The sequence below is a fragment of the Balaenoptera borealis genome (assembly GCF_965194805.1).
Source record: "Balaenoptera borealis genome assembly, chromosome: 1".
Classification (NCBI taxonomy): Eukaryota; Metazoa; Chordata; class Mammalia; order Artiodactyla; family Balaenopteridae; genus Balaenoptera; species Balaenoptera borealis.
Genome location: NC_138860.1, coordinates 106,780,642 through 106,852,730, shown reverse-complemented (window position 1 = coordinate 106,852,730; position 72,089 = coordinate 106,780,642). Strand labels below are relative to the sequence as shown.

Sequence of the window (72,089 nt, the reverse complement as noted above, 5' to 3'; positions counted from 1 at the left end):
TCGGTGCTTTGTGACCACCTAGAGGGGTGGGATAGGGAGGGTGGGAGGGAGACACAAGAGGGAGGAGATATGGGGATATATGTATATGTATAGCTGCTTCACTTTGTTATAAAGATGAAGCTACCACACCATTGTAAAACAATTATACTCCAATAAAGATGTTAAAAAAAGAAAGCAAAGAACCACTCTGAGCGTTGGGTGTAAAGGACCAAGAATGGAAGCTAAGAAACCAGTTAGAAGGTTTTAGCGATTTTTCAAAAGAGAGACGACGATGGTTTGAACTAGGTTGGGGGTCATGCAGGTGGTGACGGTAACTAGATTCCAGATTCTAGATAGAACCACTGGAATTTGCTTATGGGGTGGATTTAAGTTATGAGAGAAAGAAAGAAGTTAAGGGTTGTTCCACAAGTTTTGTTCAGACCTACTGGAAGAATGGAATTCTGTAAGATGGGGAAGACTGGGGGAAATACATATTCGGGGGTGTAGTAGGCCATATAATGGGCGTCCAAAGATTTGTACACCTTAATCTTCAGAACCTGTGAAAATGTGACCTTGCATGACAAAAGGGACTTTGCAGATGTTGTTAATTTAAGGATGTTGAAATGGAGAGATTATCATGCATTTTCCTAGTGGGCCCAATATAATCACAAGGTCCTCACATGAGGAAAGCAGGAAGGTCAGAGAAGGAGATGTAACAACAAAAGCAGAGGTCAGAATGATGCAGCTGCCGGCTTTGAAGATGGAAGAGGGCCAGGGAGTACAGGTGGTCTCTAGAAGATGGAAAAGGCAAGGAACAGATTCTCCCCTCGAGTCTTCAGAAGGAATGCAGCCCTGATGACTCAGTTTAGAAATCTGACCTCCAGAGCTGCAAGATAATATTTGTGCTTAAGCCACTAAACCACTAGGTTTGTGGCTTTTAAGCCCCTAAAGTTGTGGCAATTTGTTACAGCAGCAGTAGAAAACTAATTGAGGAGGAATCAAGACTTAGATGCTGGGTATATTACAATAGTCAAGTGAAAATGACAAAAAGTTGGATATATGAATTTGGAGTTTGGAGAGAAAACTGGGCTGGAGATATAAATTTTTGAATCATCAGCCTGTAGATGGTGTTTAATGCCTTCAAATTGGATGGGATCATCTTGGGAGAGAATGTAGATAAAACAAAAAAAAGAGGTTCAAGATCTGAGCCCTGAGGTATTCCACATTTAAAGGCAAAATGAAACAAATGGAACTAGCAAAGGAGAAAAGTTGAAGGAAAACTACAGAAGGCCAATCCCTGCAGTGTTACCCTCCGTAAGAAGGATGGAATGGACATTTCTGCCAAAAGCTACTGATCAGTTGAAAAAAATGAAGAAAAATTACTATTGAGGTGGTGTCATTTGCATAACAATACTATTTCCTTTTTTATATACATGTAACCGTATTGAAATATATGGAAACCATGTATGAAAATAATATACACCAAACTCAACATAGCACTATCTCTGAGGAAGCACAAAAGTAGAGAAAGGGAAAAATAGGTTCAAGGAGGGGTACACAGGATTTTCAACTGAATCTATATGTTTGACTTTAAAAAATAGATCTGGGGCTTCCCTGGTGGCGCAGTGGTTTGGAGTCTGCCTGCTAATGCAGGGGACACGGGTTCGAGCCCTGGTCTGGGAGGGTCCCACATGCCGCGGAGCAACTGGGCCCGTGAGCCACAACTGCTGAGCCTGCGCGTCTGGAGCCTGTGCTCCGCAACAGGAGGGGCCACGATAGTGAGAGGCTCGCGCACCGCGATGAAGAGTGGCCCCCACTCGCCACAACTGGAGAGGGCCCTCACGCAGAAATGGAGACCCAACGCAGCCATAAATAAATAAATAAATAAATAAAAATTAAAAAAAAAAAAAGTAAAAAAATAGATCTGAAGTAAATATGCAAAATGTTAGGGTTTGTCAAAGTGGTGGTGAGTACATAAGCGTTTATTATACTATACTTTCTGAATGTTTTAGCTATTTCATAATGTTTAAAGACATTCTAAAATGAATTATTTTGTATTTATATGCATACATATGTGTGTATACATATATATTTACATACATACAAAATATTTCAGAGACAAATAGCATAACAAATAGTAGAATAAGTGTCAGATGGGGTAAGCATAGAGTCTATATGGGTTAAAGATACGAGTGTCACTTTTAGACCAGCCCAGTCTAAAGGCCAACAAATCAAAACTTTAGTCCCCATTTGGGAAACCAATACTATTTCAGAGAAAAGGTGTTTGGAACTATGCAGAAAATTATAGTAAAAGAAGGTAATTTCTTATGGTTGTGGGAAGATTAGATCACCTATGAATATAACAATTAAACATGACATAGTGAAGAACACAAGAAACAAAAAACTGAGTCTAGTTTCTGAAGAGTACTTGGAACACATGATTTTTATGTTCTTTCCAGTTGTATTAGGCATAGTAGTAACAGAGAAAAGCGTAACTCTGCCACCTGCTGTTAGGTTTAACAGCCTGAAGCTTAAAGACCTATATAGTGACCTTTGAGTGTCATTAGTCATTAGGAAAATGCAAATTAAGGTCCCAAAGAGATACCAATACACTGGGAGTCAGCAAACTTTTGCTGTAAAGAGCCAGATCATAACATTTTAGGCTTTATAGGCCAGAGGATTTCTATCACAGCTATTCAGTTCTGCCACTGTAAAGCAAAAGCAGCCATAGAAAATATATAAGCAAATGCACATCACTGTGTTCCAAGAAAGTTTTCTTTGCAAAACCAGGTGATGGGCCAAATTTGGCCTATGACCCATAGATGCTGACTGCACTTTCACTACAATCTCTAGAACAGCTAAAATTGAAAAGACTAACTGTGTCAAGTGTTGGTGAGGATGTGGAGCAACTGGAACTCTCACACAGTGCTGGTGGGAAGGTAAGGAGACGACCACCGGAGAAAACAGTGTGGCAGTTTTTTGAAAGACTAAACATACACCTACCACATGACCCAGCCACTCCTCTCCTAGGTATTTACCCAATAAAAATGAAAGCACAAGGTCTTATACATGACTTTCAGAGTAACTTTATGTGCAATAACCAAAAACTGGAAACAGCTGAAATGTTCATGAACCGGTAAATGGATACGCAAATTTCAGTATATCCATGCAATGGACTAATCCTCAACAATTCAGAGAACAGACTATCGATACACACAAATATGGGTGCATCTCAAAATAATTAGGCAAAGTGAAAGATGCCAAGCAAATAAGAGTGCACACCATATGATTCAACTTATATAAAATTCCAGAAACAGAAAATTAATCTGTAGTGACAAAGAGCAGATCAGTGGTTGTCTGAAGTTGAGGGTGGAGACAGGGAAGCGTGAGGAATAAGGATTACAAAAGGGTATGAAGAGACATTTGGGAATGATGGATACCTTTAAACACTTGACTTTAATCACAGTTTCATGAGTGTAGACAGATATTAAAACCTATCAAATTGTAACACTTTAAGTGAGCGCAAAAACAACTGTGACTGAGAGAGAAAAAAGTAATGGTACAGAGAAATTATTTCTTTCAAAGGGCACTGTGGGTGAAGCTACATCTGATCCCTTTCTGTGTAGTCTATGGCTTATAGTTAGGCATCTCTACTCAACAACAAAGATATGTGTTCAGATGTAATTTTTAAAAGTTATTAAATTCATAAGCAAACATGAATTAAACAGGATCTTAGTGACTAATTTCTTGTACATGGTCTCATATAAGGAGATTCCAGCAAAGCTGATGAGCAAAATTTGTATTGTAACAAAATTTTTCTATTTAATATCAACTTGGCTGCAATAGTAGGCTGAATTCTTTGTGGGCTTTAACTAGTAGCAACGGTGACTCATAATTTAGGAGTTAAAGCCAACGTTATAACTATGCTGAGGGATTAAAGGGATCCATCATCATTAAGATGATCATAAAAATTCAGTCATGCAGACTTAAGGAAACTTCAGAAAGCGAATTTATTTGTTTTATTAGAAGTGTGATATTCCAGCACAGCAGATATTAGGGGTTTCCTGCACTTTGTGTCAGAGTTCCCATAGTTTTTGAAATATGAACATTGAAAATTGATCATGTGGCTTTATATCAAAAACAACAGAAATCGTCATCTTCTTGAGGAAGCAACTAGGCTGTGGTCAGACGTCAGGCTCCACTGCTCTCCCTCTGGGGCCTGGCACAGTGCCTGATGATACAAAGAGAGTGCTCAGTACATGAGAACTGTGGTCTCCCCTACAGCTGTCGCTTAAGAACTGAACTTGTAAACTAATACTACCTTAAGGAAGCTTTAAGAAATATCAGATTATGCTTACTAAGAGCAATCCATAAGTGCATAATCTTTGAAAACCAGTAGCTTTGAAGCAAGTTTTAAGCCTAAATAATAACAATAATAGCGATAAGACCACTACAGTAATAATAATACTCATAATGACAAGAAGAAGATTGGACACTTATTTTATGTCAGGCACTGGTGAAGCGCTTTGCAGTGTGATTTCTTTTACTCCTCACGACAATCATGTGAGATGCGTATTACTGTTATCATCACTTTGGACTGTACTGATCCATTTACTGCATCTTTGTGCAGGGAATGGACCACATCTTTCTTACGCCCCACTGCATACCCAGCACCGAGTCTGGTTTCTAACACAACAGATATTTGTGAGTATGTTCATCCTTGTATAGATGATTTTTTAAAAAATTTTATTTATTTATTTATTTATGGCCATGTTGGGTCTTCGTTTCTGTGCGAGGGCTTTCTCTAGTTGCGGCAAGCGGGGGCCACTCTTCATCGCGGTGCGCGGGCCTCTCACTATCGCGGCCTCTCTTATTGCGGAGCACAGGCTCCAGACGCGCAGGCTCAGTAGTTGTGGCTCACGGGCCCAGTTGCTCCGCGGCATGTGGGATCTTCCCAGACCAGGGCTCGAACCCGTGTCCCCTGCATTGGCAGGCAGATTCTCAACCACTGCGCCACCAGGGAAGCCCTATAGATAAATAGCAAAGTCAGGACTCAAACATAGGTGACCCAGACTCCAATTTCTGTTTTGCTTATTGCTCTTTATTTATGTCAGTAAAATCTGAAAACAACCTAAATGTTCAGGGGTATAGAAATGATTAAATGCATTTTGCTACAGTGACTCTATGGAGTGAAATACAGCCAGGAAAATGTTAATTCAAAAAACTAAATAGCTATATGGAAAAATACTCATAATTAATGGGAAAAAAGAAAACAAAATTATATCTCTGCTTTGATTACAATTCTGTAAAAATGATATATACATATTAATAAGAACTGTAGAGGAATAAAATATTAAGCAATCTATTTTATGGTGGTTGCAGGTAATGTATTTAATTCCCATTATTGTTATTTAATACAGCCTTCTAAAAATTACATTAAAAAATAAGAAAAGCTGTAGCATGGTATGTGCCTATATTACGTGAAAATTGCATTTTAACCAGTGATTTTACGTTTAAACACCACGTCAATCATCCGCATTTCAAAACGAATGTGATAAGTTAGTGCTGAACAAGTAAGAATTAAGTTAGAGTCCTGGCAGAGGGTAAATGTGAAGTATGGGGGAGACACGGGGATTATAACATACCTAATGAAGAAAAAAGGGGCTAAGAAGCCTTCTCTGCTTCTTAAGAGGTCATCCTCATAACTGTCTTCTATTTCTACTGTTCACAGAGTATTAGTTATGTTGACAAGCCTTTGTAAGACAGGGAAATTCTAGTAACTAAATTCCCCTCATGTCTCCATCTTCTGCAGCAAGTTTAACCCCAAAATGATGCTCCCTTCATTAATTATCTTCCGGTGAAGGCATTCAGGCTTTCCTAGGACATTATTGCTGTGTATTTCTGCATCTTTCTTCCTCCCCAATTTAAGAGCGTTCATTCCCGCTCCAATCACTGCAGGCTTAGATTACTGCAGCCTCCACCAGGACACATCGCTACCAACAGATACGTATTTGGCATGGGGTTAAGAGCATTTAAATCCCAGTTCCACCACTTACCAGCTTTGGATCAGAATTGAGACAAATTACTTCACTTTTCTAAACTCCAATGTTCTTGATTGTAAAATGGGAACCATAATAGCATTCAACTCTTAAGATTATAGAAAGAATAAATTGAGAAAATGTAAATAAAGTGCCTAGCCCATAATAAGTGCTCATTAATGTTAAGTATTACTATAATAAATACTCCTTAGCAGTATTATCTTTCCTTATCAAGACCCTCCAGTAACTCCTAGATACTTTGTATAGTTCTTCTACTGACTTCTAAAGCTCTTCCCTGTATCTTCACCATATTTTCATTTACTTAATCTCTATTTATATCTTCTTATATATATTTTCAGGTTACTTTGTTGCTTTCTCACCTCTAAGTATTATCCATACACTTCACCAAGCTCTAATAGGTATACAAAAATGATTTTTTAATGAATGGAGAAATTTGACATTTTTTGCTCAGTCTTTAAATTGTAATTTAATATTTAAGAATTTTCCACTAAAATACAGCCTCTTGGAGTGTTTGACATCCAGTTGAAGTAGTGAAACTCCCTCGAAAATCTGATCTGTTATTGGGTAGAATGGATTATTGCCACAGTCAGACTTAAAGGATGCAGGAGTGGTGATCCCCATTTATCCCCATTTAATTCGTTAGTCTGGCTTGTGCAAAAACCAGATGGATCCTGGTGGACGAGAGTGGACCAACACAAACATAACCAGTGTTAGCCTCAGTTACAGCTGCTGTACTAGATCTGATATATTTACTAGAGCATTATTAATACAGCCCCAGGTATGTCATATGTGCCTATTGATTTGGTGAATGTGTTCATTTCAATATCCATCAGTAAAGGAGATCAGAAGTACTTTGAATTCACTTGATATGGACAAGGAAATATTAACAGTCTTGCTGCAGGGCTATGTTAACTCTACTGTCCTCTATCACAGTATAATCTGAAGGGACTTGAACCATCTGAACACTCTGCAGCATATCACATTAATACACTATATTGATGACATCATGTCAATCAGACATGATGCATGGAAAGTACTCTATATGCCTCAATAGGAAACATGGCCCAAAGGGAGGGATATAAAACATACAAAGATATTGGAGCCTGCTACACCCATGAAGTTCTTTGGGGTTCACTGATTTAAGGCCTGTCAGGACATCTTCTTCAAAATAAAAGATGAGTTATTATATCACACATTAATTATCACTAGGAAATTCAATGCATGTAAGGCATCTAAATGTTTTGGAAGCAGCAAATTCCATACTTAGCAATACTGATCAGCCCGTTTATTAAGTGACACAGAAACTATAATGTTTATTACAGTGGGATAACAGAGGCTAGGTAGACATACTGTTGTCTTTTAAAAGGCAGTAGAATATAGGGGTTGAAAACACAGACTTTATCCATATTCAGAACCCAGCTCTACCACTTAGTAGCTGTGTGACCCTGAACAAGTTCCTTTTCTCTCTCATCTTCAGCTTTCTCATCTGTAAGCTGAGAATTATAATAACCTCTTAGAATGTTGTAAGTACTATTATGTCTGGCACAGATAAATTTAGCTATTCTTTTTATGAAATTGGAAGTGCCTCCAAAACCATGTGCTGCATATTTTGAGAAGTAGGAGAGAAGGAGAAGACCAGGAGAGGGTTATAAACATTTATGTTCATGAGCTCTTTTTAGTGAATAGGATGAAAAAGTTAAGGATTAGTTTGACAAAAGAAAAAGTGAAGGGTTAATTCTTAAGTTTAATGCATAGAAAAGAAGGTCAGAGTATGGTGGAAAGAAGGAGACACCTGAAGATGAGGAAGGGTAGCCACATGGAGAAGAGCTGCAGGTGACTGGAAGGGATGGAATGAGAAATCACAGAGGACAGGCAGAAAGGACAAATTAGAAAGGTCTTCAAGCTGGAAGGAGAAAGTTTGGAAGGCTAGAGAAGGTCAGAAATATATTTCAGGTTGCAGAGACTCTGTGTCAGTGAAGAATAAATATCAGGGCTTTTTCCAGTTGACAGAAAAAAGAGAATATTCAGATAGTCCCCGTACCGGGAGAATTATAATTTAGAAGAGCAGTCAGGGCATTCTGCTCTTGCAGCTACAACTGTCAGCACTCTGGTAAGTTCATGTGAATTGGAGAAGGCAATTAACAGAGAGAAGGGGTAATCAGAGTCATTGAGGAAATAATTGCAAAAACAGCCTGCAAAAGCACGTCCAAATGATTAAGAAATTGGTGGGAACCAAATAAAACCAGAGATATTAATGCCCCAAGCACACCCAGTCAGCGAATATAATCTTCCTCATGTCATTTGTTTAATGATTCCCATTGGTGTGGATTTCAACAAGGAAATTCACAGCTGATTTATGTAAACCAGAGAACTGTAGCAAGGCCTGAGCCCACCATGGCTGAATATCTACCGCTATCTAAATAGGCCCTAGAATAAGTCTCCCTGGGTTGGCCTTCAGCTCCAGCTCTGTGTGTGCAATTCAGACCTTGCTTAACTTCTCCAAGCCTCAATTCCCTCATCTGTAAAATTAAAATAATAAGGGTACCTATTTCATATGATGGCTATAAAAATTAGATGAATAAATATATGTAAAGTGCTTAGACAAGTACCAGGCGCAAAGTAAATGTATGTAAGTGTCCACTCGTGTAATCTTTGTAGGGGAGGCCATCTCCCTTGCAAACTCACTGGTTAGATCCATTCTATTAACTCTTAGTTTTGACATAATATATTTAAAGACGAAAGGTTTAAATTATTTCAAAGTGTTCTTTTTCTTAGTAACTATTTTGTTGACAAAAATAGATAAAAATGAGGGGAGAAGAAGCAGAGCCATCACAACTGTTCCCAGTAGTGGCTGGGTGTGGTCGTCACTCCTAAGTCATCAAATACAAAGCATTTCAACACACACAATCACATATGCCATATTCCGCATCTATGTCAGTTATAAAGACCTAAATCTCTTCACATAGAACTCTTAAAGATTTGTGTTGGTCTTACAAGGGCTAACGCACATTAACTGCATCTCCGAATTTTATTTTTAATTTGGATGAAATGAGTTTCTGGAAGAGAAAGCCTTGAAAAGCTGTGCTTTTATTTCCAGTGAAGTTCTGAACAATAAACTAAGGATGCATCCTTCAGTGCAGTATAGACTCCAAGAGTCATTTTTTCCAAAATAACAGGGACTACACAAGCAGAATATTTTCTCCAAAGTGGTAGAGATCGAGGTTCTTGCAATGTCTGCTCACTTGGGAAAAGCCTCCAGCCAAACTCTCTCTCCTGACAAACACACACTTCAGAGACATAGCCCTGTGCTATATGCAGTCAAGCAGAGGTTATGGCTAGAGACTTTCCCATCAACAAACACTCCCCAAACCCTAATGGCCCTAATGCCATTACCTCTGAACAAGTTAGAAACTGCTATTCCAAGGATAGAAAACACTCAAGCAAAATCTTCCAAAATTGTTCATTTATAACATCAAAAAGTAAAAGCTTGAAATATTGCTTTTCCTGGCCTACGGCAGTCTCAATTTTTCTTTCTCTAACATAGCAATTATCATCTTAGAATATTTCTCTCTGTTAGTTGCACCATCATTAAATAATTAGTCAAGATCTAGCCTTAGAGAAAAAAAACTCATCCAAACAGATATTCCCTAAGGACTCAAAATCAATCTAGATACAGGCCAATAACAGAACTATATCTAGATGAGACAGGAGTCAGAGTACTGGCTGGATAAAGAGTACCTGCAATAATTTTATAATTGTTAAGGAGACTTTTCTGTTTCTTTACAGGAAGAATACTTGTCAGGGATGTGCAGGGTATAGCAATAGACCTGCCTGTTAGATCAAGTCAGTGGTCATTGCATCTCATCCTCTTTACAGTTAACAAGCCTCACAAATCTGAGCCATCCCAGGGTAAGAGCTACAGTGTGTGTCTGCTCACCAACCTGCCAAAGCCCCTCCCAGGTGTCTCCATTAAGAGTCCCACCTTCCTTATTCCACCACTTCCCTGAGCCCCCGGCTCCCAATTTGCTTCTATACATTGGGTCTGCTCCTCCATTAAGCTCCTTGGGTTCATGTCCCGGTCACTGACTTTCAGATGCCCACCAGGACACCACTTCCTGTTTTCTGAGCTGAAGCTTCCCACTGCTGTGTACCCAGCCTTGTGGCATCTGCCCAGGTTTAGTCTGACACAAACCTACCTCCTTCTGACCAGGAGAATGAGAGGGGAGTTGCAAACAAATGCTGGAATTTCAGCAGGTGAGATACAATCTAGTGTCAGAGCAATAGACCCATGTCCAACAAGACTGCAGTCAAATTATCTGTAACCATCAGGGCTCTGCCTATAAAAACACTGTGCCTCAGCCCTAGGTTGAGGGGAAATAAGAGACAAGACGTTTATAATCACTGTAACTGGAGCACTGGCATTGAGGCTCTAATCCCAACTGTAAGAATTGGGGTACACAGGTCTGGGGTCATTTGGTGCTTGAACATGTCAGTGACCATGGTCTGTTACTACATTAAGGAAAGAGCAATCTGGTCGCAGTGGAGGTGACAGTAGAGACAAGATAAGCTGTTCCCAAGTCTGGCTGTGCCAAGATGTTTTCCCTCTAGCCCCATCCTGTTTCCTCCCACTCCTGATTCTAATGGTAACATGTAAAGGGATGAAAGATTCACTCAGACCTGCCGTCAAACTCCCACCCAAGCGTAGGTTGCCAGTAGGCAGATAGGCTCAGCATTTATGCAGTTCGCATGAAAAGAGAAGCTTCTGTCTGTTTTATTGTTTGGTTTAGTCAGACACATAGAAATCTCAGATGATGCTGATACGAGTAATGAAGTAATTTATAAACTGTTTGCCAGCAAATTGATCTTCCTGTAATCTGTCACATCACATACACAGGCATGCTCTAAGCAATCAGCACACAGATAATAAGTGCAAAGGGAAAAATTCTTCATCTTGTATTACCTTTTTACTTAGTTTTACATAAGTGTTTGAAATTCTCCACCATGGTGACCAACACTTTCTGTTTTGCCTGAGGCCTTCTTGGTTTGAGCACTGAAGGTCCCATGGCCCTGGAGAACTCCTGATCCCATGTAAACTGGGATGGTTGATCACCTCGTGGGAATTCAGAAACTTGGATTGGAGCCTTCCTGCAGTGCAGATTAGATGTGTGGTTTGGGGCACATCAGTTGACATAGCTTACCCTCAGATATAATCTAAGACAATATTAAGACCTACACAAAGCATTTCATTCTGTCGATCTTTTTATTCTACCCAAGGGTCTCAACAAGGAATAGGCATCCACACCAAGCAAAACAAACCCAGAGTAATGTCAAAATTTCCCCTCTTCTCTGCCCTTTGTTAAGAACCACAGAGAGAGAGGCTTCCCTGGTGGCGCAGTGGTTGAGAATCTGCCTGCCAATGCAGGGGACACGGGTTCGAGCCCTGGTCTGGGAAGATCCCATATGCCGCGGAGCAACTAGGCCCGTGAGCCACAACTACTGAGCCTGCGCGTCTGGAGCCTGTGCTCCGCAACAGGAGAGGCCGCGATAGTGAGAGGCCCGCGCACCGCGATGAAGAGTGGCCCCCGCTTGCCACAACTGGAGAAAGCCCTCGCACAGAAACGAAGACCCAACACAGCCATAAATAAATAATTTATTAAAAAAAAAGAACCACAGAGAGTAAGTTGAAAAACAGGCGTCAGCAACAATTGAATAACTTCAAATATTTCAGTATTTATTAGGAAATTTATTCACTTTTAGTGTGAATTTAGTATGTATTCAAAGAATAATCATTTTCTTATTGACAAATATACTTGCCCTGGAGCAAGGCATTTCTCCTACTCCAGCTCCCTCTGGCCTTCTTGTCTTACCCAAAGGGGTAAAAAAGCTAAGAAACACTTATTAAGGTCATAGCCCAGGAATGCAGGCCCACTAAAAGACAGAGGTTGAATCAAAAATAGCAGAATACTTCCTCTACCAATGCCTTATGGATGGTTAACTTTATGTGTCAACTTGACTGGGCTAAGGGCCCAGATAGCTGGTAAAATTATTTCTGTAAGGAGGTCTCTAGAAAGGGTTAGCATTTGAATCAACGAACTGAGTAAAGACTGCCTTTCCTAATGTGAGTGGACATCATCCCACCTGTTGAGGGCCTGAATAGACCAAAAATGTGGAGGAAGGGTGAATTCGCTCTCTCTGCTTGAGATGAGACATCCCTCTTCTCCTGCCCTGGAATGTTGGCGCTCCTGGTTCTGGGCTTTCGGACTCAGATGAGGACTCAACACCATCACCTCCTTCCCACTTAAGTACATCTGCAAAGACCCTAATTCCAGGTAAGACCACATTGAGAGGTACCAGGGGTTAGGATTTGAACTTATCTTTTAGAAGGACACACTACAATCCATAACAGACACTGTAAGAAAAAAATCTAGCCACAAACTAAGAACTGATATTTTCAACAGAAGCTTAATACTAGATTACACAAGGCCTCGCCTCTCTCCCTTCTCTTCTCTCTCTCATTCAGGTCTGGCATTAACAGCAGAGTTCCCTTTGATTTCAAAATATGTATTCAGAGAAAGAAAAAATGGTGGTTGTTGAGAATGGTGAAGTATCAGGGACATACAGGTCTGGAGGTAGCTCTAAAAACTAGCTTAATGGTTAAAAAATGTCTGTATTTTCCATTAAAATGTTTTTTAGATTTTCTGAGTTAGCACTAGAGTAGATTGTTTTCTTACCATCTTATTTGCATCATGATTTTAAAATATGGGTTCCAAAATATTTTTCTACACAAAGGGCTTATTTAAAAACACAAATGGGGACAACTTTACTGTATTATTCCCCATTTGGATGTGGCTCACATACAAAGACTTGAGAAAAATGAAAATTATCATATCTTATACAAATCAAAACAAGCAAAGGCTGTTAGAAGAAAAAACTCTGCCACAAAAAAAGGAAAGTGTGTATGTTATTATGACAGAGTAATTTAAGGGAAAAAAACTATTTCTTTGGACTTTCTGTCTTGTGTCTTTTTTCTCTTTTTCTTTCTTTCTTTTTTTCTTGTTTTTTGATATGTTCAAATGGTGAAGACTGTTTACAGAAAAAAGTCCCAACTGCTTCTGTTTGTACAAACTTATTTTGACCTGTCTAATATGAAAACTATATAAATATAAAATAAATGTGACTGTATAATATAAAATAATGAGTGACTATGTATTTGATCACTAAAATATTTATTCCTGTTATAATTAATAACCAGTAAAAAGTGTTGCCTAAATGTTCATACATTGATAGAAATCAAAGACTAAATTTACAGTGTGTCTTCAAGGTAAACAGTTAAATAGTTTAGTATAAATAGCTTATATGTCCTTGATATTTCATGATCTGACCCAGTTACCTCTAAAAAAATCATCTTTATCTGCCTGCCATGTTGTTAACTCCACTTCAGCCACACTGGGCTCCTTGTTATTCCTCTACTATCACAGGCGTATTTCTGCCTCAGGACCTTTGCACTTTCTGTTTCCGCTGCCTAGAATGCTCTTGCTCCAGATAGCCACGTGGTGAGCTCCTTCACTAACATTAGGTTTTTATTCAAAAGTAGCCCCTGTGAGGCCTCCTCTGGCCTATCTGAAATCTCATGCCTTCACACAATACTTCTTATCCCCTTTTCCTTATTTATTTTTTTATTTTTAGTTAATAGTAATGGTGAGGATTCTAAAGATACAAAGTTATAAAAGGTTATCTTTTCACTTTGGCCACTAGGCAATTCAGTGCCAAAGTTATTGTTCAATTATAACAATTGTGTTCATCTGTAGGTCCTGCATTTCTTAATAATTTTTCCTAATCTTGACCTCCTATTCAATCTGCTTTTTTATTCTATTTTTGTCTTCTAATTCTAAATTATCATATGTATTTCATATGTCTCCTTAAGTTGTTTCAAATTATGGACTAAGATGTATATGAATAAATAACAAATGAAATACTAAGACCTGACATGGAGAGAAGATGAATAGTTCTCAACCAGGTTCTCATGGTTTATAAAACAGAGATTAAATGACTTAAATATTCAAACAAAAAGAAAAAAAGAAAATGTTTTTATTCTGTCCAACTTACACGAGAAAAAAATGAGTGTTAGTAGTCATTGTGGCTTTTTTTCCCCCAAAATTCACCTGTCTCACATAGTGTGTATCACACAATGGACATAGTCCTGGAAAGTTGGCAAACAGTATGAATCAGGGGAAGCATTTTGCCTCATTTTTTTTCTCTGAATAGTTAAGTAAAGACCATTCAGGAGGAGAATGCATATAGTCTAGAGCCTACCACATTCCAAACACTTGAAAAATATTTGTGAATAATTTTATTAATGATTGAATTAATTAACAGCTGAATGAATATTGTCTTCCTTGATGAATATGGTATGCCCTCTGGGGTAAATTATACAATATTAATTGATGACAATTCTTCCTTCCTTCTCTGCTCTTGGCAGGGTTTACTGTAGGTAAATTTTGATAAAGTTATCAAAATTCACATTTTTATATATACATATATACCTATATCATACATACAAATAATTTGTATACTTATTAAGTGGATTACATTGTGTGTGTGTGTCTGTGTGTGTGAGCTGAAGCCAGGTTTGCTGCTGAGGATATGGAATCAGGGACAGTCTTCAGTGATATGATCTACAGGAGAAGGACTGGACAGACTATGTCAGAAAGGCTCAAGTGTCTGGGAATCAGTAGTCACCCACCAGCTTGTAAAGTGCTAACTCCTCTTCCTGCACTGCCAGATAATCTTCTGGTCTCTGCTCCCTTGCTGTGGTGGGGCGCAGCCTTCCAATCAAGGGAGCCAGTATAGAAGCTCTTCCATATGCTAAGTCGGCCTCTATACTTCCTGTAGCTCCCCCCACTGGTGTTAGTTTGTCCCTACTGTGGCTATACTTATGTGTTCTTCTTTCCCTGACAGCCCTTTGGAGATGTGAAGACAGCAGACAAGGCTCTCTAATTCTCATGGGCCGGGTTCTTGGGCCTGAAGATTCCCCCAGACGGTGACAGAGTAATTCCATGCAGAGCTCAGTCATTGGCAGAAGCTCGGTGAATCCACCGTTTGAAAAACCTGCTACCAAGGACCTTATTTCTCCACTATCCTGATGGAGACTGGAATTCTTTGGAAATAAAAATCAGTATCCTAAGACAAATAAAATAAAAACATCAATAAGTGAAAGGGGTTAAGAATTATTGTGTGGAGACATGAAATTTTATTTAGGTCAGAGAAGTCCTCACAGGCACACTTTCGAGTAAAAACCTAATGTTTGTGAAGGAGCTCACCATGTGGACATCTGAGGGACGAGCACTGCAGACAACAGAAACAGAAGACGCAGAAGTCCTGAGGTAGGAATACGCCTGTGATAGCAGAGGGAATAACAAGGGTGCCAGTGTGGCTGGAGTGGAGTGAACAACATGGCAAGTAGACACAGATGATTTTTTAGATCGTGGGTCAGATTCATGAAATTTTGAGGACACCTGTTTTCCTCTGAGATGGGAGCCACTGGAGGATTCTGAGAAGAGGAGGGGCAAGACCTGACGTCTGTCAGATCACTTTGGCTGAGTGTTGCGAATGCTAAAGGACAGTGGCAGAAGCCCAGTGACAATTAGGTAGCTATTCATAATCCAGGTGAGTGATGGTGGTTTGCACTAGGGGGAGAGAGTGAGAGTGCTGCTAAGTGGTCAAATTCTAGATGCAGTTTGAAGAGTTGACAGGACGGACTGGACAAGAGAGAGGAGAGGAAGTGATGCGTCAAGGATGACACCGAGACCTTGGACTGAGCAGCTAGAAGATTGAAGAGGACTTACTTCGATGAGGACGTTTCAGGAGGACATGACTGGAGGGAAATATCAGGAGCCCTACTTTGGACATGGTAAATTTAAGGCACCTGTTAGACATCGAAGTGAAGCTGGATATAGGGATCCCCAGTTTCAGGGGAAATCCTACCTGGAGATAGAAATTGGGGTGTCACTAGTGTATAGAGTATTAGCCATTGGTCTGGATGGAACTGTCCAAGGGAAGAAAGAGTAGATTGAAGAAAAAAGGGGACTCAGCCCTGGGGCACTTCCAACATTTAGGGACTGAAGAGATAAGAAGGAAAGATAAAGAGACTTGTGGGTGTATGCTGGTGACGAAATGAAGCGAAGGAGAGAATAACTTGCCAACTAGTGCTGATCCATCAAACAAGATAAAGACTGAGAAAGGAGATGATCGTGGGGTTCAGTTCAAGGAGGTGACTGACAGTCATGATGAGTGCAGTCTTTGACTTGTATTACAACTTTGTTTGCAACTTAACTCAGTGTGTTTCAAGGGCACTAAAATAATGATCTGTTTTGAGCTTCCTACAATGATGTCAGGTAGCAGTATTATGACCCCACATTGACAAGTGAGCTCAAGATCACCTAGTCTCAAAGCGGTTAAACCAGACTCATAACTCCATGAGTCATGAGGGTCTTTCCACTCCCCCCGGGCACTTTGTGGACATTTAATATTAGACAGTGTTTCCCAAGTTGCCCTCTATCCTTCAAAAAGTGACTATTTATCTCACAACAATAAATTTATCTAAGCCTCTCCACATTACTAATTTAGCTTATAAAACCCCTGGGATAACAAATTCCATTAATTTGTTGTCCACTTGGCACAGAGATGTGCCCTCTTACTGCTGCCTTCCCAGCGGAGAGGGATGCCTCCAGTACGGACGGCCGGTACTGTTCAAGTCCATGTTGGCATTATAAAGTCAACATGCTTTTTTTACTCTGATGATCATTTCTGTTAACTATTTCCCCTTTGCAGACAACTTTTATCCTGACTTTCTTTTGTCTATCCCTTAAGGAAGATGTTTTCCTGGGTTCCAAAACATGCATCTCTTTCTGTAAGTGCCACACTTAGACAACTACAGTGCTCTCTTCTGGTGGAGATGCATAATTATTTTTACATGCTTCAGATGATGTTCTCTGTATCATTTCTTTCTTCATGATGTACGACCACTTGGGGCTTCTTGCAATATATGGACCATCTAAAGAAAAAGCTTTGCAAGTAAAAAATGAAAAAAAATCTTACCCAAATTTAGACTTTGCTTCCCACCCCTACAGTTGATCTCCACCCTTGGAGGTGTTAATCAAAACTCTTTCAGTGGAAAGTGTCAGTTTCAAAAATACTAAAGCAAAAAAACATAGTTTCTTGACTCATTTGATGAAAAATCCAGGGCACACTGGGTTTAGCTTTGCGCATGTGTGGTTAAAGAGCTCAAATAAAGTCATTGAGACCACACGTTGGCTCTCCTTTCCTCCATGGACTTCATGGTCAGGCTCCCCAGAGAGGAGAGATGCTTTTGGGCTGTCATCATCCTGCCTGCCTGCCTGCAGCTTTGGCTGAAAGACCAAATCACGTCATCTGAACCCAACACTGTAGCCAAAGGAACTATGTATGTGATGTTCTTAGGTCTGGATCCATGACACATGATAACAGTCGGTAGGGGGCATTTTCTCAAGGGAAATAACAGTAACTGGAATAGTAAGACATAACAGTAGCAGAGTGCTGTTACTAAGAAAAAGAGACAAGGGGGGAAATAGGAGTCTATTCAACTTAGGTACCAAATCAGAAGAGGCGATTACATTACTCCCGTTGTTATTTTTTGGTAAAGAATGATATGTTTAGTTAACTGATGGGAAAGGGTGACAGGAGTTAGCATGACTGAGCATCTTATATAATTTTTACAACTGTTAGCCGATTCTGTCCTTGTTCTTTAAATGAGAAACCTGAGGTATGTAGATGTTCAGTAACTTGCCATCAACCTCATAACTAACGAGAGATAAAGGCAGTCCTGGGACCAGAGCTTCAAGCTCTGAAGTTCATGTTAATTTTTCTCACCACAAGGCTCAGCAAGATGGTAATTGAACGTGGGCAAGATTGGATGCAATGACACTGAATGCAGGCAACATGGGAGAAGTGGAAAGCTGTTTGTGAGAAAGGGGCAGTTGTACTGTCTGTCTTTGATGTCTGTCACACACAAAACCATGCCTGCTGGATGAGGATGTTGTTCCAAAAGATAAAAATATTCCTTTACACTGAATAGAAGGGAAGCCCCTTTATAATCCAGGGAGTTCACCGAAAACGGTATTATGTTAGGGTATTTTTGTATCGCATAATTTCCCTTTGATTTCTGAAACAACGGTATTTCTGTCCTTATCAACTCGTTTTAGAAACATGTATGTAAAGGATACAAAATAAGATGAAAATTTTAAATTGAAAGAATATGTTGTCTTCTCTCCCCAGCCAGCTTCCTGGATGCCTTTCTAAGAAGAGCAAATGCAGATGTGCATGTAACACAAAATGTTTTATTCAAAGATGCAGACCCTTCCTGCTTTGCTTCTCTGCTTAGGTGATTTGAAAACATGCAGTCTCCCTTGGTACTTTGAACTCCCTTTCGGCATTAAATAATTTCCATGGGAACTGGGGCTAAAGAGAACATCTCAGAACTCATTAAGTATTATGCCACTTAAATAAGATCTTTAATTTCCCTTGTTCTCCCTTTTGTTACGTAATCAATAACTACCAACACATATTTCTTAATGAGGCAACTCCTGGACAAGTCTGGAAAATGGTGTCTGATTAACCCACAAAGGTTCCTATTTATAGAGAATGCAACATCTCTGTTTTTGAAAAGATGCTCTGCATCTCAGCTGAAGCAGAAAACGAACCTAAATATTTCCAATGTAGCTCAGCCTTTTAGCCACACAAGGAAAATCCTATGCCGAGATTCCAGAATTGTTCTTTGTCTTGGTAATCTTCCATCATGTGTTTTTACTCTTCCAAATGCCACATCAGAGTCACAGATGGCAGCATGATTTGAGCGGGTTTGAGCTTCTCTGTTTTTTAATCCAAATCCTAAATTAGATGGAAGTCGATATTAAACTCTCAGCCTCCTCCACCCCTGTCTCCCTCTTCCTGTTCCTGGTTGCTTTCATCTCACTGAGCTTTCAATTTTTGACCTGTTAGTATTTTTTTACCAGCACAATTAAAACACCAGAGTCACAGAAATGTCAATACCACTTCCCAGCACCTCAAACATTTCCTTTCTTGTTTCAATTTGTACTCTCAAAATCTAAACTAATTGAGGTTATCAGGTGAATGCTGGATGCCAGTTTTGCCCATTTATAAAGATAGATATAATGTTGATAGTAGGTTTGGGCTTGGCGTTTAAAAATGAAAATATTACATTTTAGGCTGTTTCTACATAGCACAAATATTCCTCCAATATCCAAACCTTTGGCTTAGGATTTTTTTCTTCCATTTTTCACTTTTCATCCAGATGCTTGATATGATTTAGATGTGACTTTAAATCTTAAAACTACAAATCGCATATATATTTCATGTATTAAGATTCAAAGTTGTTAATGCACCAAATTTCAGTGACATGGAAATATTAATTCCTACCCCAAAATATGAAAATCAGGTATGATTTTAAACTGTTAACTTCTTTTAGAATTTGATAAAAATGTATTGACCGTCTACTACATGAAATGCATTGGTCTGAGAATTTGAGGGATACAGTGATGAGAATGAAGGGATCTGCCCTCAAGTTCATGTGCGTAACAACACTCTGTTTAACAGGTTGACCCAAACATATTATTACAGGACACATTACTTTGCTGTAAAAAGATCTCTGCTTACAGATGCTGTTGATTTTGCTTGTGTTTTGCTATCTGTTTCCATACATTTGCTTGCTGTAACATGAAATTCTGGGCTTGGTTTAATGAATCAATTCATTCAACAAATATACGAGCACCTACTATGTTCTAGACTTTGCACACGGCACTGAGGATAGAGAGAAAGTCATCTCCCTGCTCAGGGGATTCATGCAGTCTAGTCAATGAGGCCATCCAAATAAATCCACAAATTACAGTATGGAACGAGCCATGGGGGCATGCACATGGTCTGGGAGCTCTGTGCTGACATTTTTATGTTCCTCTCTACTTAGTTTCCAAATTTCATACCTTCTCCTTGCTAGCTCCCTTTCCTCTAACCCAGATCTCCTTGAAACATGCTGTAAAAAACAGATCCTTGGAAGAAGTCCGTAATCAGATAGACTTTTATATCTGGCTCCACCATTGACAAACTGTGTGTCCTTGGACAAATTGTTTTAACTTCTCTGAGTCAGAATTTCTCCTTCTGTAATATGGAGATGTTAATACTCTGCATATATTTGATGTGAGAATAAAGGGAAAGGGCCTATGTCAGGTGCCTAGCAAAGTGCCTGAGCATCATAAATATGAGTACCTTCCCCTCAACTGCCACAGTTTAAATGAGCTTATGGGTCACATCTCATGTCCGGCCTTGTTAACCAGCCTGACTAATAATGATGATAGCCAACATTTATGGAGCACATGCAACGAGCCAAGCATCCCTGATGTGTCATCTCATTTCATCCTCACAACCACCCACTGAGTAGATGGGCCTCTTGCTCCATGAGTGTTATATGGGAAGGAAAAATTTCCAGGCACAAGGCCACAAGGAAGACTGTATTGCTGAGAACAACAGGCTTCCTTCTCCATAGTCTTTTCCTCTTTCCTTTTCAAAATGTCCCCCAGCCAAATGCTCCCCAACTGTTGCAACCTGCCTTGTAATCAAATTCTGCCAAAATGCTGCTTGGCTGTGTTAGGCACCTTGAAACCCTTTAACACTTTCTTGTCTGCTATTTGTAATTTATTCTTATCTCAGAAGAAGAAAACTTGCCATTTAACTATATACTACAGAGTAGGGTGAGATCAATGTCATTAAGATCAATGTCTTATTGGTTATCCACCTGTTTTGCTTCCTGAAGCATCTATTCTACTTTCATTTTCCCTTTCCTTTGAGGAAAATCTATGATTCTGTGAACACACATGGTCTCTACTGTGAGCCCCTGTATGCAGGAAAGAAAAGACCGGCTAGAAACTACCTGGATTCTTCAATCTGTGGCAAGCTTTATGATAAACCTGTGCCAGAAGCCAAATGGCTAGTTTTGCAATGAAAGTTCTTAACAGGTAGAGGGCAGAGAAGTGGCAAGCTTAGCAACCAATCACCATCGTTACAATTCAATGGTGTAAAGACCTTTCTGACCAAAAACCACATATTTATCCATTCGGTTCATGGTTCCTGGAGGTGATTCACCCGGGGGAGTCAATGCCCGTGAAAGTATACAGACAGGCTGTCTTCGTGGTTACTTGATGGAATGTCCACTGTTTATACTAATAATTTGCAAGCCCAATATATTTGAAATTAATGGAGAATTTAATATCTTCTCAGTCCTTCTGTCTCAGGGTGTTGTGTTAGCCAGTTCATAACCTTTCTTTTATCAGCTTCTTGCTGTCATATGGAAATCTCAAGAAATTTTATTTGTGCCATAGTCTATCTTTGGCAATTTTCTTGGTCAAGGTTGTTAATTTTGTCAATAGCAGCTCATACCCATTTTAATTTCTTTTTAAATTTATTTTTAATGTATCTAATGAAATAAAATCATCTACTTTTAATTTAGCACTATTACAGTACTCATTACACTCACCTTTAGTCTACTAATGAATTATTATTAAGTTCAATAATATAGTTGTTGTGCATATAAAAGCTTAGAGTTCGCCAAAGCAGATCAAACACATTGTGCTCAAAAAACCTGAAATGTTTTCTTCAACTGGTGTTTCTTGAATCCATAATTTTACCTCCTCTGTCTTGTTGCTCAAACCAGAAACCACAGGCAACTTTCTCTCTCTTTACCCCCCCCACCTCATCAGGGTCTATTGATTCAATATCCTAAAAATCTGTTTTTATCAACTTCTCTCCATCCTTCTTGCTACAACCTAGTCCAACCTACCATAATCATAAGACCTATTAATTGGTCCTCCATATCCTCTTTGTCACTTTGTTTAATTTATTCTCTAAGGTGCAGCCAAAGTTAATCTTAGAAAATCTCAAATCTTTGATGTCATTCACCTACTTAGAATCCTTCAGTGGCTTTCCATGTCTCTCACGATTATTGTTTAATATGGTCTAGTAGGCCTCACACAACCTGAGGCCTGGCTCCACTTTGTCCTCTGTCCCAGCCATTCTCTCTCTTATTCTCATGTCTTAGTCACACTGGCTGATCCAAGCTCTTTTCTGCCTCAGGACATTTCCACATATTGTTCACTGCCTGGAACACTCTCCAACCCTCCTTCCTATGTCCCCTTAACCAAGCTAACTCATATTTATCCTGCAGATAACAACTAAAAAAATCTTTCAAGGAATAATTTCCTCCTCTCCACCTTACCCACAGACACACTCCCAACTAGGCCCCCAGTTCTGTTTCCAAACTACCCTGAATTCCTCCATTATATTTACAATACAATTTACAATAATCATTTGTTTAAAACTTACGTTCTCTGTGAGAGTGATAACAGGTAGGAAAATTAATCAACAAGTCCAGCTGTGCAAATCCCACCCTGCTTAACTTACTTAAAATCCAAATTCCACTTATCTGAGAGAATTTTAATCCCAATAATTGATGCTGGGGTTTGTCCTTCTTTCCTTAGTATTATATAAAAATCTAAGTGGGGTGTCTTATTCTGTCCCAAGGCACTTCAGAGGCCTATCCAGCCTTTGGTATACACTGATTACTGCAGAAAAGCTCATTTTTTTCTTCTCACCTTTGCCTTGTGTCACATGGCCTCCATCTGTTCTGTGCTACACATGAGGCCCTGGGAATTTTTATTGGGAGTGGTGAGAACTCTGTGACCTGGGGCCAGCCTCTCTGGGTACCCTTCGAGTCTTGCCATCGCCAAGGGTACTGCCAAGGAAAAGGGGCAGGACCGTTCTGCTGGCAGACCCAGAAGCCTCTGCTCCCACCATCGTCTGAGAAATCTCTGTCCTTTCTCAGTGGGGTAGGTATTTCCCTCTCCCCACTTCTCCACTCTTTGTGAGCACAGTCTTTTAGAAAAGCAAAAAGAGGGTTGCTTCCAAAGAGTTTCTACTTTCTGCTTTGCAAAAAAAACCCTTTGAGACAAGAAACAAAAGTTATCTGCTTAAAATAAGAAGAAAGAGAATAAAATACAGGAGGAAAGAACACACAAAATAACATTCGGAGACAATTCATGAGGTCAGTTCTTGCTCATAGAATGTGCTCAACATACATATTTATTGAAAGAATGAATGGATTTGAACTATTAACTCAATCCTAATATGTGTTTTGTATGTATCTGAGCATGTTAACAGACCTACTTGCATGTATCTGGAAAGAAAAATGTGAGCTGACTTTTATGGGCAGCAAGGAGGGTAACATTTCTAGTCTCTGTGTTACTTATCACAGTGCCACATCCAGTTCCAGCTCCATGGCCAACTGTGTACTTGGTAAAAGAAGAGAAAAATGAATATGTGTTATAAGAGAGTTCCCTATAATACATGAAACCCAGAATGTGTTTTCCATAGGCTGATAGCAGCCTGTCTTTCCCTACAAAGTGGGCAGGGAGTGTGAATGACTGAGAGGTAGAATGAACTGTGGGAGGCCCTTTAGCACACGTGAAGCAGAACAGAGTGCTTTGGGTATAGTCAGAGTTTAAATCAAGTGGACGCTAACAAATTATGTACTACGGTACTTAGATAACCTCATCCTCAAATGGGCAAAACATTTTCATTTCCCTTTCCCAAAGCTGAGATAAGTTTTGGGAAAGGAGATTTATCATCCTCATTTATAAAGGTCACACATACACAGAGAGAAAGAGAGAGGGAGGGAGAGAAATTGCTTCTGACATAGTTCTTAGCTGTGTTTCTTCTTATTTTTCCAGAAGAAGTTCAGCAATTGGGCTATGTTTGCAGAAATTCCATTCAACTCTCTAAGGCTACATATCATCTAATATATGGTTGATGCTTAAGAATATCAAATAAAGAACAATCATTTCCTGGGAATTGGGTTCTTCCCTAGCTATGAATATTTGGATTTTGCAAAATGTGTCTGTTCCTGCATCAGTGAAGCCAACCTGAACTTTGGCAAGACGCCTGTCCTACAGGACTGGTTCTTTTAAAAACAAATCCCCCAGCTCCAGGAAGCACATTTGCTCAAATGTAAGTGGGATCCAATTCAGGTAATTTGCTCCCTCACCACCTTGTGACAATCTTGTTTCTGTTTCTGTGTTTCTTCTGCAGCTCCCCTTCTCCTCTGGACCTGAAAATTGATGCACCATTTCATCTGCACTTTCAGAAATCCAGTTTCCTTTTCACATCCTGTTTTTGGCTCACATGCTGCCTCTTAGCCACTATCTCCATGGACTGATAATCTTATAAAGAGTCTCCTCTCTTGCATCAGATTCATATTTGGACCTCAAAGATATCCCCGACCATTCATAGCCCCACTCGAAACAGGTTAGGTCATACTACTCTGTCTCAGAATTTGAATCTTTATCAAAGAATTCTAATACTGGATTTCTAGTTTTAAAAGAATCTCAGCAAGATATAGGGCTAGCTTGATATAGATAATCTGGCCATCATTCATATCTAATTCATTTCAATCATTGGGAAAGCCAGTTCTTCAACAAAGGTATTCAGCCTTCTTTAAATAAATTCCTTTATTTAATATTCAAACTAGTGCCCAATCAAGCTTTTGTGGCACCCACTCTAAAGACCAGCCAGGAAAATGCTGTTATCCTTTTATTCTAAGAATACAGGATACATTTTCTACAAGGTGATTTAGGTTCTCACGAAAATACATACACCCGGAGGCACTGGATCTAAAGATACAGTCAGCAAGGAGAGGCGTGTCTCCGTCCTCCTCACCATAAGGAAGCACACCTTCTGCTGTTACAGAAGTTGTTTCTCTACACAATTATAACAGGGAAGTGTCCTGACTCACACTTACCAGATGAATGCTGCTGCATTGCATATGCTATATGATGAATGAGGATAAAATCAGGTCACAGAGCATTATTAAAGAGAAAAGTACATTCAACGTATCCAACCATAAAATTACAGCCAAGGATGCTGTCATAAGTCAGCAACTGTTATGGAAATAGCAAGTCTAGTTTGTCGCCCATGTACCTGAGGGCCAGTATTCTATGACACTGATGTTCACCCAGAAGTGCTCTCCGTTGGTGCCCGCCTGTTCCCTGGCCTCGCCATCCTTCTTCGACCCAGCCCAGACCACCTGACCCACCTTTAGCTTCAACCCTGTTACATCATTAGAAACCAGCTCCAGCCTTAGTGACAAGGAATTTAAGAAGTTCTAGACCAAAATGGTACAGATGAACTTATTTGCAAAGCTGAAATAGTGTCACAGATGTAGAAAACAAACTTATGGTTACCAAGGGGAGAAGGTGGGGGGTAGAATGAATTGGGAGATTGGGACTGACATATATACACTACTATGTATAAATAGATAACTAATGAGAACCTACTGTATAGCACAGGGAACTCTACTCAATGCTCTGTGGTGACCTAAATGGGAAGGAAATTTAAAAAAGAGTGGATATATGTATTTGTACAACTGATTAATTTTGCTGTACAGCAGAAACTAACACAACATTGTAAAGCAACTATACTCCAATAAAAATTAGTTTTAAAAAAGTTTTAGACCAATATTTTGATGTGACACTCAATCCAGCCCTGACCTCACCTCATAGACACTCATTCACAATTGCACCTTGGTAGTTTTCTTCTGCTCACTCAAATTTTACAAAAGCATGGTTTTTGAAACCAGATGGGTATAAGTTCTAATCCTATTTCCATGAAGAAGTTTTCGCATCTGACTTCTTGCCTGTAAAATGAAAATAAAACCTGTACTTGTAGGGTTGTTATAAGCTTTCCCTGAGATGGTAAATATGTAATTGCCTAGCAGAGTCTAGCACATGGGAGGTGCTTAACTTGTTGCTTTTTAAAATTCCCATACTACAATTCTGAAGTTTTCCTCTGGTTTTAGTCTGTGATCTTGTTGGTCGAAATTTTCAATATCTCATTTCAAAAATTTCAGCACTCTAATTAGGCATTTATTCTTCTAGGCCTGCACTATCCAAATATAGTACCATATATTTAAATATGGCTACTTAAATATAAATTTTATTTACTTATTGTAAAGAAAATTAAATATTTAGTTCCTCAGTTGCAGTAGCCACATTTCAAGTGCCCAATGGCCACATATAGCTAGTGGCTACTGTGTTGAACAACACAAATAGAGAACATTGCCATTATAGCAAAAAGTTCTATTAGACAGCACTGACATAGAGACAATATCTAAGGAATTAATATATTTAATTACTTAGCTCTGAAGCATTTCATAACCTTTTCCTCAACATGTCAAAAAATGACAGATGGCCCAGAGGCCATCTGCTTCTATGACACAAGTTATTAAACTTGAAAATTGTTTATGCTTATTTCGGTCACATGAATAATAAGATTCTCAGTTTTGAGCCTTCTATTCTTAGGTTAGGATAGCAGTGCCTAAAAGGAATTAACCTGGGACTTAACTGACCTTTAGAAACAGAAATCACATTAAAGGTCCTTGAAAGATGTTGAAATATTTCCCCTCAAAAATTTGAGTTGAACTAAATATTTTGAGAGATGGGGTCTCAGAGGAGTATCAATATCTAATATTTCATGTCCAATTTAATAGTATCCATATCGACTCATGAGAAATCTTCATTTGTTCCAAAGTCTTTCATATGATTCTTCGATGATTTGAAGTGAAACAGAATAAATAAGGCATTCACAGGTTTCCCAGCTTTTATTGCTGGTATCTTCTTCTTGTTAGCTTCCAAAAGGCCATGGGTTATCCTTCAAGAAAACTCTCTCTTTTACTTCTCCAGGAACGCTTTCTTCAGATTACTCACCAGCTTAGAGTGAAAAACTACCTCATTAAATGGGGAAAATCATGTGGCATAAAATACCATTCACTCATTCAATCATTATGTATTATTGAGTCCTTGGTATATGTCAGACCTTGGCTAGATACTGGAGATACGGTGAAGAACAAAATAAACATGTCCCTTTTGTATGGTGCTTATGGATGAATATTCTAATTCAGCCTGACGAATTAATACAACTATAAGAATTTTTAGTTGCTTTTATTTTCTCACCCTCAGGCTAAATGGTTTATTCTTCTGTTGCCATGTGTATGGAAGAAGGAACATTCTGTTCCACAAACATTTTCATAGTCAAGTCAAAATTATATTCTCCAAAGCCACCCAATCCTAGTCTGAGTTAACCAGCTACAAATTTGGGCTAAGTCACCAAGATGGAAAATATGTTTCACCTCATAAACCAACTGTAATTAATTGGTATTGGTATCTGAGCTATTCTGAGAAGTTGTACTGAGAAAGATATTAAGGCCAGATTTAGTGGGGTCAGGGAGTGTTGTGATCTATTAGCAATATCTTCCGTGAGTTCAAGGGATTAGAGTAGGACAGGTATGCCCAGTTACTTGCACAGCCTGGGGGAAAATGAGAGGGGTGGTGGGACGAAGTATTATCCCAGAGCAAGGCAAGCAAGGGCAGACACAGAAGCCTGGAAAAGCATCAAGTTTAGATGACTTGTCTTCAAACCGCCCATGTGCTCTTTGGTGGCTCCCAGTCTGAATCAAAGTCTTATTCTTTCTGCTATTAGCTTCTCTAAAAAAAACTCCTTCTCTTCTCAACTTTCTCCAACCAATTTGTTCACATACAAATCATCTTGTGATCATTAACATTAAACTTGACAGCCTTAAAATTCAACTCTAAAGTTGATGGGTTCTTCATTTACAGAGAACTAAATTTCGAAATTACCAATTCAATGAAATTAGTCATGTACTTAGATCACTAACATAAAGTTCCACCCAAACTGTTCAGGAGAATTCTGTCAAGAAAGCCACATATATCTCAGGATGTGTTTTTCTCCATTAAAGTGAACAAGAGGATGAATATGTGTTTAGTGCACAAAAGAGAGAACAATAGAGCAAACTATACTGTGATATCCTATTCCCCCTAAAATGTTCAATTTCTCATTTCTATGCCATAAATACTTAAGTACTCCCTAACATGTTTATTCAAAAAAAAAGCATGAAATCTCCTTTTCCCTCCACCAACATATATGTGTGTATGCGTATGTGTAGGCTAATGATAAAACAGAAGAATAGAAACTAGCTATAAAATTACCAATGACCAATTCACTGCAATGTCTGGCATATCATCCTCATAACTCTGTAAAGTTACTTAATGTAGTGAAGAGATGAGTTGCTTCATGCCTATAATTTGTGTAGTAGACGTCTGTTCATCTTTTAAGATGTATACTGTATGAAAAGGGTAATAGTACTTATATATTTTAAACTAAATGGCAAATGAAAAAAAGAAACATGCAAAAAAGAGAATAATGGCCCAAATATACTCAAATAACAAACACAAATAACCTCATGATACAGAACTCTGAGTCAAAAGAACTGAATATTTGTCTATCCCTGCCCCCTTGTGGTAATATGTACCTCTCAGGTAAGATAAGCAAATTTTTAGAGGAGGGAAACAAACACTTGAGGTTTGAAAACAGACAAGAAAAACGTGAAAGCAGAAAGGAATTCTTATACTTAATACATGACAGAATAATTTTATTTCCATCAGCATGTGTATACTTAATGTAACATCTGTGCTTAATTTTTAAGAGCTACGGTACAAGAACAGTTATAAATGCAGACTCTAAATTAGTCTGAGACAGAAACAAATAGCAAAATTACCGTTCATTTTTATTTTAGGTTTTCAAAGTTCTGAAATGGTACTTATTCAGAGCTATGTTTTACCCAGAGACTATATAGGATTAAATGATATATGACACTCAATCACAATGATGAATGTTTATTGATTACCTTCTTACTATATGCCAGGCTCTGGATCAGATCTCCGGAAGTACGTGATAAGCAATCATAAACATAGTCTTTGCCCTCATGGGGTTTATGCCTTGCAAAGAAAAGAGACAAGCAACAAATAATCACAATAAAAAATTACAGTCTCAAAGTGGTGTTTGAAGAAGAGGATATGGTTGTATGAGAGCCAATAATGAAATGCATCTAGCGGTGGGGAGGCTGCAGAGAAAGAAGGTCAGGAAGGCTGTGCCTGTGGAGGGGTTAAAGAGTATATGAGAACTCTCTGTACTTTCTGCTTAGTTTTACACTTTTCCACACTCTTCCACTAAGTTTTATAAACCTAAAACTGATCTAAAAAATAAAGTCTACTAAAAAAAAAAAAAAAGAGAGAGGAAGAGGAGCTTCATAGCAAAGGGCACTGGGGTAGGTAGAAAGAGGCATGCACAGAAAAGTACACCAAAAAATCCCAGGGTCTTAAAAGGTCAATGCCTGAAGCCCAAAGAAGGAGCAAGGTCTCCAAGAAACATGGAATGATATTCAGGGGTTAAAACTTGCATGATCATGTGAACCACGTTATGAATTTAGGTCTTTAGGAGTAATGTGGTGCTCTTAAAATGTTTTAAAGAGGATAGCGATAAAATCTGATTTGTATATTAGAAATATATTGAATATTTTAAAATAAAGCTTAAGAAAAGAGGAGATGAGGGAGACAAAATAACATACTACTTTTATTAAGTTGTCATACATTTAGTGGGTGCTTACTAGGTGTCAGACTTTGTTCTAAGCTTTTAGGTGTAAAAATTTAGTTCACACAACCCCATAAGATAGGTAACGGGCTGTGATAGTACTTTCAACAAGAGGTGACGGAAGCTTAGACTAAAATGGTAGCAATGGAAAGGAATGATGAAAATATATTTGACAAGTATATGGAAGAATCAATGATGAGTTGAATTTGGAGACTGACAAGGAGAGAGGGGCATGAATAACTCCTTGGTTTCTGGCTTATGCCATTGGAGGGAAAGTTGGTACCATGTCCTAAAATATGAAACTTCAAAGAAGATCAGAGCATTGGAGTGGTGGGGGGAGAAGAGAGGAATATACCTCTGGTCCTGGAAACATTGAGTCTGAAGAGTTTCTGAGACATCCAAGTGCACATGGGGTACACCCATGGAGATCTGGGTCACGTCTAGAGCCACAGACTGGTAAATTATTTCCTTAAAGATAGTGACTGAAGCCATGGCAAGATGAAATTGCCTAGGGATAGAACATAGAAAAAAAGTATAGAACTAAGCCTTGGCCAGGGAAAAGAAGGTGAACCTGAAAAGAGGAAAACAAACAACAAACCTCTGACCAGAGGAGCTTAAAGTATCTTGGTTGTAAAAGGGTTAGCAGATATCCCTTAAGAAGAATGCCAGGAGGAAGAGAGGCTTCAATGAACACAAGAAAGTTGTAGAAATTGGAGAAAGGTGCAGAGTACAGGCAAGTTTGCTGGTGGCAAACAGTGGACAAAGTCACTAAAACTCAGTTCACCAAATGGCTGATTCACTGACAACCAACCCAATAAATACTTTGATTTGACAAAAGATAATCTTATAGGTTTTAAAAATAATATTTGATTTGATGACTGAATATGAAATAGTTCATATGTAGTAAGCAAAATCTTAGTTTTCATATGGGAATTCTCAACTTACACTGATTTTTACTCCTTTATAAAATGTCATTTTATATTGAGCCAACCTTTTAGCATTCATCTGTTAGCTTTCATAGTATTTTTACTCAATTTATTTTTTACCTTTCTTTACCATCTTTTTATTTGGTCCATTGTGGTCATTTCTTTCCATTGTTTTTTTGCGTTTTCAAGAATCATTTTTCAAATTGCTACCAACCAAGTCAAGATACCCTAATTTTTCCTTAATAGAAGTTGCATTTTTAGCTTTATGGAAATGTGATTTTTTAATTAATTCTGATTCTTTTAGATAAATTTAAATTTAATTCTAAAGTTAACTTAAACATTTCATTTAATTAAAATTTAATTTAATTTAAAATTCTGATTTATTTTAATGCCTGTGAGTTTAAATTTAAAGTTTACTCTTAATTAAAGTTTAATTTAATCTTAAACTTTAAATGCTAGAGATATAAAAGGAAAGCTGGTATGCCATTTGAGGAAATGGCAAAAGAAATAGGAGAATTCTTAAAGTTTACTGAAATAGAAAACGACATTCAGAGATAGCTGAAAATATTTCAGAGGTAGACAAATGGTCTCATTAAATATAAAACAGGGCAAAAAGGGGGGAGGTTGGAAAACAGCTTCTCCTTTGAGAATTTTTTTTCATTAATACTGATGTTGTTTTTCTAACCTTTAGCATTTATAGCTTTTATTTTTGGTCAGGTTCTCAGATGATATATCAACATTAAAAAGTTAATATGCAGAAAATCATATTTAATCACTGGGAACCAAACTTAAACAGCCAAACCATTTGGAATAAATTGATGAATTTGGTAACTTTGATGAACCCAGTCATTTGGCAAATGGCCTTTCAGTGAACTGGACTATTAGCAAATATATTTTCAAATTAGGGAGTGTGCAATTCACTGTAACAAAGACAAGCTTCCTTTTTTCAAAACTCTCACAATCTAGAAGGAGAGGTGAATCATCAAATAGTTGCAAACCTTCTGACAAATATTTTTCTGAGAATGACAAATAATGTACCTTCAGCATTCAATGCTCAGGAGGCATGGATAATGGCAAATGGTAGGTAATGATGAATGAACAAAAGCCTCTCAAGTTGAATTATATTTAGGAAATGGAATTTCTTGTTAATTAACAAGACTTAGAACTTGATTGGGTATAGGGGATGACTGAAGGAGCAGATCCAAAAATGATGTGCCACTTCCAACTTGGACAAATGGGCAAATTGCCAAAATGGGGAAATTTAGAGGGAAAACTGCTAGAAGGAAAGATATTTAGAGAGGAAGAGAGGTTATACATTCAGTTTTAGAAATGTTAAGTTTGAGCTGCCCGTGCAGCATCTAAATTGGGAATGTCAAATAGAATTTGATTAAATGGTTATAGAAATCAAAAACAATGGGTAGACTAGATAAAGGTAGGAATACGTGGCATATATTTTGTAATTGAAACCACAGGAGTGAATATTAACAGCAGAATATTTAGAGTAAAAAAACATAATAATTTGGGGTAAGAACCCTGAGGAATACCAACATGTAAGAAATAGAGGAAAATGAACCCCCAAAGTTAGGCTGAGAAAGAGTGGTTAGAAGAGTAGTGTGGAGTGAAAAGTTTGCTAAAGAAAGGAGAGCATGTTTCAGGAAAGAGAGAGCAGTCAACGGAACTAAATATTTCAGAAAGGTTGAGTGATATAAGAAGTAGGCAGTCTCCATTGGACGTGTTACCAGAAAATAGGGGACAAACCATTTCAGTGGTGAGGATGTAAGCCACGTTTCTTGAAGGGTGAGAGTGAGGAAATAGAGACTGCAAATGAAGGTAATGAAGGAGGGAACAGTAGTTTCAGGGAATGGCTTTTCTCAAGACTGTGGGGATATAAGCATGTTTAAACACAGACAGAAAGTGAAAATAGAGTGAGAGAGTTTAAAGATGTATGGAGGTTCTACCATGCTTGCTTTTTGAACAAACTGCTTAAATTTTTCTGCTCTTAATTCTTCTGCCTGCAACATGGAGATACGAAATCATGCCTACTTCATGAGGTCTAATGATATAATCCATGCAGAGCTTCACATATTGCCTGGCACACACTAATCAATAAATACTGGTTAATACTCAATAGCAAGAGTATGACTGGAGCAGGAGGAAAGGAGAGAAATGGGATTTGGATCCACGTTTATGTGTAGATTTGGCAATAGGAAGTTAACAAAGTTTCAGTCTCATAACTACTGTTTTCTCTGCCAAGTAGAGAATGGAAAAAATGGTAGTGGAATCAGTGGCTTAGAAAGCAAGAAAAAGGATTGTTTTCCTTGCATCTAAGGGAGAATGGAAAGAAGTAAAGAAACTCAAATTTATCACGTGTCTTCTATGGACATACATTAAAATAAATGCTTTGTTTACATTATCTCATTTAGTCCTCGAAATAAAGTAGCTATTATTCCCATGTCATAGATGAGCAAACTGAGGTTTCTAAACCTCAGTCCAGAAGGGTGATAGGGATCTTTCCCTAGAGTCATTTTAGAACTCAGGCTGATAAAATCTCTACCGTTTTCAACAATATGGCTTCCAAGTTTGGCACAGTCATCTCCAGTCAAGAAAAAACTTAGAAAGAAGTTTTTTTGTTAATCTGTTGTTGTTATTGTTGTTGTTGTTGTTTCTTTGTTTCTTTGTTTGCTGGTTTATTTGTTGTGGGCCACGAAGATGGTATGGACCAGACTCAGAAGGGATACCCATAACTTGAATTCCTATGCCATTGACTAGAAGTCAGTCACACATTACAGCCAGCGGTCTCTGCCACTGTTTGTTTAATTGTTTGAGGAGTATTGGGAGCAGGCAGGAAGATCATGAATTTATTTTAGAACCATTGCATTTAAGAATAATTTATGTGTATTCAAGTGGAATTTCACTTGTAGAAGTAGAGCTTAAGGGAGAATCTCCTGGAGATTTGAGGAGAACACTGAGTATTGCATAAAGTAAACAAGACCACCAAGCTTTGAAATAAGTAAGATTGCCCAAAAAAGATATTAGAGTAGCCATAGAATCTTAATATTTTCTTAGATAAAATAGCCCTGAGAGAATCCTTACCTACTGATTTAAAAATTAGTAAGGATAAAATGGGAAAATAGGTCCCAAATTGCTAAGCAAATACATAGAATTATTATTTCATAAAATACAGTAAAGAATTAAAGAAGTAAGAATAGGTCACAGTACATAATACTGTGGTTCTCTTTTCAACCTTCTTTTTTTCTGCTAATAAAAGTATTTGCTATGCAATTAAAAACCATGTAACAAAGGAGAAATTCCAGTCAAACATATGTGGGCTATTTAGGAGCCAGAAATAGTTATTGGTGTTTCCTGGAAACCAGCTGAGAATCTCTACTTAGTTTTTTTCGATTGTATTTGAATCAGTTTCATGATATAGTTCATGCCATATCTCTGGTAACTGTGTAAGCAAAAATTTAAAGCAAGAAATAAAACAAACAAACAAACTCACAATCTTAATGGAGATAATGCTCAACTTCAGAAAATCATATAATTCTTCCAGAACAAATTCCTCCATGAACAGCAAGTGTAGTAAAAAGAGCAATAGACATATTTTTGTTCTAGTTCTGTTAATATCTACTTGAGTAATTCGGGGAAAGTTACTTTTCTTTGGGGGACTCTGCTTTCCCATCTGTAGAATGACTCAAGTTTTAGCTAGATTAGATTCCGTTTATGAAACATTTATTTGATGTTTATTGCCCAACTATCTGCCAAATACTAGGGATATAAAGACGATTGTGATTTAATTCTGGTGCTAAACTGTTTACGGACGTTCCTCTTTCTTTCCTGGGTACATGGAAGACTAATATTCCCAGTTCCACTCTCATTAGACAAAACCCTATGATTAGTTATGGCCAGTGAAATATGAACAGCAAAGACCTGTGCCAGTCCAGTATGAGGCACTTTCTAACCTCTCTCTTCTGCCATGCAAGTCATAGAAAGCCCTCGTACTGGGAATGTGAAGGCTCAAATTTGAGTGTTGGGAAAACTGGACAGCTACGTGCAAAAGAATCAAATGGAGGACCTTCTCACACCATATACAAAAATATACTCATAGGTCAAATACCTAAATACAAGACCTGAAACCATAAAACTCTTAGAAGAAAACATAGTCAGTATGCTATTTGCCATTGATCTTAGCAATAGTTTTTTTCAATATAGCTCCTCAGGCAAGGGAAACAAAAACAAAAATAAACAAATGGGACAACATCAAACTAAAAAGCTTTTGTATAACGAAGGAAACTATCAACAAAACAAAAAAGGCAGCCTACAAATGGGAGAAGATACTTGCAGATGATATATCCGCTAAGGGGTTAATATTCAAAATATACAAAGAACTCGTATAACTCAAAATCAAAAAAACAAACAACCAAATTGAAAAATGGGCAGAAGACATGAACAAACGTTTTTCTAAAGAAGAAATATAGATGGCCAACAGATCATGAAAGGATGTTCAACATCACTAATCATCAGGGAAATGCAAATCAAAACCACAATAAGATATCACTTCACACCTGTCAGAATGGCTATTATCAAAAAGACAATAAATAACAAATGTTGGTGAACATGTGGAGAAAAGGGAACCCTCATGCCCTGTTGGTGGGATGTCAGTTGGTACAATCGCTATGGACAACAGTATAGAGGTTCCTCAAAAATTAAAAATAAAGCTACAATATAATCCAGCAATCTCACTTCTGGGATTTTCCCAAAGAATACAAAAACACTATTTTGAAACGATATTGCACCTAGATGTTCATTGCAGCACTATTTACAAGAGCCAAGATATGGAAACAACCTAAGCATCCATCAATAGATAAATGGACAAAGAAGTTGTGATATATATATACACACACACACACATACATACACACGCACATACATATATACAATGGAATACTACTCAGCCATAATAAAGAATGAAATCTTGCCATCTCTGGTAACATGGATGGATCTACAGGATATTATGCAAAGTGAAATAAGCCACACAGAGAAAGACAAATATCGTATGATAGCACTTACATGTGGAATCTAAAAAACCAAACAAATGAACAAACAGAACAGAAACAGAGTCATTGATATAGAGAACAAATACGTGGTTGCCAGAGGGGAGGGGGCATGGGGAGTGGAGAAATAGGCCAGGGAGATTAAGAGGTATAAGCTTTTAGTTAAAAAATAAATGAATCACAGGGATGACATGTAAAGCATGGGGAATATGGTCAATTATATTGTAATAATTTTGTGTGGTGACATATGGTAACTACACTTATTGTGGTGATCATGTTGTAATATATAGGAATATTGAATCACTATGTTGTGCACCTGGAACTAACATAGTGTTGTAGATCAATTATACTTCAATTTTTAAAAAGAAAGGGAAGGTGTGTAAGATAAGGGTGAGTGTGGAAGCCTAAATGAAGCAACTGGAAATATTGCACTGAGACAGAAGAGAAGACAGTTAAGGATGAGATCTTAGGGAGCACTAACATTGAAAAATTAGATAAAGACAAGTTAATAAAGAAAACTGAGAAGAGACGACCGAGAAGAAGAGAAAAAGCTGGAAGGAAATGGTGAACTGGAAACCCAGAAAGGAGAATTTTCCAAGAAGGTCAGAAATTGCCTATAAAGTCACTTACTGGGAAGTCATGAGATGTGATATGAGAAGAGGACTTTGGATTTGAAATTATGGAAGTCTTGAAGACAGAAATCCAGATTTTAGTCATTTGAGAAATGAAAAGGTGAAAAAATATGCATTTATCAAAGGGTGTCTTGTGAAACATTTACTGCACAAAATGCTTCCCCAAAAGACAGAGGGGTTCATGATTAAATACATTTGAGGTATGCTGCATACTCTATGCCTATAAGGAAATTTCTTAAAGATCTCTTCATGATTTTCTCACTTTGAGGGATGAGAAAAGGAAAAAAAAAGCTATCATTTGCTTACAAACTGATAATACCAAAGCAAGATAGCAAAAATAATATCCTAGGACTGGTCCACAAGTATTGACCAATAATGTTTAGTTTCTACTAATGATTAGCTTCTACTGTCACTAAATTTTGTGTCACTAAGCAAACTAAAACACTTGACTAGGGAAGAATTAAGATAAATTTTTAATTGAATATGTTTTGAAAATAAAAGAACCAATAAAATATGTTTCACTTCTGATGTAACAATTTGTAGAGAAGTCAGATTGCCAGACTGATCACAATTATGAGATGTTTGACTAGCCAGTTTTCATAATTTCCCTTTCTCTGATCTGTAAAATGAAAATAAGAATAATATCTATTTCATGGGTTTTTTTAAGAAGTCAATGAGATAAAACATGGAAAGCATTTAGAATATTGCCCAGCACATAGACAATGCTTAATAAATATTAACTATTATTATTACCTTTACTGTGAAAGTTTCCATATCTCCTCAGAATCAAGCTGGCAAAGTGAAGTGAGGTGAAGTGAGGTTATTGGCCATGGGAAGTCAATTTAGCATTAAAGCATAATCTTCACACTAATAAAGCATAATAGTGACTGAGGAACCATTACCTTTGGTAACTTCGATTGTAGATGGAGAAATCTGTACTTGAGAATGTACTCTCAATATAGCCCTGACCCTTACAGAAGAACTACATTTGTGGGATTTGCTCATTTAACCCACCTGATTTCATGAAAATAGAATAATCTAATACATATTCCTAGCTGGGGTTCACACCTAAACGCACATGTCCCCAGCTGAGTGGGTAAGAAGCCTATGCTTTCCTATCATTTCTCTAACCATTGGATTAAATCATTCCTCAAGGAATCTGTTTTCTGAAAGGATACTATAGAAAAATGTTTCGACATTTTCATAATTAAAGAGCAATTCTTTAAATCTTAATGTGAATTAAAAACTTGAACATAAAATCTTCTGCTCTGCAGAAAATGGGATTATACATGCTGCTGCTGACAAAGGACTCCCTCCCTGAGAATTTACACCACGTGATAGCAGGGGCTGTGAACATCCTGAGAGCTTTCCTCTCAAATCTCCCAGACTGAGCACTGCCTCCTGCACAGTTTTGTTTTGTTTTTTTTTAAACATAGGATTTTAACTCATTTTTACTTTTAATGTCAGATTTATTCTGAGGCGATTTACAGAATCATCATTAAACACAGAAAAAGTGAAGCCTCCTCTCCCTCATATTGCAATTAAAATAAATATCGGAAATTATCAGCAACATGATTGTGATAAATAGGTTGTCTAGATTTGAAATCCTTGCTCTAGAACTGCACTGAATTCCCCTTAGAATGTTTTTGGAGGTTGATTTTTTTATATCTGCCATCTGAGTTTTTAATATCTGCCAACCTTAGAAGGCATAGTACGCCTTCGCCTGTCTGTCCAGAGAGAGCCCCGCGTTAGCCCGCAGTGATGGCGCGCACCTGAGGACGGCGACCTAACAGCCCTGCGGCTGCTGTCCTACCGAGTCCACGGACTCTTTCTTCCCTCCTCTGACACCTTCAAAGCCTAAAAGGAGGCAACCTATTCACCGACACTTCTATAATTGTACCACACATCTCTGCTTTCCAGGGCGGAGAGAAGTGTTTTAGAACAGAGACATGTCAATCTAGTACCCTATTGTTATTTTGTGTTGTTTCCAATTTCCATTACCTTCCCTCCAATCAGCCGCACCAGAAATAGTCAACTGGCTAAGTTTCTTTTGTACCTAGCACGGAAGTTATATAAAGAATAGAGTAAGATCAGTCTTACATGCCCTGACTCCATCACTACTTTTCACCTGGCCAATTTCTATTTATTCTTCAAGTCTCCGCGCGAGTAACTCACGGAGGGACACTTTCTCTTAACCTTCCTTCCTCTCCCAACATACACACCCGTCTAGAATAGGTCTTTCTAGACAATGTTCTGAGGAACAATGTAATTTTTCTTCGTGGCATTTAACATAATTGTAATTCAGTTTTAGTGTTTAGTGTTTTAGTGTTTTTTAGTTTTTCTCTCTCCCGCTAGACTTTTACCTGCCCATGCTTACTACTCAGTGAGTGTTTATTGAATGGATGGATCATTGAGGCTAATAGCTTTTATTAAAGAAGCAAGACTGATGAGATTATGGCGGTACCCAGGTTTCAGTTATCAATCTGAGGTGTGATGAGAGTGAAACAGGGATAAGCCATTGCATCAGTTTGGCGTTTAGGAAAGCGTTTAATCTAACCATAATTCATTTCATGAGCCTGGCCCTTTAAGTTTTAAACGCAGCAACCAAAATTGATATGATCATATCCTTGGGAATACTATTTCTCCCCTGTTATTGTTTTCTGTAACTGACCAGAACATTAAAATGTGATGTCTGCTTTTGTAGCCAATCACTTAGGGTACAAAGTACCATTGCAAAATAGCCCATAGAGGAGAATAAAAATTTACTACCACCCTCTGTTTCCCTGATCAATTGCCTCTCCCGGCTACTCTGTGCTGTCTGCCCTGTGTTCTCTGCTGCTGATGTCTTTCCTGGCGCCTCTTTCTCTGCTGGCCATCCTCTCTGTACTCATGCATTTTACCACAGGCATACAAACCGCTGGAGGATTGCTCTGTATGGATTTCCCACTGTATGGGAGACTCAGAGCACATCATTAACCCCAGACTGGCCTACTGACATTTACAGAACTGCCCCCTCAGTAGTGCCCCCTCCCCTTATCAGCTGGTGTTTGCTCAGAAAATGCAAGCAGTTACAGTATTGTCCCGAGGTAAACATAATTAGGAAATCAAATCCTCGGAGGAAAAAAATATCCACAATAATGCTTTCCAAAGCCAAATATAAATGACTTATTAAAAATCATCCATATTCATTCGTCAGGCTGATTTCCCAAATTTAAAATCTCATTTAACACATCTATCTTTCTTTGGTGGTACTTAAAAGGTTATTTGAAATGTTCATAATGACAAATTCTCAAAGTCTTTCAGAAATCAAAATATCAAGGACAAATGTATGAAAGGGTAACAAGGCAGTTGTAAATGTTTTTCCTCTAAATAGATTGCCAAATTTCTTCCCGCTGAATAAAATCAACCATGGTGAATGGGTTCTGCTAGAAAATATTAATAAACTTGATAATGAAATTAAGTCAATAAACACTTATTAGCTGCCTGATGTGTATCTAGCATTGATTAAATGTAAAAATGAATAAATTATTAATTCCTCTATTCCTCAGTATCTTCATCTGCAAAATGATGATAATAACAATACTTACCTCAAGTATTTATTGTAAGTATTACATGAGTTAGTACATGTGGAGCATGTAAGGCGGGGCCTGGCATCTAGTAAATGCTCAGCAATGATAGCTACAATTATTTTTATTTACAATAATGAAGAGGATTCAGCTTAGTGGGCAGGACAAATGTAAGCATATAAACATGGACCTCACTGTGGTTGTTCAGGCTGTTTCCAGGGTTTTCGCAAACCTTATTTGCCTTGACAATACAATTATATGAGGAACAAGTCTAGTACAGGTCTGACCCAGCATTGGACACCTCAGAGACTTTAAACCAGTAAAATAAGGTCTTGGTCGAACCTCTTTCTCCCCTCCACTCATTTCCAGAGAAAACTTGGAAATATTTCTTTCTGAAGGAGACCCAAGTTTCCTACTCTCTCTATCCTAAATCACTTTTTGACTATCCTAAAGTGAACCTAACTATTAGGTTAACCCTGAACTTTTGTGTATTTGCTCCTTTTGTTTTTCCACTATTTGGCAATCTATAAAATAGGGGTAATTATAAAAACAACAAGCATTTATATAATCCTATGAGCCAGACACTCTTCAAGCACTTTTCAAATATTAATTCATTTACTTCTCACAATAACAATTATTATTCCCAATTTACTGTTAAGGAAATTGAGGCACAGAGGGATTAAGCAACTTGCCCAAGGTCACACAGTTGATTAGCCAGGATTTGAAAGCGGTCAATGCTCTTAACCACGTATTATACACTGGTCCTTATCCCACTCCATCCTCACCTAGATAATAAATTCTGCCTAAGCCAAAAGTTCTGGTGTTTCAAGACCAGAAGCCCCAGGAGCTCCTTACATGGGACTGAAAAGCATTTGCTTTACGCAGTTTAACAAAGTTTGTGTGGTTCCTATGACTAAGCTCACCATACATCCAGCCTGTCTAAGACAGTCTAAGTTTGCACATATTGTCCTGATGATAATTATAAATAGAACCCCCTTTCACTTTCAGTGGTATCCACCTAGATAATTTAAACAATATGTCTGATATTTAACTTAATATGTCTGAAAGTGAGAAACGAGTCTGTGTGTATGTGTGAGTTTCCCCTAAGATTTTGAGTTCTTTATCTTTAAAATATTTTGCTGTTTTTTCTTGAATTTGTCTTGCACAGATTTCTATCTTTAAAACTAGATCAGAATACTCATCCATCTCAGAAGTCCCCTGGCAGAAGGGCTAAGAGGGTATAAAGGAGTAATGGACCTTTATACCTATGACACAAAGTGTTGATAATAATTTTAATTAGAACTCAGCTATTCTCCCATTTTCTGCTTAGTTTATAAATTGTTGTTGAAGTTGTTTTGTAAAAGGCACTTGAATGTATCCTTGATCAAATATTGTTAGTCATTTTTGATTTGTTTTTTAATCTCTAGGTCGTCATATTCACTTGCCTGGTCATTAAGTAAGGCAGGAGAATCCTTTTCTGATTCATGAAGTTTCTGGGGGTGGTCTCAAGGCCTTCATGTATTTTTAGGGCATATACAAAGTCACGGATTACTGTTTCCCCTACTGAATTTTCATTTCTTATTGTTCTGGTTCAGTTGTCCTTGATACTGCTTTGTTTTATGACTTTAGCTTATCTTCTCTTAATGCAAAAATAAATAAAACTCACAATTAAACTTCTTTTATATGTCTTCTGGGTATCTTCCGGCCACTTAGCATTGTTTTAAAAACAGAGTGATATCCTATTACAGATTATAAGTAGATTTCTGACTAGAATGCCCTTCTTGTCTTCTCCCTCTGGTGAGATCTTATCTATCCGTCCAAGTCCACGTCAAATATCTTCTCTTCTGCGAACCCTCTAGACAGAATTAATTGCTACCCCATCTGTGATACTGGGGTTTTGTTCATCTCGTATTATGATTTTGCCCTCATCTGTCACCTCCCTCAACTGTGAGCTCAGTCAGAACAAGGACACTTACTCAGTTTTATATCCCTCCCTTGGGCCTACCACAAGGTCTGAAATATATGTATTCAAGAAATATTTGATGAACGAATAGCATTTTATCTTATACAAAGTTATTTCAAAAATATTACATTATCTTAGCTCTATAGCAATCTTGTATAGTATAAGACTATAAATGTCTCCATTTCACTGATGGGAAAGCTGAGAAATCCTGGAAAGTAAAGCATATGGAGAGAGGCTGCAAACCACTCTGTAGGTTTCCAACTAAATAGATTTATATAAATTATCCATGACAATTTTCCATGGCCATAAAGAAAATTTTGATTTAATAACAACTATTTGATTTGACAATTTTTTTCTAGCATCCAGAAAAGACTTTTGAAAATGTTTTTCTGGTTTTTTTCTTTATAGTAACAGAGTTATCAGATCTACTATGAGCTTCACTGTGGCAGCTTCACCTGACACAAAATGTTCGGGTCACAGGCTATACTTCTGAAATGACATGTCAAGGAACACAGGCCTTGGAACTTTATTTCCCGAGTAGGTTTTCCATTACTTTTAGAATGGCTTCCAGAGTTGACTGGCCTCCAGAGAGAAGACCTTGGTCAATCTTCATGATGCCAGCTCACCAGGAAAATGCCCAGGCAGCAACAGACCATAGCTTAGGCAACATGGGTAAGACTGCTCTCAGACGTTGAAATTGTCTAAGCTCCCTTTGGAGGGGTCCAATCCTTTTCACCTTAAATCACTCATTTATTTTTCTCTCTAAAGAAGTTGGGATGCCAGAAAAATACATTGAAAAATAAAATGTCATTTGCGCTTGACCTCTGAATAAGAAGCGATGTGAATTTACTAAATTTATTCAACTTAATTGCGAAATGTATTGAATATATACAGATGATCCTTGAACAACATAGAAGTTAGGGGCACTGACCCTTTGTGGAGTCCAAAATATTCATAACGTAGAGTCAGCCTTCCATACAGATGCAGTTTCTTCATATGCGCAGTTCTGCATCCATGGATTCAACAAGCCACGAGTCATGCAGTGCTGTAGTATTTACTATTGAAAAAAATCTACATATAAGTGGACCCGTACAGTTCAAACTCATGTTGTTCAAGGTCTACTGCAATATATATAATATTGTTTTACATATATTATGATATATATATAGATATTAATATATATTTTACCTTCTCTATATATTACTAATATCACTTTTAGTCCATGAACACAAAATAAATTAAATATATAAGCAAAAGAAAAAGATCAGCAGATTAAGTTGCATTGTGCCACAGTAAGAAGAGTTCTGAAATAGGCAAGTCAGGGGTGTTTGTTCTCTCAACCAGTGTTTACTGAGCACCTGTTATGTACCAGGCACTGTGTTACATGTTAGAGATTCAGTACGAGGTGAAATAGACATGGTCCCTGACCTCACAAAGCTTACATTCTTACAGAGAAGCCAGACTTTGAACACATAATTGCAATAAAGCGTAAGTGTTAATATCCAAAGAAGGCAAGGGAGGCCTGAAGAAGGGATATTTTAGCTTGGATTAATGGATAAATATTTGTTAGTTTGGCAAAAGAGGGAAAGGAAGAGAGGGAAATGAGGAAGAGCACTTCAGGTTGGGAAAGACAAGGAGACTAATGCAAGCATACTGCAGCATTTTCCCTTTGCCTATGGGAGACTAAATCTGGCTATTTGAGTAACCAGAAGAAAATTAAAAATATAATAGGGAGAGAGTTAAAGCCTGAAGAGGTAGACAGAATACAAATCCCTATAAGTACCTTTTAAGTTGCGTTAAGTTGCTAGGACTTTAACACATTCAGAACCATGGTATGCATTGAAGTTTTAAGCAGGGTAGTGGCCTGATAGACCAACCACTGACTGCTGTATAAAAAGAGGATTGGGGACTTCCCTGGTGGTGCAGTGGTTAAGAATCCACCTGCCAATGCAGGGGACACAGGTTCGAGCCCTGGTCTGGGAATATCCCACCTGCCATGGAGCAACTAGGCCCGTGCGCCACAACTACTGAGCCTGCGCTCTACAGCCTGTGAGCCACAACTACTGAAGCCAGCATGACACAACTACTGAAGCCCATGCACCTAGAGCCTGTGTTCCACAACAAGAAAAGCCACCGCAGTGAGAAGCCCACACACCACAACATAGAGTAGCCCCTGCTCACCGCAACTAGAGAAAGCCCGCGTGCAGCAACAAAAACCCAACACAGCCATAAATAAATAAATTTATTTTTAAAAGGATGGGGGGATTGGAGGGACCAAGGATGGCGGTAAGGAAGCCATTAAGCAGGCTATTATAAAGTCCCAGTATAATAGGTTGCAAAAATGGATATAAAATATTCCTCTCCCTCTATCCACAATCTTTGGTAGTGCCTTGTCACAATGAATTAGTGGCTCTGCATGGCATTAACAAATATAATGCAAACCAAGGCTTGAAAAGTACTTGTATGTCAGGGCTTGTTCTCTCTTACTGCACTTGGAATCCTGAGACCACCATGTCAATGAGCCCAAACTAGCCTGTTAAAGAATGAGAAACCACAGGGAATAGAACATCGGCATCCTAGCCAAAAGTCATCCAGCTATCAGCTGACAGCCTGCCCACCACTAGATATGTGAGTGGGGCCATGGTAGATCACTAAGCCACCAGAGAACTCACTAGCAGATCACAGACACAAGAGAAAGCCTAGAAAAGATTAGCCAAACTTGTCCAGATGCAAAGCACTGTCTAGGGACCCATATAATTGTAAGTTAAGTAAAATGATTTCTATTTTAAGCCACTAGGTTATGGGGAAATTTGTGTTATGCAGCAAACACTAACTGATACACCTAGCAAGTTTCAATCAAAAGAACTCCACGATTTTTGGCTTGGACCAATAGGTAGATTGTAGGGCCTACTGGCTGAGCCCCAGGATAGTAAAGGAGAAAAAGATATGGGGATGAAGACAGCAAGTACAATTGTGAATACATAGGACCTAAGGCAGTTGGAAAACATAGGCAAGGATGCCAAACAGGCCATTGGATAGGTGGCTGGAGAACACCCAAGAGAGATCCAGGCTGCAGACACAGATTTGAGATTTGTTGTTGTAGACATTGGGATGGAACTCATGGTAGATAAACTTCCATAAGCATAAGAGGGAGAGTAAAAAACCTAAAGGGCCCTGATAACTTCTATATATGTCATTTTGGACAAGTTACTCAACAGCTCTGAGCCTATTTTATCACCTGCAAAATGATGTAGTGTTAACTGACTTACTGAGCAATATTAAAGATTAAATAAAATTTATTTTGTTTGAATCATCTGACACATATTAAGGCCAAAGAAATTTTAATTACCTTCCCATCACTTACAATCAAATTACCCAATGATATATTACTGTTGTTTTGCTTCCTGTTTTGTATTCTTGAATATTTGTGGATTAGTGATGAGTTTTAATCGCAGTAAGAATATTAGATTATTCTCCTTTGGAAATCCTAAATGTTGCTGCTTAAATTACATGCATCAGAATTAACTGTGGTGATTACTTCAAATGCAAATTCCTTGGCTCTGCCCTAGACCTTCTGAATCAGAAAGTCTAGAGGATGCAAACAGGATTCTGAATTTTTAATAAGCTCCCAAAGTGATTCTATACACTCACTCAAAAGGTGCATTACCCAAACCCTTCCCTGTGGCTCCTTAATAATAATATGAAAACAAGCAGAAGTTGGTGAAATTTATTTAATATCCTATGATATTCACACACAAATGGCTAATTCCTAATCATCCTCCCACAACTCTTCTGTTGCACTGATACTGAGCCTCACCACCCGGCCACCACTATCACAAGGTAAAACTCTACAAATATTCCTTCTGTCTGTGAGTTTGACTGGCCTTCCTGGAAATGGAAATCCCTGGCCTCCTCCTGAACCATTTTGTTATATTCCTAGAATAGAGTCTGACCCATTCCATCATCCCAAAGTTCCTTCACAGAGCACACTTGATCTCCGCCTGTTGAAACTCTGCTTTATCGCAGGCAGCTCTGCATGGTTTAATACACAGTCACATACATTACGTGGTGTCAGACTCATGAAATCAGTTGCTGATTAAGAATAAATATTGTGTCACAGCTGTTAGGAAGGTTCAAACACTTTAAACTGATTGCAGAAAGAAAATAGGTCCAATCTGTTCTGTTCTGCAAAATGTCAATAGAGACTCTTAAGCAGGCACGTCTGATACTTTGCTTTTGCAAAAATTACTGGGTAGACTACAAACCAGAATGGCATGAATAGAAAGGCATATTTCAGGAGAAAAAAGTCAGTGGCAAATCAACGAGCTGAATCTGTGCCAGTAGCTACTTGTCATGGGCTTCTGAAGCTCAGTTAACGTGAAGACGGAGGGCTTTCCAGAGATGGAGCTGTCTAATCACAGGGGCACTCTTCTAGGTACACGGTGTTGCAAACTTGCTCATTCTCAGCACCTGGGATCAAAAATGCAGGGTCCTTAAATACACTGTTAGTTTGCCTATTTCTCAGCAGCTGGAGCAGAAGGGAGGAGACATGCTAGGAAGCCACACACATGTTCTAAAATAGCGTTAAAAGCCTATGATTAAAATACCTTTAAATCTGTTCAAAAACACCACATGCCAGCTCAACGTGCCTCTCCCTCCCAACTCTCTCTGTTTCAACCCCCTCCTTCAAGGAGCCTGCACATTTGCCGAGTCACTGCAGTTTGAAACAAAGAAAAGATAATCCTTCTCTGAATAAAATCATTGAGAGAGTGAAAAAACCCCAATCTCTATGCTCCTATTAAGAGGTCTTGTTTTATATTTCTGCTGGTGCATTGTGAAATACATATTTTCAAATAATATGTTACCAGCAGGTTGTTGATTTATTTCCGAGTGAGTACTGCAGCCCCCAGACACCCAAGCTAAAGCACATCCTGGGTCCTTAACAGACTTTACCCCAAGTAACAATCACCGTGAGAGGTGGTGCTGCCCCCAGGAGATCGTGCGCCGTTCCAATTTCCACCCTCGTGTTTCGAAAGCTCTTCTTTGGTCTTTAAAAAAAAATTTTTTTTATTCTAAAAGAAAACAGCAGGCAGGCACATTTTTCTCATTCAGAGAGGGAGCTGCTTAAAAGGAAAAGAAAACGTGTGCTTCCATTTGCCTGTGGCTTGCTTTGACTCCACAAGCGCTAATGTCTTTGTCACTAACGGCAAGTCTTCCTGTGCACAATGCCCAGCTGACACTGGGCAACTCAAGGAATCTGCTGAAGGTCACACTTTCATTCTCAAGAGAACTTTTGCAGGTCAGGTGAGACAAAAGGGATTGTTTATGTCACTCCTTCTTTTGATAATTCCGTTCTCTCTCATGCCTAGCTAAATCTAATTAAAATATAGGTTTCAGGAGTCTCTGATGGCTAAGGATCTCAAAATCTGACGCTTAAAAAAAATTATGCTCCAATCACTGTAAATTAAATTAAACTCATTCCAATGTAACTCAATTAACCCCTTCTCAAGACACTGTTTGATGAATGATTCAAATACATTTTGCAAGCTTTTTTCACAAAGGTTTACTAATAATTGCTTTACAACAAAGTAAAATTATTAACCCCATTTTGAATACCATAAGAAATCTGAGGCTGAGAAAATTTAATTAAACTTACATAAAATCAAGATGTTAGTAGCACAAAATAATTCTAAGCCCACTATTCTTATTACTGTAAGTACATCATATTGCAAGAGAGACGAGCTCTATAGCAATGGTGTAGTCTGTTTGGGCTGCTATAACAAAATACCATAAACTGGGTGGCTTATAAACAACAGAAATTTTTTTCTCACAGTTCTGGAGGTTGGGAAGTCTAAAGTCAAGGCATCAGTAGATTCAGTGTCTGGCGTGAACTCAGGTTCTGGTTCATTTCTTGTTCGTAGCACCTGCTAACTATAACCTCTCATGGAGGAGGGGTGAGGGATCTCTCTGGGATCTCTTGGAATAAGCACATTAATCCCATTCATTTGGTCTCTGCTCTCATAACCAAATCACATCCTAAAGTCCGCATTTTGGGGGATTAGGATCTCAACATATGAATTTATATTTTTTTAAGCTTGACTTGTCATTTTATTTTTTAATTTTTTTAACATCCTTATTGGAGTATAATTGCTTTACAATGTTGTGTTAGTTTCTGCTGTATAACAAAGTGAATCAGCTATACGTATACATATATTCCCATATCCCCTCCCTCTTGCGTCTCCCTCCCACTTTCTCTATCCCACCCCTCTACGTGGACACAAAGCACTGAGCTGATCTCCCTGTGCTATGCAGCTGCTTCCCACTAGCTATCTATTTTACATTTGGTAGTGTATATATGTCAATGCCACTCTCTCACTTCGTCCCAGCTTACCCTTCACCCTCCCCGTGTCCTCAAGTCTATTCTCTACATCTGCATCTTTATTCCTGCCATGACCCTAGGTTTTTCAGAACCTTTTTTTTTTTTTTAAGATTCCATATATGTGTTAGCATATGGTATTTGTTTTTCTCTTTCTGACTTACTTCACTCTGTATGACGGACTCTAGGTCCATCCACCTCACTACAAATAACTCAATTTCATTTCTTTTAATGGCTGAGTAATATTCCATTGTATATATGTGCCACATCTTCTTTATCCATTCATCTGTCTATGGACACTTAGGTTGCTTCCATGTCCTGGCTATTGTAAGTAGTGCTGCAATGAACTTTGAGGTGCATGTGTCTTTTTAAATTATGGTTTTCTCAGGGTATATGCCCAATAGTGGGATTGCTGGGTTGTATGGTAGTTCTATTTCTAGTTTTTTAAGGAACCTCTATACTGTTCTCCATAGTGGCTGTATCAATTTACATTCCCACCAGCTGTGCAGGAGGTTTCCCTTTTCTCCACACCCTCTTCAGCATTAATTGTTTGTAGATTTTTTGATGATGGACATTCTGACCGGTGTGAGGTGATACCTCATTGTAGTTTTCATTTGCATTTCTCTAATGATTAGTGATGTTGAGCATCCTTTCACGTGTTTGTTGGCCATCTGTATATCTTCTTTGGAGAAATGTTTATTTAGGCCTTCTGCCCATTTTTGGATTGGGTTGCTTGTTTTTTGATATAGAGCTGTGTGAGCTGCTTGTATGTTTTGGAGATTAATCCTTTGTCAGTTGTTTCATTTGCAAATATTTTCTCCCATTCTGAGGGTTGTATTTTCATCTTGTTTATGGTTTTCTTTGCTGTGCAAAAGCATTTAAGTTTCATTAGGTTCCATTTGTTTTTTTTTTTCCATTTCTCTAGGAGGAGGTGGGTCAAAAAGGATCTTGCTGTGATTTATGTCATAGAGTGTTCTGCCTATGTTTTCCTCTAAGAGTTTTTTTTTTTTTTTTTTTTTTTAATTTTATTTTATTTATTTATTTATGGCTGTGCTGGGTCTTCATTTCTGTGTGAGGGTTTTCTCTAGTTGCGGCAAGTGGGGACCACTCTTCATCGCGGTGCGCGGGCCTCTCACTATCACAGCCTCTCTTGTTGCGGAGCACAGGCTCCAGAAGCGCAGGCTCAGTAATTGTGGCTCACAGGCCCAGTTGCTCCGCGGCATGTGGGATCTTCCCAGATCAGGGCTTGAACCCGTGTCCCCTGCATTGGCAGGCAGATTCTCAACCACTGCGCCACCAGGGAAGCCCCCCTCTAAGAGTTTTATAGTGTCTGGCCTTACATTTAGGTCTTTAATCCATTTTGTGTTTATTTTTGTGTGTGGTGTTAGGAAGTGTTCTAATTTCACTTGTTTACATGTAGCTGTCCAGTTTTCCCAGCACCACTTATTGAAGAGGCTGTCTTTTCTCCATTGTATATTCTTGCCTCCTTTATCAAAGATAAGGTGACCATATGTGTGTGGGTTTATCTCTGGGCTTTCTATCCTGTTCTATTGATCTATATTTCTGTTTTTGTGCCAGTACCATAGTGTCTTGATTAGTGTAGCTTTGTAGTATAGTCTGAAGTCTGGGAGCCTGATTCCCCCAGCTCCATTTTTCTTTTTCAAGATGGCTTTGGCTATTCGGGGTCTTTTGTGTTTCCATACAAATTGTGAAATTTTTTGTTCTAGTTCTGTGAAAAATGCCATTGGTAGTTTGATAGGGATTGCATTGAATCTGTAGATTGCTTTGGGTAGTAGAGTCATTTTCACAATGTTGATTCTTCCAATCCAAGAACATGGTATATCTCTCCATCTGTTTGTATCATCTTTAATTTCTTTCATCAGTGTCTTATAGTTTTCTGCATACAGGTCTTCTGTCTCCTTAAGTGGGTTTATTCCTAGGTAGTTTATTCTATTTGTTGCAGTGATAAGTGAGAGTGTTTCCTTAATTTCTCTTTCAGATTTTTCATCATTAGTGTATAGGAATGCAAGAGATTTCTGTGCATTAATTTTGTATCCTGCTACTTTACCAAATTCATTGATTAGCTCTAGTAGTTTTCTGGTAGCATCTTTAGGATTCTCTTTCTATAGTTCCATGTCATCTGCAAACAGTGACAGTTTTGCTTCTTCTTTTCTGATTTGGATTCCTTTAATTTCTTTTTCTTCTCTGATTGCTGTGGCTAAAACTTCCAAAACTATGTTGAATAATAGTGGTGAGAGTGGGCGATCTTTTCTTGTTCCTGATCTTAGTGGAAGTGGTTTCAGTTTTTCACCATTGAGAACAATGTTGGCTGTGGGTTTGTCATATATGACCTTTATTATGTTGAGGTAAGTTCCCTCTATGCCTACTTTCTGGAAGGTTTTTATCATAAATGGGTGTTGAATTTTGTCAAAAGCTTTTTCTGCATCTATTGAGATGATCATATTGTTTTTATCCTTCAATTTGTTAATACGGTGTATCACATTGATTGATTTGCATATATTGAAGATTCCTTGCATTCCTGGCATAAACCCCACTTGATCATGGTGTGTGATCCTTTTAATCAACATATGAATTTTGAGGGGACATAAATATTCAGTCCATTGCAGGCAAGATCTATAGATTAAATAAAATAGTTGATGCTAAAGCTAGAGGTGAAAGTTCACCTGATTCTTATGAACTGGTAGGTACACTTAGGAATAATCTAAGTGGAAAAATCTCTAAGCCTTTGAACAACCTCAATCTCTATTTCAACCAGAAGTTAAAAGTGTATTATTTCTTGACAATCTAAACTATGATTTTAGTGCAAAATTGTATTTGTCATTTCTATATTTTATAGTAATTACAGTAAATATAGCTATAAATTTGAATTGCAAATTTGAGCTGTGTTGAGGAGGTATCTAAGTACCTATCATGTCCTCAGAGCCCTCCTGTGAGGAAAACAACTGTAGAGAATGTCTTCTATTAAAGCTGTCTGTTTTGTCATGTGACCTCTCTGTATGGGTCACAGCTGGCTGAACTAGAATGCCCAGAGCAAGAATTCACCGATGCCTACTCCTGAGTGGATGACAAAATAGCCAGGTCACAGGAATTGCTATTTGGTCTTGGACCTATTGTTGAATCTTGAAAAATGTTCCAATTTTCCATAGACCTGATTTCATTGTGAAATTTGGAAAACAGTTTTCTATGTCTCCTCATTTCTCCATGAATACTCAAAGTAAATCCCTACTACTTGAAGGAGACAATTCACCAGAGCCTAACTAGCAATGTGTTCATCAATATTACCATAATTTTTAACTACTAATAGGGATAACTTTTAAAATCTGCATTTAAAGCCGTGGTACACATGGTCCAGCAATCCCACTCCTGGGCATATATCCAGAGAAAACTCTAATTCGAAAAGATACATGCACCCCAATATTCACTGCAGCACTGTTTACAATAGCTAAGACATGGAAGCAACCTAAATGCCCATTGACAGATGAAAGGATAAAGAAGATGTGGTATATATATATACAATGTAATACTACTCAGCCATAAAAAAGAATGAAATAAGGCCATTTGCAGCAACATGGATGGACCTAGAGATTATCATACTAACTGAAGTAAGTCAGAAAGAGAAAGACAAATACCATATATCACTTATATGTGGAATCTAAAATATGACACAAATGAACTTATTTACAAAACAGAAACAGATTCACAGACATAGAGAACAGACTTGTGGTTGTCAAGGAAAATGGTGGTGGGAGAGGGATGGATTGGGAGTTTGGTATTAGCAGATACAAACTATTATATATAGAATGGGGGTAAACAACAAGGTCCTACTGTATAGCACAGGGAACTATATTCAATATCCTGTGATAGAACATAGTGGAAAAGAAAATAATAAATAAATAAAGCCATGGCAACAACAATAAAAAAAATACTCCTAAAAATAGCTTAGCAATTTTATATGGTCTGTAAGTCTACCATAAATAATCAATAAAAACTTTCCATACTATAGGAAAGTCCTGAGAACAACTAGGCTGTCACTTCTCTCGCTGTGTGATCTGAAACAAACAGAATGGGTTTAAGTCTGGTTCTGCTCTTACTAAACAGGTACCTTGAACAAGTTACTTTGCCCATCTGATCCCAAATGTTCTCACCTTTAAAATGGGCATAAAATTAGTTCTTATCTCATAGGATTATTATAGGGTGAAAAGAGATAAGGTCTGTAAAGCAGTGAAAACAACTCTTAGAACATAGTTAATACATTTTTTTCTTTTGTTTTGAACTTCTTATTCTCTAGGACTGGCTACTTAGCAACTACAACCACCACGAACAACAAATGTGTTCTCTGACATATCTCACTGGAGTCTTCATTCTGAAGCACATTAAAAAATGGTCCCCTTTCCCTGAATTCTCCAATTCTTCACCACCTCCCCTCCCCCCCATATCTCCACATTCCTAAAGTGAGCGGCAGGACCAGCATATGGAGAAGAGTGTGAATGTAAAAGGTACAGTCTCATAGAAAGGCTCTTCCTCCCTCGCCTGGATAGTGGCAGGGATTTATGTACTCAAAAGATGAGGCAACAAGAAGTTAGATTAGGATCTGCCCATTTCATCACAGGATCATTCAGTCAGTTTCTGAAATTTCCTGGTCTCTGCATGTACCCTATTTCTAGATTCACAACCATGTTTCCTTTCAAATGTGCACAAAAGGTCATAGCAATAAATAAAAACCCAACTGCCCCTGGCTGCCATTTCTACCTAAGGGACATGGTCAGATATAGGTAATGAAACTCTGGCTGACAGGCGGTCAAAGGATCATTTATTTTCATTCTCTGCACATAAAAGAAAGAGCTTATGAACCTATGAAACATGCCAATATGTACATTAAAATAAAATCTTCCCCATTAGAAGTTTGACTTTCAAAGCAATGTAAAGGTCATGTATCAAAATTAAGCAGGTGCAAAGAATCTCAAGACATCAACAATTCAACTCTAGAAACTTGAAATGGTTCAATAAAATGAAATATCCATATTTTATTCACCAAGTGAAAAATATTTTTGACTCACCACAGAAAATGGATGATTGACAAGCCAGCTAACAAGTGAAGCCTGCAACTTGAAGAAGCAAGTCAAATTACCTTGAGTTATAAGTGATATGGAATGAAAAAACACAAGTTAGTCTTAGGAAACAGATGGGGGGGGGGGGTGAAATTTAGCCAGTTTCTCAATGTAGTAGAAACATCTTCTTGGTGGGGCATAAGTAAGGGCCAGAGTGAGGAAATCTGTGCAGACTTCAGAGTTAGAAACCGGGTACATTTTCTTTGGCCTGGTAAAATGTGATAGGGTGATTTTTTTTAAATTACTAATCTCATATCAAAGGAATGAAAGATGATTCTTCACACACCTCCGCCCCCTAAAAAGAAGTCCATTAGACCTTTCTGCTCACTGCTAAGGAGCTAGTTAAACATTTTTTTGTTGTTAAAGACCAAAAATGTTGGTAGGACATGGTTGAAAGTAGAACTACTTTGGAGAAAACTTCCACTAAAACCTCTATGTGGAAAGATCTGGTCCATGGATCTCATTCAAATATTTATACAAGTCAAGTCAGTAATAATAAAGAAATAATAAGCAATAATAATATAAAATAAAAACACCTACAAAGCACTTACTATATGCTAGATATGGTTCTAAGTGTCACACATACACTAATTCAGTTAATCCTTACAACACCTTTATGAGATAGGTGTCTTTTATGTATTTGCAATGTAAAGGTGGGGCAACTGAAATACAGAAAGGCTAAACAACTCGACCAAGCCGTACAGCTAGTGAGTGATGGAGCTTGGATTTAAACTTGGACAATCTGATTTTTGGAGTTGGGAGGTGAACCACAAATGTAGGAAAAGCAACAGTGAAAGAATGATGACACAGATGCTCAGTTGTATTGTTGGGAAACAGAAGGGAGTGGTGGAGACAGTAGCAATTGGAGAAGAATCCCATCTGTGAATCAAATTCAATCCTTGGATCACTGGTTTGCAGCCTCAGGCCTTACGAAGACAAGGACTGCATTGCCCAAATAGGACATGGTAGAAGCTGTAGCCTTGAGAACTGAGCAGGGTAGTAGTTCAAAGGCTCGTGGTAGCTTGATTCCCAAAGACTGAGGAGTTGGATAAAGGTGGGTTTTGTGGAGTGGCATTCACTGGCCTACTTAATCATGGCATCATAAAAAGGACAGGATCTAGGACATCGACAGCTACATGAATTCCTGTGGAAATGGAGACAAATAGAGCCTTAGCAAAAGTTTCTAGAACAGCACTTGGTTCTTGAGAAAGGATGCTACCTACAGAGCCAGACACTTTCAAAAATATCTTACGATCAGACAAAAAGCAATGGCCGTTGTGATGTCCAGAAACAGAGAGCCAGGGATTGCTCTTATTTTTCCTGGATTGTGTAAATCACAGGTTTGGACTAACCCAAGACATAGGGCAGGACTTGTGGAAAATGAGTGATATTAGACTTCATCCTTGGACAGTGAAAACTAGAAAAAAACTCCAGTAGGGCAAGACCTTGTCTGCCTTCTTTTCCAAGAATATCCCCAGAATTGAACACGTCTGGCATATAATGACCGTTAAATGATTATTTGTTGAATAAATAAACCAGATTTAATTTCACCGAAAAAAAGGCTCCGTGATATTTCTTACATCTCAAGTTTTAGAGCAATTCTTCCTCTACTTATTGCTGATTTATAAATTATTTTTAAGCTGAAAGGGACTTCTAGAATTAACCTTATATTTTATGGATGAGGAAACTGAATGACCCAAGAACTCAGCCAGTTAGTAGGGGAGCTAGGACTAAATACTCACCCAATCCTTCCTCACTCTCACAATATCACTATATACTTTCCTTCTCAGAAGATCTTATGGGATCAAAATAAAACTGCTGGTTGAGTCACAAAACTTCAGACAATTACTGTCCTTTTGTATTACATACTTTCCACTCACCCACACTATTGCAGTCATGTAAAAGTAATTTCCACTTTCTATACATGTCCTTTGTGGCCTCACCTTCAACTTTCACACATGCCATTTACTTCTACCCAGAATGCTTTCCCACACTACTCCTTTGTAGGAAAAAGTCCCTCTTGGAGCTCAAACTTTTCTCACCATGGAGTCTTCCTTAACTACATAATTCTTTCATTGAAAGTTCACCCAGTTACAACCGAGAGCCACTACCTGGCCGAAGGGCCTTTCCCACGTTCTAAGAGGCAATTAGGGTCGTTCACTCAAAACTATGTTAAGTGAAACAACTTTTCTGTATAGATAATTCATTCAGTTTTTTTTTTTTTTTTTTTTGCTTGTAATTCAATAAGCAGACATTTCAGAGCACAAGTCTCTTACCAATAATTTCTAGTGAATCCATGTTTTGTTTATTTTTAACTTGGGTGGGGTTAATCTTTTTTTTTTTTTCTTGATTGAAGTTTTAGTGTTTTATCCTTTTCTTACTCAGAGGTATGAGAATTCTTCCTCCCCAGTTGGTTTTAAAGGAAACTTCTGGAGACAAGACGAAAGCCACAGAAGTGGAGGTGCTAAAATATAAAATCACAGTTAGAAGTCACATCAGCATCATGGTAGCGTAAAAGATGGCTCACATTTTTTGCTCCCCACCTCAAAGGAGCAGTGTGACTTCAGCTGTGACACCATCTCCCAAGGTGGTATAGCTTGGAGCCAAGAAAGATCTTCCTCAGCCTGTGATTTATCCTGTAAAGGAAAAGGAAGGCATGTGAGTAAGCACCCAACTTCCCCAGCTGTGTGGGAAGCTACCAAAGGAGGTCATCTCTCTCTTGCCCCGTCTAGAGTGCTAAATCCAGAGCTCCATTATGGGGGCGGGCGGCAGAAAGAGTCTGGGAGAGCACCACAGAGGAATTTCAGAGAGACTTCAGCTGTCATGTAGAGGGAAAATGGGAAGCTAGCGGCAAGTTTTGAGCGTAGAAATGACACGACTGCTAAGAAGAAACTCAGTGGGCAAGAGAACAGAAGAGAGAACAGTTAGGAAGCTACTGCAATAATCCTCAAGCAACAACTGTTTGTTGCTTGGTTTATAATGATAGCAGTGTTGACAATGAGAAATGGTCAGATTCTGGATATTCTCTGAAGGCAATGCTAAGAGGCAATGCTAAATGATTACATAGAGCAAGTAAGAGAAAACAGCTTCAAGAATGACTCCAAGGCTTTGGGCTGGAGCGAGTGGTATGACGGAGATGTCACAAGTAGCCTGTGGAAGAAGTCTTGGGGCAAAAATCAAGTGCTCAGCTTTGGACATATTACATTTAAAATGATTATTAGATCTTTAAGTTGAAATGTCAAATAGGCGGTTAGATATGAGTCTGGATTTAGGGGAAATATCCAGGTTATAGCTACAAATTGTTTAGTCATCAGTGTACAGATTGTTTTTAAATCCATCAGACTTGTTAAGCTCTTGAGCACAGAGAGAAAAGAAAGTTCAAGTGTAAGTTCTAGAGCACTACTACGTTAAGAGTTTGGTAAGATGAGGCAGAACGAGCAAAAGAAATGGAAAATGAAGGGTCACTGAGATAAGAGAAAAACCAGAAGTGTGCAGTGTCCTAGAGGCCGAGAGAAAAAAGAGCTTCAAGGAGAAGGGAGTAATCAATGGTAACGGGCTTCCCTGGTGGCACAGTGGTTAAGCATCCACCTGCCAATGCGGGGGACACGGGTTCGATCCCTGGTCCAGGAGGATCCCACATACCGCAGAGCAACTAAGCCCGTGCACCACAACTGCTGAGCCTGCACTCTAGAGCCCGCGAGCCACAACTGCTGAAGCCCGCGCGCCTAGAGCCCGTGCTCTGCAGCAGGAGAGGCCACCGCAGTGAGAAGCCTACGCACTGCAATGAAGAGTAGCCCCCGTTCGCCGCAACTGGAGAAAGTCCGTGAGCAGCAGCGAAGACCCAACACAGCCAAAAATTAATTAATTAATTAATTAATTAAAAAAAAATCAATGGTACCAGTGCTGCAGATACATTAATAAGATGAGTACTGAAAAGCGACCATTGGATTTAGAAACCTAGAAATCTTTGGCAGAGGTTGGGTGGAATGACGGAGGCAAAAACCTAATTGCAGTGGATTCAAGAGACACTGGGAGGAGAGTGATTAAAGACACAAAATATAGAATAATATTTCAAAGGACTTCTCTCCAAAGGGAAGTGGAGGAATGGGGCAGTAATTTGAGAGTGAATGGGGTCAGGACAAAGTTTTTCGTAATCTAAAGGATGAACTGCATGAATATTGGTGAAAGGTGTTGCTTTAAATTTATAGAGAAATTAAAATTTCCCTTGATAATTAAGAGTTAATTTTTATCTGATTCATCTTGACTAGCTATGTTTAAAATTGGCCTACACTTTCTTAACAAGAAGACAAAGTTGTGGAATCAGTTCAATTTAGGGATGCAGAGTAGTGTTAACATAATTCTAATTGGATAAGGTCCTCAATTAAAGATTTCCTTTAATATTTTAACTTGAATGTAAAGAAATTATTATTGATTCCTTTGATTATTACAGATTATTCGATTTTTTTAAACTTAGTCTAGAGTCTAGAGTGGATGTAAACACCACAGAACGTAAAACTGGGACAGTAAGCAGAGGATAAAAGGTTAATACATCTAACAATGTGAACACATGCACTGAAAGTGCTATAGAATTTACTGAGACATATTAATCAGTAACTTCCATATTTTTCATGTTAACTTTTAGGAGGAAATGATTCTTGGCTTGTATCAAAAATGACTATGAATTAATTTTAATTATATTGAGTTATATATTAAGGTGTGAGCATAGAATTACATTCAGAATTGCTATGGTGTGCAGACTGCTCTAGCATATGAATCGTATGCAACTGAATTTATGAATTATCTTAGTAGAATAAATGGAATTCTCAGTTCTGAATGTGACTGACTTCTGTGATGTGTTTCTTAAGAATGTACATGTCGATATGGTACGTGGCAGACACCAATGGGCTGTTTGCCAAAATCAGTCTTCCTTTAATTTTAGTGCCAGAATCCCCCAAATGTAGCTAAGCACACAGCAGTTCAAAATGCAGACATTTTCCCTCTCTTCGTGCACCTAGGTGTGGCCATGTGACTGAGAGCTGGTCTGTGTGAAAGTGATATGAGGCATCTTCTAGGAAGCGTTCTTGAAGAGAGGGTGCTTGCCTTGATTTGTCCCTTTCTACTGTCTGACTGGACTGTAGCCCTATTGGACCATCCAGTAAACTTGAGAATGCTGACTATGCACAAGAAAGGTAGAAAGGAGACAGAAGCCCAGATTTTTCCCTAACCCTATGGAATGCCATTCAGTCCTATGCTGTCTCTTCCAAATTTCTCAAATGCAAGAGAGAAATATACTGTCCAAGTCACTATTAGTTGACGCTTCTCTCTTGACCATGTTACATGGGATAATATATGCAGGCCCAGAAATTAATAGCTTTGAATGGTGTAAAGTAAAAATAGGGGACAGAAGACCCAGGAATCATGATTGAGAAACTTTTTAGAAAGAGAAAGAATGACTACACAGATTCATATGTGGGATAATTGTCTGAAAGAATCTCTTTCTCTCTGGTTTTATCTAAGATGTTTATTTCTTAAAGCAATGACTAGAAAGGCATCTGTACTGTCTTAAGGCCCGTTCATGACCACCCATCTCCAAATAAGAACAAATGCTCGGGCTTCCCCTGGTGGCGCAGTGATTAAGAATCCACCTGACAATGCAGGGGACACGGGTTCGAGCCCTGGTCTGGGAAGATCCCACATGCCATGGAGCAACTAAGCCTGTGCACCACAACTACTGAGCCTGTGCTCCTAGAGCCTGTGCTCTGCAACAAGAGAAGCCATTGCAATTAGAAGCCTGCACACCGCAAGGAAGAGTAGCCCCCTCTCCTCGCAACTAGAGAAAGCCCGTGCGGAGCAATGAAGACCCAAGGCAGCCAATAAATAAATAAATTAATTAATTAAATCTATTTTTAAAAAAAGGACAAATGCTTTATGAATATCCTTGTACCATGCATGCAAAACATAACTTTGTCCCTTACTAACGGAGTTCAGGTGTCCAAACAAAAGTGAAACCATGAATATTGGTTGAGCAAGAGGATAGATCGTTAGCTGTAGTGATAATTGTCTTGATAGAAATTTATTCACAGGATATTAGAGAATGCTATCAGACTACTCTAAGAAGAAGGAAGAATTTAATAACTCTTACTAAGAGAAATATCTTTGATAAAAGAGACAAAAGATAGGAAATATGATCCAAGAAGGAAATTGATGATAAGTTTCCACAAAGAAAAACTACTTGTCATATAATACTTTTTGAACCACATAAATAAAAAGGGACGCCAAATCAAGATTTTTCTATAACTTCCAAAGCCAATATTTTTTTGTCTTTTCTTCTTTTATTGTTTTTATTCAAAAGTAAAGATGTTCCTCTTATGGTAGTGAGCACTGTGGGTGGAACAGTGTTAATTCTGGCAACTTTGTGTGAACTTGAGAACATAAAAGGAAATAGAATAATTGTCCACATTTGACTCTATTTCACTCACACTTGAGTGGTGAAAGAGGCAAGGGGCGAGGAGGGGGGGAGTGGATGTGAGGGTATATAACCAAACTTCTGCTTCTGCATTTCAGGCATAGATCACAAGAACCTGGTTTTACTTCCATCAGTTAGAAGAGTAAAGTACAAGCGTATACTAAGAGAGGTGACTACCACAAGCACAGACCTAATACAATTAAACATAATCTATAAGTATTATTGGATCCAGTAGAATGAGCAGCTATGCTATTGGAAGATGAGGCTGGTAGGAAGACCCTTTAACAGGAATATGCAAAGGCACTAAGGAATATGCACAGATGGTGACTCTAATAATAACAAAACACAAACCCAGCTCAATTTCTGACTAGATTAATTCAATCCCCATGCAAAAGGTTTAGCAAAGTAAGAGATATAACAATTTCCAGGCTCCTATTCCCAGATTCCATTTACCTCAGTCTCTACATTCCTACACAAGATTAATACAATGCATGTAAAACATAAAAGGTACATGAAGAAGCAATTTAAAAAAATATATACTGTCAAGAGACAAAGTAATCAACAAAACCAAACTCAGATATGACTGAGATGTCTAAGTATTAGACAGGGAATTAAAAACAACTATGCTTAAAATACAAACATGGGAAAGTTGGACAGCGTGCATGAACATATGGTAATTTCAGCAGAGATACAGAAACTATAAGAAAAAACTAAAAGGAAATGCTATAAGTAAAAAATACAGTAGCAGACGAGAATTCTTTCAACAGGTTCATTGGTAGATTTAACACAACTAAGGAAAGAAGAAGTGAACTTTAAAAGAGGTCAGTAGAAATCAGCCAAAGTGAAACATAAAGAGAAAAGGTGAATTTGTTTTTAAAAATGGAATCACAAAGGAAATTAAAGAAGATTTTAAATTGAACGAAAATGAAAACACAGCATATCAAACTTGGGGATGACTGGAAAGTAGTGCTTAAGGGAAATTCATAGCACTAAACACTCATATTAGAAAAGAAGGAAAATTTCAAATCATTGATCCAAGTTTCCAACCTAAGAAAACTAGAAAAAGGAGAGTTAAAATAATCACGAACCAAGCATAAGGAAGGAAACAATAAAAAGAGCAGAAATCAAAGGAATTGAGGACAACAACAAAAGTAATAAATGAAGCCAAGAGCAGTCAGCAGGATTCAACAGCCTGCAGCTTCCCCTGGCACCTCCCTTGGGTGGTTTTGTCATAAAGTACCTCCAGTGAGACACTTCCTCATGAACAGCTTTCCCTGGAACCCTAGATTCAGATTTCCAGCAAGTTCCACCTGTGCAGTACCCCAGTGAGTTCTCAGCCATATACTGACCCACAACTGTGTCTTCTCCAACAAAGTGTACCTCAGCCCTACAGGTAGTGACTGCTCCTTATATATGCTATTCTCATATTTTTTAGAGCTTTTACTCTATACTATCTAATCTCTCATTACTCAAATCCCCTGTTATAGTTGACAATTCTTTATATTTAACTCTCCCTGTTCAAATAACTAATTACTGTGTGGTTTCTGTCTCCTGACTGGACACAGACTGATACAATCACAAGTCATTCTTCCTTCCACCCGGTGGTTTGACTATCATACAAAAGGCTTTATACTACCCTCCCTCTAAGGATCTTCAAACTACTTCACTGCAATGCCTACACTCAACCCCACTCAAAAAAAGGAGGGGGAATCTATTGTTTTCTTGTCATACAGGAAATTATCAATATGGCACCTGCATATAACATGTGAGTCAGACACCCAAAGAAGCTTGCAATTTTCTTTTTGTCTCTTGAATGGAAGGCAGAATAGAAAGAGCACTTGTGCCTCCCACAAATTCTTCATTTAATCTATCCTTTGGGACCACCCAGGCTGGGGAAAAGAATTGTTCACTATACGAATAAAGCTTTCCGTTGATGGGAAAGCACAGCAGGAGACTCAAATTCCTGATTTCTCATTTTGCATGACACCTAAGACTTCATTACAAGACTGCATCTCTTTCCAAGCTTTAAAAAAGTGAAATTCTGTGCATAGTCTTCCAAAATTTCATGTGATTTTTTTATATACCTACTATTTTAACACCATATAATTTTCTACTTGGAGGTTATTCCTTCTATTTCCCTAGCTGGTAGAAGTTAGAAGACAAGACCAGAATCTACAGTAATAATGAGAATAGGTAAGAGAGAGAGGAAAGATAATCTGCTTTTTGTACGTTGATTCATTTGAATTTCACATGTTCGAAAAATTCTGACTGGCTAATCAACAGATCTGGAAAAAGAAATGGCAAAATCACAAAACTACAGACTATGGATAAAAAGGAGAGTTAGAATTCATTTATTCAGATCATTCCCTAATATTTGAACACCTTGTAGAAGTCCCACTTACATGACTGTCTCTCATCATGGAAAACTCAGTATCAACACTACAGTCCATTCTATATATGGACAACTGACTGTTAGAAAGTTCTGCTATTTATTTTAAACTGAAGTCTATTACCATTGTTCCTGGTTTTATTCCTTGGTTTTATAGAGAGTAAGTCTCAGTTCATTTTCATCCAGCAGTCTTTCAAATAGCTAAAGACATGTGCTATTTTCTCCCTTACCACACTGTCTATGTACCTTTGGTAATGACGAACTTTGGTTGGCTCCCAGAACTAGGCTCCTGAAACAACAAAGATAGAAATTCTAATCAATGATGAGATGAGACAGAGTTCTCCTCACCTTACTCCCGCAAACAAAGAGAGACTGAATGCTAAGGTCCAACCTCACTAGAGTCTGAGAGGAATGAAACCAAACCACATTTCCAAAATTCCTCCTAAGCAGGAGCCGCCTCAGCCCAGAAATGCTTCTTTCTATCGAGAGCACCTCTTAGAGCCCCAGAACCTCTGAGATCCCTGTACTTTGGAGACTGAGTCTCTGATCCCAGGATCTGGCTGAGTTTTTCACAAAGAACATCGCTGTATACAGCTAACTTTGGATGTGAAGAAATATATTTTACTCTGACATTCTACATTTTCTCTAATGGTCTTCTCAATTCATTTTAAGTAGTCTGTTAGCTGACGTGTCCTCCTAAAAATGCATTTCTCTATTGGAATACCAAAGTAAACATTGATAGTATACTGTTTGCAGAAGTTGTTTAGAATATACATGCAAGGTTAAGGGTTGAGTTCAAAGACCCAGTATTTTTCATGCAATCAATAATGGGGGTGGACGTCACATGCTAACACTTGCATCATATTTTGCACCAGCAAAGCAGAGATGAAAGGGTTTCAGATACCACAAAAAAATGACTGAAAAATAACATCTATGGAATCTGGGTTCAGAGCTCATACCTGGGCCTTCCACAATAATCTTGGCTCTAAGACATAGACCCCAATCACTTGCCCCCAAACCCAAAATATAGTCATATTTCTTCTTTCTTAAATGTCCAATGTTGATAGATATTACACTATATACACTATTTAAGGTAACATATACATGTCTCAAAGGAAGTTCAAAATAAGAGATATCCACCATTTATGTTTATTCTGTGAAATAGGGTACTGGGAACTCTAAGCACAGTTGTGAGCACCAAGTGTACAGATGACATCAAAACCTAAAGCTGGCCTAGATTATGGAAAAAAAACAGTTCCATGAATGAGTTCCTCCTTTACACTGGAAGGGAGGGGCAATATATTTCAATACACAAGAGCAGGTGCTAAATGCCGAGATAGAAATAACTACATACACAAGAAGAGAGAGATCTTTAGGAATCCAGCAGATGGGGAAGGCTTCCCAGAAAATATACCCCTTATCCTGAGCCCATGAAGGAAAAGTAAGATCTAGATAAAGGAAAGGGAGAGAACAAGGCATTTCAGACGGTGGAAACTGTATGATCAAAAATGCAGAGGCAGGAATGTGCAGAGTATCTCCATTAAATGGTTAGTCCAATTGGACTGGAGAAAAGGATCAGTGAGAGATAAGTATGGAAGACAGACAGGTTAGAAGCCAGAGGGTAAAATGCCTAATTGATAAAGGAAACCTCAATTTGTTAGGAACAGAGGAGTTTCCAAGAAGAGTACTTTATCAATAACATGATTTAGAATTGCTGGTGCAGAGTGATTTTAGTTGGTATTATTGCTGTTTTTAAACTCTCTACAGATAATGCATCTCCTTTCTGCCTGCACCTGGGAGTTAACTGCTCCCATCTCCCCCGTGGTACCCCAGTGGTTTAGAATAAGTTATAGAAATTTCTTGTGAGAGATCATGCTCATATTTGATATGAGTCATTCTCTCCCTTACCCCGACCCCTCTCTCTCTCTCTCTCTGTAAGTACTTACAATTTTCTAGGCATGGGTTAAACCTTTTACCTACATTATCTTTCTTAATCCCCAAACGACCCTGTAGCTATTATTATTCCCGTTTTACAAACTGAGGAAACAACACTTAAAGAAATTGTCTTGCCTGAGTTCACACTGCCACTGAGTCAAATCCAGGTATCTCTAGCACTGAAGTACATGTCCTTAACCAGCGTCCTTATTTTATTTTAATTGCCATCCATAATTAGTAGTTCTTCTTAAAAATATTTATTTATTTATTTTTTATTTGGTTGTGCCGGGTCTTAGTTGTGGCAGGCAGGCTCCTTAGTTGTGGCATGCAAACTCTTAGTTGCGGCATGCATGTGGGACCTAGTTCCCTGACTGGGCATCAAACCCTGGTCCCCTGAATTGGGAGCATGGAGTCTTAACCACTGCACCACCAGGAAAGTCCCCATAATTAGTAGTTTTGCAACTATTTGCAACATAACCATTATTGTTCATAAGAGTTTTTTCTTTCACATTCTCTGCTGCCACCATCTGGTCTCTTGAAAATTTTTCAAGCTTTTCTTCTCAAGTCATTTTCAGCCTTATAAGAGTTTTGCATTCCCTTGAAAAAGAACTGAAGTGTGTGTGGACTGGATTTATTTAACTGAAAAATCCCTAATCTTATCAATAGACTCTACTTGTCTACAATGTGTTAGGGTCATAAGGAGATTAAAATGGAAATTAATTGGCTAATAACTTGTACTTGAAAAGAAATTTACAGCAAATCAGCCACTGCGCCAAATGCTGCTGAGGGGCTCTGTCAGTTCTGGATTCAGAGAACAAAGTGAGTTTGATGCATTTTTCCCTTGGTTGACTATGGGAGCCCTGAATTAACAAGGGAAGGTAGGTAAATACCAGAAAATCAATAAGGTTATGAAAAAAAGGTTCAGAGGGCAGGAAAGAAACCAGCAGAGATTTAGCACATAAGTCATGGACCTCTAAAAGTCTGATAGCTGTAATCCTATGAAAGATAAAACAGGTTCACATTTCATAGAATGAGAAAAACAATAAAACCTTTACCAAGTCCTTACCATTATCCTGTTTCTTCTGCCTATCTCTACCTTCTACAAACTACTGATTGTATTGAATTTGATTCTCCCTCATGTGGGAGGGAAGGGAGAGAAACAAAAGAGTGTATGACAAGAGGAGAGCTCGTCAATGTGGAAGATGGAGAGATAGGGAGTTTGCAGTCCTCTCTGATCTGGCCTTACAGACCTGTCCACGAGCAGTTCAGCTGTTTGATTTCTGAGTGTTTTCCCAGTTCTCACACTTTGAGCCCTTCTTTGAGCATATAACCTTAGTACCCTATTGAGATTATGGGAATATTGAGGATGGAAGAGGAGGCAAATGATATTCGGTGCCTTCCACTTTCCAGGCACCATGTAAGGTTCTTCAAACCCATTGCTTCATTTTGTTAATCCTCACAATAACCCTATGAAGTAGAGATCATTATCCTTATTTTACAGTTGAGGAAACTAAAGTTTATGAGCTCAGAGGTAAAATAAGCTGCCCCAAATCATGCAAGCTGGTGGCTAAAGGAAGCAGGATTTAAATCAAGGTTTTTTATAACTTTATTCACATGACCTTTCACGTGTGCAAGCATACAGGACTAATTTCTGATACTGAAATTATTTATTTGTAAATTTGATTAATCTTGCAAATTACCTTGCATAGAAGATGTTCGGTTTACTCTCTGTGAGGATTAAGTGATATTTGATATACAGCCAAGGTGGCATTGGCAATCAGTGGAAAAAGGAAAATCGCTTTAGATGATGTTGGAACAAATAATTATCCACATAGGACAAAAAAGAAAGAAGATGAATTTCTACCTCACATAATATACAAAAATATATTTACAGACAGATAAAGGATTTAAATTTGAAAGCAAAACTTTGGCACCTAAAATAATAAAGATAGTATTTCTGGTTTTGGTTAAATGAAAGATTTCCCAAATATGAAAAAGTTTCCCAAAAAGAAATAAAATTAAAGTTGTTCAATTGGACTACATTAAAGTTAAGAATGCTGTTTAACAAAATACACCATAGTGTTACAAAAAGCAAGAAAATGTAAGAAGTGTAACACATATTATCAATTATAGCCAATCAAGATTTACTTAAATGTACTCATGAATGAATGAAGTCTAAAAAGGAATGTATTCTCTTCTTTAACAAAATAGATAATTTAACTTGCTGTACATTTTATTTCTCACCAATCACTGGGACTTTTGTTCCACTTGAAGCCACTTGTCAGTCAAAGGCAAAAAGGCATATAATAGTGTTTAACACTCACCCAATACTTATGTGTCAGGCACCATTCTAATTAATCCACACAATGCCCCTATGAAGTAGGGACTATTACTGAACCATTTAACAGATAGAGGATGCGAAGGTAGGAGAGGGTAAATAACTTGCCCAAGATCACAGTTAGGAAATGTGGAGGAGAGAGTTAGTTAGACTCTTTCTGGTTCCAGAGTCTGTACTCTTAACCAGTATGCTATAACACCTAACACCTCTTCAATACACACACACACACCCTTCACATACACGTACACGCACATGTGAACACACAGTCTGACTTACTCCTTACACAAAAAAATGGACCTATAGAGCAAATAGATTTGGTGTTCAGATGTTTTGGGACACATCAAACTCTCATCATCCATTGCAACACCCCCTCTCTATTTACCTAACAAGAAGTCAGAGGAAACAGAGAAGCTCATAAAAGTTTACAGATATCAGGGCTGGAATTCATAAAACCTCCCAGAAGAGTGAAGACTTGTCTTGGAATTTCCATAGTTATGGCTCTTCTGTATTGGTTTGCTAAGGCTACCATAACAAAGTACCACAGACTGAATGGTTTAAACAACAGAAATGTATTTTCTCACAGTTCTGGAGGCTACAAGTCCAAGATCAAGGTGCCAGCAGGGCTGGTTTCTTCTGAGGCCTATCCCCTTGGCTTGTAGGTGGCAGTCTTCTCCCTGTGTCTTCATTTGGTCTTTTCTCTGTATGTTTGTGCTCTAATCTCCTCCTCTTATAAGAACACCAGTCAGATTGGATTAGGGCTCACCCTGAAGACCTCATTTTAATTTAATTATCTTTTTAAAGACCCTATCTCTAAATATACTCACATTCTGAGGTACTAGGGGTTAGGACTTCACATATGAATTTGGAAGGGGTGGAGTGGGGAGAGACACAATTCAGCCCACAACAATTACTAAAAAAATAACAACATTCTAACAGTTCAAAAGCTAATTATGTTCAGAGGTAGGTGCTTCTTAGTGATGCTAACATAAATTGTCTAGTTCAAGTGAATATTGCTATTACATTAATCATGTTTAAAATTGCCCTTTTATCTTTTATCTCTATAACAAAGTGAAGGACAAACAATTTTAATACATGAACAAAATAAGATACAGAAATTCTTAAATAGTAATTATGAGAAATTAATTTTTATTGAGAAATTAAATATTAATTTTTAGAATGTTTACTCTGCTGCCTCACCAAAAAACAAGTACAATGTCTGATTTTTCTAGAAATAAAGTGCTGCTTCCTTCTATAACAATTCTCAGCGCAATTTAAAGTCTGTAGTTTAAACTTTGCAGTAAAAAACATACTTGGACTTAGTGACTTACAACTTAATATTAGTTAGTATTATAAGAAAACTTATTTCAATACAAGCTGATTCTAAATATTTTTTTTCTTCTGGTAAATGTGTGTTTGATTGCTTCCATAGCAAGAACAAGATTTTTCAAGGTAGTAACAGTATTATTATGTCTGGAATATCCTAGCAACAGAAGATCAAGTTTCAATGTATTTAAATACTTAGAATGAATTTCTGTTTTTCAAAACAAATAGGAAAGCCTCAGTAATCAATTTTTTAATTAATTAAATATTCATGCATATAATTGTCAATTTCATACATTTAGTACAAATGAAACTGTCTCAATATAAGAGAAATTGCTAGTAGGTAGTAATTATGTCTATTATACTTACATTTTAATTTTTCATGACTAACACTAAAAAGAATAATAAACGGATCCTCAAAAAGTAAATTTTACCCTAAGAATTGAAATAAAATAACAGAACTACTTTCTTATTCTAACGGTATACATAGGCCTAGCTGAGTTTTAAAGTTTGTTTGACTTCATTTCTTCACATGAAACCATAAAAATAATAAGCCCCTGGATTAACTACTAGGTGATTAGCTCACTTGGTCAATTCCAATGTCACCAGGAAAAGTAGGTGAGATATCACACTGATTTGCAGATCTTGACAAATCCTTGCATCCCTGGGATAAATCCACTTGACTATCGTCTATGATCCTTTTAATGTATTGCTGGATTCAGTTTGCTAATATTTTGTTGAGGATTTCTACGTCTATGTCCATCAGTGATACTGGCCTGTAATTTGCTTTTTTTGTGGTATCTTTGTCTGGTTTTGGTTATCAGGGAGATGGTGGCCTCGTAGAATAAGTTTGGAAGTGTTTCTTCCTCTGCAATCTTTGGGAATAGTTTCAGAAAGATAGGTGTTAACTCTTCACTAAATGTTTGATAGAATTCCCCTGTGAAGCCATCTGGTCTTGGACTTTTGTTTGTTGAGAGTTTTTAAATCAGGGATTCAATTTCAGTACTTGTAATTGGTCTGTTCATATTTTCTATCTCTTACTGGTTCAGGCTTGGGAGATTGTACCTTTCTAAGAATTTGTCATTTTCTTCTAGGTTGTCCATTTTGTTGGCATATAGTTTCTTGTAGTAGTCTCTCGTGGTCCTGTGTATTTCTGTTTGTCCATTGTAACTTGTTTTTCATTTCTAATTTTATTGATTTGCTCGCTCTCCCTTTTTTTCTTGATGCATCTGGCTAAGGTTTATCAATTTTGTTTATCTTTTCAAAGTACTAGCTTTTAGTTTTGTTGATCTTTTCTAGTGTTTTTTAGTCTCTATATCATTCATTCTTCTCTGATCTTTATGATTTTTTTTCCTTTGCTAACTTTGGGTTTTGTTTGTTCTTCTTTCTCTAGCTGCTTTAGGTGTAATGTTTAGGCTGTTTGAGATTTTTCTTGTTTCCTGAGGTAAACTTCTATGGCTTAAACTTTCCTCTTAGAACAGTTTCACTGCATCCCATAGGTTTTGGATCATAGTGTTTTCATTTTGATTTGTCTCTAGGTATTTTTTGATTTCCTCTTTGACTTCTTCAGTGATCCATTGGCTGTTTAGAAGCATATTGTTTAGCCTCCAAGTGTTTGTGTTTTTTTGCAGTTTTTTTCTTGTAGTTGATTTCTAATCTCATAGCATTGTGGTCAGAAAAGATACTTGATATGATTTCAATTTTCTTAAATTTACTGAGGCTTGCTTTGCGGCCCAGCATGTAATCTACCCTGGAGAATGTTCCATGTGCACTTGAAAAGGATGTGTATTCTGCTGCTTTCAGATGGAATGCTCTACAAATATCAATTAAGTTCAGCTTTCTAATACATCATTTAGGGCCTGTGTTTCCTTATTGATTTTCTGTCTGGATGATCTGTCCATTGATGTAAGTGGGGTGTTAAATTCTCCCACTATTATTGTGTTACTGTCAATTTCTCTCTTTTGTCTGTAAACATTTGCCTTATATATTGAGGTGCTCATATATTGGGTGCATATATATTTACAATATATATTGTAAATATATATCCAATCTTCTTCTTGGATTGATCCCTTGGTCATTATGTAGTGCTGATGAAAGAAACTGAAAATGACACAAACAAATGGAAAGGTATACTGTGTTCCTGGACTGGAAGAAACAATATTGTCAAAATGACTATACTACCCAAGGCAATCTACAGATTCAATGCAATTCCTACCAAATTAACAATTGCATTTTTCACAGAACTAGAACAAAAAAATTTTTAGTTTGTATGGAAACACAAAAGACCCTGAATAGTCAAAGCAATCTTAAGAAAGAAAAACGGAGCCGGAGGAATCAGGTTCCCTGATTTCAGACTATACTACAAAGCTACAGTAGTCAAAACAGTATGGTACTGGCACAAAAACAGAAATATAGATCAATGGAACAAGATAGAAAGCCCCAAAATAAACCCATGCACATATAGTCAATTAATCTACAACAAAGGAGGCAAGAATATACAATGGAGAAAAGATAGTCTCTTCAATAAGTGGTACTGGGAAAACTGGACAGCTACATGCAAAAGAATGAAATTAGGACATTCTCTAATACCACATACAAAAATAAACTCAAAGTGGATTAAATACCAAATGTAAGACTGGATACTATAAAACTAGAGGAAAACGTAGGCAGAACACTCTTTGACATAAATCACAGCAATATCTTTTTTTATCCAATTCCTAGAGAAATGGAAATAAAAACAAAAATAAACAAATGGGATCTAATGAAACTTAAGACCTTTTGCACAGCAAAGAAAACCATAAACAAAACAAAAGACAACCTACAGAATGGGAGAAAATATTTGCAAATGATGCAACTGACAAGGGATTAATCTCCAAAATATGCAAACAGCTTATACAGCTCAATATCAAAAAAACAAACAACCCAATCAAAAGATGGGCAGAAGATCTAAAAAGACACTTCTCTAAAGAAGATATACAGATGGCCAACAGGCACATGAAATGATGCTCAACATCACTAATTATTAGAGAAATGCAAATCAAAACCACAATTAGATATCACCTCACACAAGTCAGAATGGCCAGCATCAAAAAGTCTACAAAGTGCATGAGAGAGTGTGGAGAAAAAGGAACCCTCCTACACTGTTGGTGGAAGTGTAAATTGGTACAGCCACTATGGAGAACAGTATGGAAGTTTCTTAACAAAAATAAAAATAGAGCTACAACATGATACTGCAATTCCACTCCTGGGCATATATCCAGAGAAAAACATAATTCAAAAAGGTACATGTACGCCAGTGTTCATAGCAGCACTATTTACAATAGCCAAGACATGGAAGCAACCTAAGCATCCACTGACAGATAATGGATAAAGAAGATGTGGTATATATGTATACAATGGGATAGAACTCAGCCATAAGAAGAATGAAATAATGCCATTTGCAGCAACATGGATGGGCCTAGAGATTATCATACTAAGTGAAGTAAACCAGACAGAGAAACACAAATATCTTATGATATCACTTATATATGGAATCTAAAAAAAGGATACAAATGAACTAATTTACAAAACAGAAATAGACTCACAGACACAGAAAACAAACTTATGGTTACCAAAGGGGAAAGGCTGGCGGAGGGATAAATTAGGAGTTTGGGATTAAAATATACACACTACTATTTATAAAATAGATAACTAACCAGGACCTACTGTATAGTACAGGGAACTGTACTCAATATCTTGTAATAACCTATAATGGAAGAGAATGTAAAAAAAGAATATATATATCTATCTATATATATATCTATCTATATATATCTGAATCACTATAGTGTACACCTGAAACTAACACAACCTTTTAAATCAACTATATTTCAATAAAAAATTTTTTTTAAATAAAAAATGGTGAATACTTTTGTGCAACTAATAAGTAGCATAGGAATCTTGGTTGTCTACAGAATTATGTCAGATTTAACTTTAAAAAAAGAAGTTAAAGCCAAAATAAAATGTCTATTTAAAAGAATACAAATGCAAAATCATTTTTTAGATGCCTACTATGTGTGTGGTGGGCTCTGTGTCAGGCACTGCATCCTAAGCCAATGTTTCCGAAAACAGAAGGTCTTCAATCATCAGTCTAAGAAAGACCTATGGAGAAAATCAGGAGAATCTAGTCAGACAACATTTGAGTCCATATGATAAATAACTTGGCCTGCATCTCTAAGAGAAATTAACTATTGGTGCTTAGAGTTAACAGTAGAACTAGGTAAAGATCTTTTGAATTCAAAACTGAATAAATATTGTACAGATAAATGAAAGGATCGGAAGGATGAATAATTATACTCCAACTCTTCCATAATGAACTAA

At 37.9% G+C, this 72,089-nt stretch overlaps 1 long non-coding RNA gene across 1 annotated transcript; it reads right to left on the bottom strand.

Moving 5' to 3' along the window:
* Window positions 1-48,785: 48,785 nt before the first annotated feature.
* LOC309626434 lies at window positions 48,786-64,547 on the bottom strand. The gene is made up of 3 exons (XR_014243194.1): window positions 62,262-64,547; window positions 55,826-55,918; window positions 48,786-55,746 (listed from the first exon to the last, which is right to left on the bottom strand). It is a non-coding gene; the product is annotated as an uncharacterized lncRNA (long non-coding RNA).
* Window positions 64,548-72,089: the final 7,542 nt, after the last annotated feature.